The sequence below is a fragment of the Sminthopsis crassicaudata genome, chromosome 3 (assembly GCF_048593235.1).
Source record: "Sminthopsis crassicaudata isolate SCR6 chromosome 3, ASM4859323v1, whole genome shotgun sequence".
Classification (NCBI taxonomy): domain Eukaryota; kingdom Metazoa; phylum Chordata; class Mammalia; order Dasyuromorphia; family Dasyuridae; genus Sminthopsis; species Sminthopsis crassicaudata.
In genome coordinates this window covers 641,850,577-641,922,665 of record NC_133619.1, presented here as the reverse complement: position 1 = coordinate 641,922,665, position 72,089 = coordinate 641,850,577, and the positions used below count along the sequence as shown (strand labels likewise).

The following is a 72,089-nucleotide window of genomic DNA, read 5'->3' as shown; positions in this document are numbered from 1 at the left end:
GCCCATGCTATTTCTGGGGGTTGAGGTCCCTTTAAGATTCCTTTCTGATTCCCAACCTCCCCCCTACCATGGCTGAAGAAGCTAGGATGTTTGATTCACAAATCCTGGTCAAAAAGCACCCTTTTTGAATTCCAATGATATCCGGGCTTTACCAGCCCCCACCAGATGTGAGCTAACTTGGGCTTTCACAGCCCCCCACTATCTGCTCAGGTTTCCCCAACCCCCACAAACAGCTTCTTCCTTATCTAAAAACCCTTTGAATTTTATTCAATGCTAAACCTGGCCACAACCAGCCAGAAGCCTGGGACTCCACCCCCCTTCAAAATTATAAAAAGGGGATCCCTGAAAGTCTACTCATTGTAGGAGCCCCCCCAAACATGGAATCCTTTTAGCCATGTAAGGGTTCCTGTCTGCCCAGTGACCACCTCTGGCCCTGGCATCTTTCTACTTTTACCCTTACTTTCAAACTCCTACAATAAATCTTTTTTATCTATCTAGATTTTCAGGCCTGTAAATTCCTTTACAGGGGACTCTGCACCATCACTAGACTATCCTTGCGCTGAACCAAAAAGAGTTCCCCTTTTCCTAACTCTCATCATCATCGGGGAACCCTGAAAACAGAAACCCTGAAAAATGGAACCCCCAAATTAATCTTAACCTTTTCAGGTCTCTCAGAACCAATCTGGGTTCTCAGCTGCTCTCATAGTGTTTGTCTGAGAAATCTGTATTCCTACCAGGGAATCTGGGACTTTTTTTTTCTTTCCCTGTCTTGCTGTGAACATCCAAGCCACTTTAGGCTTGGGTCCTTGTTAGAGCTCTACCTTGCTCAGGCACAATTCCTTACAAATTGCTGTGATTTGACAAAAGGCTTTCTTTTGTTTCACTCTTTGTCTCTAGAGATATCAGAGAAACTGAAAGAATTTGGAAAACTAAAAGCTTTTACCTGTCCACAATCTAGACACACCTCTGCCTCTTAAAAACCCTTTCTTAGTAGATGCTTGCTTTGAAAAAACCATCCACACAGTTGAAAGTAATAACAAGAAAACCAATAGTAGTTTTATGATTATCCCATCAGATGCTGATTCACCCATTCTTTAGAATGGGTGAGTCACAAGAGCATAACAATAAAGAGCATTTCTTAAAATGATAAGCAGTATCTATTTAAAATGACCAGCAAGCATTATCTGTTGTTGGAATACAAGAGAGGTGTTGGAATCCTTGGGAGCCACCTGAAAGTGGATGCTGGAGATCCAACCCAGAATGCATCTCTTCTTGTGAGAGGATGATACAAGGAGACAAACAGGCAGTTGCTGTTCTCTGACCTCTGTGACTGAGAGAGTAGAAACCTTTCCAATAAGATGAGGGATGAATTAAGGATGCCAATTATGACCATTATTATTCAATATAGTTCTAGAAATGTTCATTGTAAAACTAAGAAAAATATATTAAAGGAATTACTATAGGCAACAAAGAAACAAATCTAATAATACCATTACTATCCTATATATGTATTGTTCCTTTTTGGTTTGGTTTTCTTGGGGTCTCTGGGAGCAGCCTTTTCAGTTCAGTAATCCCTTGAGTATCCAGGGGTGAACGTCGAAATCCTTTATTATCTCCTTCACTTGGGGTTCGGCCAGTTTTCTTAGAGGCCTTCTGAAGTCTTGGTTTCAGTGAAGAAGTGCAGGAGGAAAGCCTGCCAACAAGGTGGTATGAGATGCAATAAATGAATCTAAGTCCAAGGGCTTGTGCTCTACTCTCAAGCCTTTTGTCCACTTGTCTTCTGTGGCTCTGCCCCTGGCTGAATTTATTTGAGCTTATGTGCTCTCTAATCATAGGTCTGAATCTTGTAGAACTATATTAAGTACTAACTTACATGTACTGAACTACCAGTGTCTTCATCAATTCCACTAACATTCTTTGTTTCAAGTTCAGAATTCTGGCCCATAAAAAAGAATTAGAGAACATTATGAAATATGAAATGGACAATTTTCATTTCATTAAATTAAAACGTTTGTGCACAAACAAAGCATATGTAGGCAAAATTAAAAGGGAAGGAGAAAGCTGGGGAAAATTTTGTACAGCCAGGTTTCTGATAAAGGCCTCATTTCTAAAATATGCAGATAATTAGCTCAGATTTATAAGATTACACTTCATTTCCCAATTGATAAGTGGCCATAGGATACCTAATGGACAATTTTCAGATGAAGAAATTAAAGCCATTTTTAGTCATACAGAAATTTGCTCTCAATTGTTATTTATTAGAATGTAAATTAAGACAATTCTAAGATTACATTTCACAACTCTCAGATTGGCTAAAATGACCAGCAAAGTTAATGATAAATGCTGGAGGGGATGTGGGAAAACTAGGATACCACTACATTGTTGATGGAGTTGTAAAATGATCCAACCATCCTGGAGAGTAATTTGAAACTATGGCCAAAGGGCCATAAAAATGTGGGTACTTTTTTGATCCAGCAATGTCTCTACTGGGTCTGTATTCCAATGAGATTACAAATAATGGAAAAGGACCCACATATGAAAAAATATTTGTGGCAAAATGTTTGTGGCAGCCCTCTTTGTAGTGGTCAGAAACTGGAAACTGAGTGGATGCCCATCAATTGGAGAATGGCTGAATGAATTGTGGTATATGAATATTATGGAATATTACTGTTCTGTAAGAAATAACTGACAGGATGATTTTGGCAAGGCCTGGAGAGACTTACATGAAGTGATGCTGAGTGAAATGAACCGGACCAGGAGACCATTATATACTTCAAGAATGATACTTTTTGAGGATGTATTCTGATGCACGTGACCATTTTCAACAACGAGATGAACCAAATCAGTTCCAATAGAGCAGTAATGAATTGAACCTGCTACACCCAGCGAAAGAACTCTGGGAGATGACTTTGGGATGGTTTTACAGCATATATTAATTTGTGCATTGGTATAAAAGGTGAATATCTTATCAGGTCTTATCCCAGATAATTGTATTGCTTGTTTAATGGCCTTTAATAAAATTCTAGCCACAAGCACTGGGTAAAGAGTAAGGCTTTGGTCTGGTTGTGGTGGCAGTTTATCCACTCTATCATGCTGTCTCCTTGATGAAGGACTGCTGTGGGTGCCACTTTTGTAGCAAAAACTGATATTTCCAAGGGTTTTTGAGTGACTCTTTCAACCACATTGGAGAAAGCCAGTTCAACTTCTCTCAAAGCCTGTTGAGCTTCTTTTGTAAGCTGACATGGCGAGTTTAAAGCACTGTTTTAGGGAGCTAACTTGGACTTAACATAGTTGAGCAAAATAACTCCTAATTTTGCTCTCATTTCCTCTTCATTAGTGGAAAGTTCTCCCTTTTTTAAAATTAACGCTTTTTATTTATAAAACATATGTATGGATAATTTTTCTACATTGACCCTTGCAAAATATTTTGTTCCAAATTTTTCCCTCATTCCCTCCACCCCATCCCTTAGCTGGCAGGTAGTCTAATACATATTAAATATGTTAAAATATATTCAATCCAACATATATATACATATTTATACAGTTATCTTGCTGCACAAAAAAAATCAGATCAAGAAGAAAGAAAAAACTGAGAAAGAAAACAAAATGCAAGCAAACAACAGAGAGAATGACAATACTATGTTGTGATCCTCATTGACCTCCTATGACCCAATGACAGCCATGGATGTAGATGGCTCTCTTCATCTCTGAACAAGTTTGAATCATTTCACTGTTGAAGAGATGATTGTATAGTCTTGTTGTTGCCATGTATAATGATCTTGTCGTTCTGCTTATTTCACTCAGTATCAGTTCATGAAGATCTCTCCAAGCCTCTCTGAAATTATCTCGGTGGTCGTTTTTTATAGAACAATAATATTTCATATAGAACAAATGCATTCACATAGCATAATTTATGCAGCCTTACTTCAATTGGTGGGCATCCACTCATTTTCCAGTTTGTTGCCACTACAAAAAGGGCTGCCACAAACATTTTTGCATATGTGGGTCCCTTTCCCTCCTTTGAGATCTCTTTGTAATATAATCCCAATAGTAACACTGCTGGATCAAAGTATAAGCACTGTTTGATAACTTTGTGAGCATAGTTCCAAATTGCTCTCCACAATGGTTGGACCCATTCATAGTTTCACCAATAACATATCAGTGTCCCAGATTTTCCACATACTCTTAAACTTTGGTCATTCTTGTTTCCTGTCATCTTAGTTAATCGGACAGCTGTGTAGTGGTATCTCAGAGTTGTCTTAATTTGCATTTCTCTAATCAATAGAGATTTAGAGCACCTTTTCATATGCCTATAAATAGTTTCGATTTCTTACTCTGAAAATTGTCAGTTTATTTCCTTTGACCATTTATCATTTGGAGAATGGCTTGAACTGTTACAAATTTTAGTCAATTCTCTGCATATTTTACAAATGAGGCCTTTATCAGAACCTTTGAATGTAAAAAATATTTTCCCACTTTATTTCTTCCCTTTTCATCTTGTGTGCATTATTTTTTTTTATACAAAAACTTTTTAACTTAATATTGTGAAGACCAAGTTAGCACCCTGGATACCTTAGAATCAGCCCTAGTCAGGATAAGCAAAAATCCTTGGTCTTTATTCTTGGTATTAAGAGTAGAAGTGAATTGGATTGAAGCAGGATCTCCACAACCTCTCCTCTCTTTTTTTATTGCCCAAGGTGAGTCTGTCTTGTCTTACTCCACCCCTTAATGTTCCCCACAATTCTCTGTATACAACAAAAGATTGAACCAGCACAAAATAGTGGGAAGGGCCATTTTCCAAGCATATGCTAATCCAGTATTGTCCAATTGGCAAGTAGCCTTAAGTGCTTGCTTATCTGGCCTTAGTACATCAACTCAGTTTCAGCCCTTTACATTATATAATCAAAATTATCTATTGTGGGCTCAATAGTGATGTCTAATTTTTCTTTGGTTGCAAATTCATTCCTCCTCCACAGATCTGAGAGGTAAACTATCCTATATTCTTTTAATTTTTTTATAATATCATTCTTTATGTCTAGATTATGAACCCAATTTGACCTTATCTTGGTATTCAGTGTTACATGTGGTTCAATGACTCATTTATGCTATACTAGTTTCCAATTTTACCAGCAGTTTTTGTCAAATAGCGAATTCTTATCTCCAAAGTTGGGGTGATTGGCTTTGTAAAATACTAGATTGGTAGTTCTGTGAACCTAACCTATTCCATTGATCAATTGCTTTTGATGACTTCTGCTTTATAATATAGTTTTAGATCTGGTACATCTAGGCCACCTTCATTTTCTTTTCTTTTCATTAATTCCTTTGAAATTCTTGACCTTTTGTTCTTCCAGATGAATTTTGCTATTATTTTTTCTAGGTCAGTAAAATAGCTTCTTGGGAGTTTTATTATTATAGCACTAAGTAAATAGATTAGTTTAGGTAGTATTATCATCTTTATTATGTTTGTTCGACCTATCCAAGAGAACTTGACATTTTTCTAATTGGTTAGATTTGACTTTATTTGTGTGGAAAGTGTTTTGCAGTTTTATTCATATAGTCCCTGACTTCCTTGGCAGACAGATTCCTAAATATTTTATCCTATTGATAGTTATTTTAAATGGGATTTTTCTATGTATCTGCTGTTGGATTTTGTTAGTGATGTATACAAATGCTAATGATTTATATGGATTTTTTTCTTTATCCTGCAACTTTGCTAAAGTTGTGGATTACTTGTAACACTTTTTAGTTGATTTTCTAGGGTTCTCAAAGTATACCATCATATCACCTGCAAAGAGTGATAATTTCTTTATCTGATTTATTCTCTGATTTCTTTAACCTCTTTTTCTTTTCTTATTGCCAAAGCTAGCATTTCTAATACAATACTAAATAATAATGGTTATAGTGGGAAACCTTGTTTCACCCCTGATCTTATTGAGAATGGTTCTATTTTGTCCCCATTACATATGATGCTTGCTGATGGTTTTAAATAGATGCTACTGAATGTTTTAAGGAAAAGTCCATTTAATCCTAATCTCTAGTGTTTTTAATAGGAATGGGTGTTGGATTTTATCAAATGCTTTTTTCTGCATCTATTGAGATAATTATATGGTGTTTATTAATTTGGCTATTGATATAGCTAATTATGCTAATAGTTTTCCTAATATTGAATCAGACATACATTCCTGGTATAAATTCTACTTGGTTGTGGTGTATTAACCTGAGGATAATGTTCTGTAATCTCTTTGCTAATATTTTATTTAAGATTTTTGCATCAATATTCATTACGGAGATTGGTGTATAATTTTCTTTCTCTGTTTCCATCTTATTTGGTTTAGCTATCAGTACCATGTCTGTGTCATAAAAATGATTTGGTAGGAGTCCTTCATTCTTTATTTTTTTCAAATTATTTTGTATAGTACTGGAGTTAATTATTCTTTATATGTTTGGTAGAATTCACTAGTAAATCCATCTGGCCATGGATTTTTTTTTTTCTTAGGAAGTTCTTTAATATCTTGTTCTATTTTTTTTCTAAATGGGACTGTTCAAGTAATTTATTTCCTTTTCTTAAAATCTGAGCAATTTATATTTTTGTGAGTATTCTTCCATTTCTCTAAGATTATCAGATTTATTGGCATATCCCTTTTCATTTTTGATAATACCAATTTTTCTAATCAAAGGAAGTAGAGGTTATCTATTTTCTTGTTTTTTTTCATAAGACCAATTCTTAGTTTTATTTATTAATTCAACATTTTTCTTTTATTTTATTAATATCTCCTTTTATTTTCATAATTTCAAATTTTGTTTTAAATAGGTTTTTAATTTTAATAAAATGCACTTACTATTTCTGCCTTTCTGCATTTGGTTTTGAGTCTTTATGCTCTAATTCAAAGAGTGATATGAATTTGTCTCAAACCCAAGGAGGTTCCTTGGAAGTGCTTATAAAAGAAATTAAAAGACAAATAAAAGGGGGGGGGAGCCAAGATGGCTGAGAGGATATGTGTCTAACTAAACTCTCCTTTACTCTCAAACTAATTTTGATGAACCTCAGCCTCAGAGTTAGGCTTGACTGTCAAAACCCATGAATATTGGGAGTACAACACTTTAGTAATAGAGGAAAATCTTAAAATTCACCAGAAAAGGTCTATTTTTGCTTGCCGGCAGGGATGCAATGAAGGTAGGGCAGGAGCAGAATCAGGCAAGTAGGTAGTAAGAGCACAGAAAACATCTCATTCTAAGGAAACCAGAGGAAGGGGGTAGGGATGTAGTCTTAACAGGCTGAAAATTTGCTGGGGGGATCTTTTCCACAGTGTAAGCTACTCTCAAGCCAGTAGATTAGTAGAGTATTATAAATACATGGGGTAAAGACTATAACCCTAAAATGCTAGAGTCTCTTTGGACCTGGCTACACCCACCCAGCACTGGGAGGGACTCAGCAAAATCTCAATGCAACCACTGATCCCAGTGCAGATGCTGATCCCAGCACAGTCCTTGCTGTCCCACTGTTGCTTCATTGCTACTTCCTGTTGTCTGTTTAGGAAGCTTGGTGATACCACACTGCCCCAAAAGCAGACTGCAGTTTTCTTGTGTGTGTGTGTGTGTGTGTGTGTGTGTGTGTGTGTGTGTGTGTGTGTTTTGTCAAAATGAGTAAAAAAGCAAAGCATGCTCTGATTATAGATAGCTTGTATAATGAAAGAGAGCAGACTTCAAAACCTGAAGAGACTAAAAACAGATTGTTTCCAGATGAAACCCCAAATAATGAAACAACCTGGTCTCCATCACAGAAGAATGTCATAGAAGAAATTTAAAAAGGCTCTTAAAAGAGAACTAGAAGAAAAATGGGGAAAGGAAAGGCAAGCTTTGTATGAGGGTCTGGATAAGTCATGCTACTCATAAAAAGGTAGAATGGATTAAGAAATCAAGTCCATGAAAAACAGAATTAGTGAATTGGAAAAAAGAAAATAGCTGCTTACAAAATAAAATTGGTGAAATGAAAAAAAATTCCATAAAATAAAACACCTCATTTAAAAATTCAATCGGACAATTACAAAAAGAAACAAAAAAGTAAATGAAGAAAACAATTCATTAAAAATCAGAATTGAACAAATGGAAATGAATGACTTGAGGAGACACCTAGAGTCAATCAAGCAAAACTAACAAAATGAAAAAATGGAAAAAAATGTAAAATACCTACTAGGGAAAACAAAGACCTCAAAAACAGATCTAGGAGAGATAACCTAAGGATTACTGGACTCTCTGAAAATTATGATTAAAAAAATAGCCTAATTACTATTTTCCAGGAAATCATCAAAGAGAACTATCCACATATTATAGAAACAATGTAAAATAGACATTGAAAGAATTCATCAATCACCTACTGAAAGAGATCCCAAAATCAAAACTTCAAGAAATATTATGGCTAAATTCCAGAACTATCAGACCAAGGATAAAGCACTATAAGCAGCCAGAAAGAAACAAACAAAAAAAAACCCAAAAAACAAAAAACAAAAAAAACCTCCTGAATTATTATTCTTTAAATCTTCTTACTGAAATCTCTTTCTTCAAACTTTTATAGCACAAGGTGCTAAATGTTACATGTGGGGGATTAAGGGAACGATTTTGACCAGATTATCTATCACTATGCAATTTTATAATCATTATGCCTTCAATTTATAAGCTAGCAACATAATTCAAAGGAAAACAATCTATAATATCTAGCAGCAATTTGTATATGTTGTAGAATGTCTTTCACTTACACTACTGTCTTCAAAAGAGTGTCAAATAATTTATATTGATACTTCTTTCCACTTATTCTAATAAGTTAACTAATTCCAAGATTCACTGGTTAAATTACTGAAACTCAAGTATGAATAAAATAGAATCATTTCATGAGACTGGGTTTTTTCATCTCTATTCCTTATTTTAATATTATTATATGAATATTATTACGTACCCTCTATACTAATATTGTTTTTGTCAAATAGAAAAATATTTTTCTCCTATTTCAAATTAGAAATAATTCATACAATTATGCAAAATAATGCAAAAATGTTTTCCTCATTGCCCATGTAAATGATATCTAAATTTAGGTGAAAATAAATATACAAATATTTAGATGTAGATAGAGTGTAGTGAGGAAATGTAATAAAGATAGAATGAAGTACAGTCCCCAAGCTAGATCAGTGTGATGTTACTGTTAACAAAGTAAATCACTCTGGCAACTTCAGCAAAGTCAGAGAACTTCAGACAAGGAGGAGACTCTCTTCATTAAAACACACAATACAAAAGGATCTTGGCATTATACATAGCAACAAGAAGACTATAAGATGATCAGTTCTGATGGATGTGGCTCTCTTCAACAATGAGATGATTCAAACCAGTTCCTATTGTTCAGTGATGAAGAAAGCCATCTACACCCAGAGAGAGGCCTGTGGGAACTGAGTGTGGACCACAACATAGCATTTTCATGCTTTCTGTTGATGTTTGCTTGCATTTATTTATTACATATTATATATTTATAAATTATTCTAAGGGATATAGGGATGAAAAATTACAATTATTCAAAACTAAGTGATCTTTAAGCTAACTTAGCTGGATTCTTGGAGTCAACTCAAACTAGGAGGCTATAGATCCAATTATAGAATTAATATGGCATAAAATGTTACATTGTAGAATAAATGCAGTAGAAATAATATTAATTAAAATCTTTTCACAGTAAATATTTATTATAGAAGGCCTGAACTCTGAAACTGTGTACTTAAGACTCAGTATGATTGATGAGATAATAATTCTGTAGCTAAGCACATACTTAGTGTAATACTTAATGTGATGTAATGATGTAATGTTCTACAGCTGGTATATGCTCAATGTGATGTAATGATGTAATCATACTGAAATATTTAAGGGACAACTGGAAATTCTTTCTCAGTTGTAGCTTTTAGGCACAAACACAAGAGAAGATGCCAGATTCCAGACTCCATCTTTGACCAGCTAGCCCAGATATTACAATATATAAATACCTTAACTTTGATTTCTCATAAGAAGTATGTATATTTCTGCGTTACATATACACATATATAAGCATAAATTAAGATCTGCATATCTAGCTAAATAATATAATTTTGTATTTGGAGTCTATATCCTATATCAGGAGTTAGATAGCATCAGTCTTACTTTTCCATGACGTGAAGCTAAAATTATAAAAAATTAAAGGATGAGTCTCAGAGAAATTGAAGATATTAGAGAAGAGTAAAATTAACAATTTTCAGTTTTTCAAAGGTTTTTTTTATTTGAAAAATATTTTTGCAGTGACATGAGAACCAATATTATTATAATTATACAAAGGAGAAAACTGAAACTCAAGTAGGTTTAAGATTTTAAAAAACATTGTGGTGCTTCTAAATAACAGAGCATTCCCAAGCATTCCTCTTTCCAATTTCAGTACTTAATTTTCCATACAATATTTCCAAATGCAGTAACTGCAAACCTTTTCAACTTAAGTCAAGATGAGGAGGAGAAATAAAAAAAAATGTTGTTCATACTACATGAGCACTTGTATGGTCCAATGTGGAGGTGTCAAACACAATACCAGGGGACTGCACTAAAATCCACTACAGGCCTAAATTTGACTTGTACAGGATTAAAATTTAATAAGAAATATATAACAAAATGAGTCAAAATGAAATGTAAATTATGTTTTTTAGTTGTTTCAGTAGCATCTGTCCAGTGGTGAATGCATTTGAGGTTTTTATGGCAACAACAGTGGTTTGATTTCCTTCTTCAGTGGATATAGTGAATTCATTTTTGCCAGGCAATGAAAGGTGTAGTGACTTGCACACAATTAGGAAATGTCTGTGGGTAGATTTGAATTCAGGTCTCCCTGACTCATGTCCCAGTTTTCTATCCACTTGAATTTGGAGAGTTGGAACTCCTCTTTTCTTACCTCGTGGATTTTCTACTTCCACACGTGGGCTTGATTTCCCAACCCCCTACAAGTACTTATAAAACAGTGTTTATGTTTAGAATGGTTTGGAAAATTGCTGTTTTAATCACTAGAATAAATAGTGTGTGATCTTTGACCCAGGAGGAAAAGCAATATCAGATTTATTGATTCACACTCCTGAAGTACAATTCAGCATCAGAAACTAAAACTTTGATTTTAGGCAAAAGAATTCAGGGATATAGCTGAGTGTTTTTTTTTTTTTTTTTCATTAACTGTATGAGTGGCAGGCCACTGAAAAAGTATCAGCTCTTTTAAGAACTTTTAGAGCGAGTGAGAAAGTGCTCAGATAAATATACCCTAAATGTCCATTTTCAGAGTGGACCTTCAAATCATTTACAATCAGGCTGTTAGAGTCTAATATTTGCAAATTGTGATAACTAAAGAGGAAGCTAAAAGCATGGCAGAAGGCTATACAGCTTATCTTTCTTTCACTCTCCTATACTCCCTATAGGACAAAACCCTTATGGTTTGAAATTTAATGTTTTAAGACCAATGGACATTATGGCTTCATTCCAATCTGGAGAAGCAGCTAGACATGTGATCAACCATTTTTCCATTGTAGAAATTTCACATGCATTTAAGACAGTTATGGATTGGCTTACAAATATTTTGCCTTCAGGTGTTTTTGCATTGAATTTGGCTTTGCCCATTCCATTGGCATTTCTTATAATCCTATTAGTAAAGTCATAACTGCACAGACTATATCGCCAAAATCTTCTCTTTTAAACAAGAGAAGGGAATTTTGGGATATACACAAGATGTGGCAATACATGTATGTGATTGCTTGCAATTTTTAAATTTTGATTTTACATTTTTAAACACTTTTGTTTTTACATCTTTAAAGTATTTTGATTTTACATTACTATTTTGATTTTATATTTTTAAGTTATTTTGGTTTTACACTTTTAATCTATTTTGGTTTTACACTTTTAAATTATTTTGGATTTACATTTTTAAATTCTTTGCATTTTACTTTAGCAATGCACTTCGGGCATACACAGAAAGTGCAGCTAAGTGACAGACTGACTAACTTTTGTCTGACTTTTGTTCATCTTTTTGACAACAACTTTGTTTCCACTGTGATATGGAAAGGCCTGGATGGCATTTGGAAAGGCCCAAGATGGGCCCCGGGTACATTCCTTCCTAGGTGCAGATCCAGCAGCAGAGTTCATTCCCACCAGAGACATTTGTAACCTGGGGATCCAAGAGAAGGGCCAGACAACAGCCCAGAGGGACTGGCCAGATGTCAGCAGCCCTTCAGACGCTGATGGCAGCAATGTCCCTCCTGACCGTGCCACCAGAGACATCAGACACAGTTCCAGTGTAGCAGCTGAAATGGACTGTTTTGGGTGATATGCAATATAAAGACTGTAAATGGATGGGCCTGCTTGCTTCTCCTGTAGCTACTTGCCATATGGTGGCCTGGGGAGAGGCTTTGCCCTATGCCTTCTATTGAAGGACTATGCTTTTAAATTAGTGGGTGAAAACCCAACACACCCACCTGCCATTGTTACTGAGACAATGTTACTGGACATGACTTTGCTTATGTGCACCTGTGAAACTAGAATTGCTCTAGGATTGTGAAAAGTGCAATAGAGAATTGTGATAAGCTAGAATTGTTCTAGGATTGTGAAAAGTGCAATAGAGAATTGTGAGACTCTAGAATTGGTCTAGAATTGTGATAAATGTAACTAGAATTGTGACAACCTACCTCACTGATATTTGTTAACTAGAATTGTGATGTTTTACCTTGTTGACTTCCCACCTCAGTGTCGACATCCTACCTCATTGGCATCCAACCTCTTTGGCTTATTATCTCCTTGAGTATGACTTTGATGAATGGGTTGAACACTTGGGCCACTGTTGAGCCTGATTCTCATTGTCATACTTCTGTTTATTGATCTGCTGCTTTGTACCTCCTTGGGCATAACACTGTCATCTCATGGATCAAGTGAACTATAGCTGGTGCTAAAAGTTTAGCTTGATGAGATGTGCGGTTCCCACAAAACAAGAGAAGGGAATTGTAAGGGCCCTTTAAATGGGCGGCACCACAGTGCAACAGGAGATTCCAGTGACCCAGAAGTAATCTCTGTGGATATTAGGACTGCCCTGTAGGTGGGATCTTGGCCACATTGAGATAGCTTCGTAATGGGTGACGACTCTCTCGCTGATTGGCTGTGTGTGACCTTACAAGCCCTTCATAAGCAGTTGCTCTCTTTAACCTGGTGCTCTTTAACCTGGCTCCCTGAGCCAAGCATATGGATAGCCCAGAGAGGTAAGGATTTTGGTAGTGAATACTTGGGTTATTAAACTATAGATTCAAGAGATAATGGCCAGAGACTTTTGAAGGCCTCAGAGGAGGCGAGACAGGTAGAGTTGACACTGCAAAGGTCAGTGGTCAAAGGTACTCTGTTGGGCCTAGGACAGATTAATAATTGTAACTGCCAGGAGTGCATGTTACAAAAAGGAGGTTGAAATCTGGAGATGTAACCTTAAAGATTGATTATATTATTTTGAATCTGTGTCACCAAAGGCACCATACACAATATCTGGACTAGAGTTCTCCATTCTAAAAGAAGAAAGAGTTTGACTACATGACGACAGAGGTTGTTTCTAGGGGTAAATTCTATAATCCTTAAATTCCAGTGACCTTGCCTCTCTCCCATCAACTTCTGAAAGATATTAGTTTACCATAGTATTACAGCACATTTCTTTGAAGGGTGATGATTGAAAAAAAGTGTGGCTTAGGAGAAGGAAGGTGTCCTCTGCCACAGAACATACCAATATTTGAGAACTCGAAAGTCAGAGAAGATCAGTACAAAAGGGCTAATGGCTGGGAAACATGCTGTTAGGAGATTCAGTGTAGGCACAAACCAGGGCTGATGTTTATCCATTTTAAAGAAATAAATTGACAAGCCAGAATTAATAGAATAAAAGAAGACATATGTACTCACAAGGAGGAGGATGGCCTTGGTGGCTCTTTTCTCAGGGAAAGTTTTTGGAAAAACATGAGAACTGTGAATATGTTGGACTTGTTGATGATGTCTGTGCAAGAAAAGAACTAAGTAAGCATTGCCCCAGATCATGAATCCCAGACAAATAACATCAGGGATTGAAAAGACAATTGCAAAAAGGGGAGGATTGAAAGAGGCAGGAATTAAAATTGAGCAATATCCCAGATTCCACATCTTTGTGTTATTATTCATGTACCTTGAATTATGCATACTTCCAAGCAAAATAAAATTTACCACCAGGAAGAAGCCCCAGCAGAAAAAGCAGGCAGGGACAATAGACTTTGAAGCTTTGATTTTGAGTGCTGCACATCTGGAATTACTTGGACTAATGGTGATGACCTGAAAACCACTCAAGAGGCAGGTGATGCTGAGGGAAACACCCCGGCATATATTTTGGAAGCAAATTATAAGTTTACACCCAAGAAGATCTAAGAAATTATTGATTCCAAAGCAGGCAATCAGCTGAGGGATCCCCTTGGAGAGAATCACTTTTAAGTTGGCTAGAGTTAAGTGAGCAAAAATGCACTCTATGGACCTTAGCCTGTGGCCAGTGAGTAAAATTGAGATGTATAGGCTCAGAAGGAAGACATTACCAAGAATCCCAACTCCCGTCTGAATAAGGAAGAAAACACCCAACACCAAGTCACTAAGCATCATTTTCTCCAAGTCTTGAAAACTGTGGTCAGTGCTAACAAATTCTAGGAAAAGATGAAAAATTTGTTAAGTTTATAAAGAGTGTTCTTAAGAGAATGGAGTTCCCTCTAGGGAACTTTGGGATAATCCTAGCATTGATCTGATTTATGATATAACAGAACTTAAAGTACTGAGATTGTTTTGATTGTATCTTCACTTGATAGTAAGGATATGAAAGTTAGCACAATAATAGAAAATCATATAGATATGATACCAGAAATCTATCTTCTAATATGGAGAATTTTTCTTTTGGTGGTAAAAGAATGAATTCACATTTTCATTGCTTTTCATTGCTAGAAGAGTGAATTCACAAGTTCAGTTTCAAAAGGTTAGGTGGGTAGGAATATTTTCACAATGCACTATTAATATATCATGAATAAAAAAGATAAAAATGACAGCTTAAAATGTGGAACTACCATAAAAGGTTCTGGGACCCTAGATAAGACGATTATCTTATCTCATATTTAATTATCATTAAATATACTAATAGTATTACTCTACAAGGTTTATATGAGGATCATATGAAATAATAAGGCAAAAGTTTTGCAGTCTCTAAGACATAATATATTACTCAATTATTACTTATTAATGATTGTTATTTTTATTAATGATAATCTAGTGACAATCTCAGACAAATAATATCTGGGATGTGAGAAACCAAAATTTTATTACATTTATTTTGCAAAAGAGATTGTCAAAGATATTTTAAGCCTCAAGTTGAACATATTTTGTGAATCACAAAAGTTATCCTACCATTTAATGAAACAAAACATCTTTAAAAGAGAATATACTCCTACCTTCCTGCAAAATTTTAATACTTGATCAATTTAATTACATCTCAAAGCAACAAACAAGTCTGCTAATTAAGTATTTTATGTACATTTCTATAAAGTTTGGTATGTCAGTGTATAAGAAAAAAAACAAATATGTAGAATAAAGTAGTTAATAAAGAATTACTTGTTACATGAAAATTATATGTAGGCTATTTCTAAAGTCTTATGGCTGGAAATAAAAAGTTATTCTTGTCTTTAACTAAGGTCTATGAAGGATAAAAGAATATATGAACATTGATGTAAACAAGAATTATAGCAATATGCTCTCAGGAGGGCATAATGCATTAAAAAGTAATAACAAAATTGCAATATAGCAATAAAATAATAGTAATTAATAAGAATAATATGATTACATTTAAACAGTGCCTAACACTTTCCAGTCACTCTGATAATTACTTCATAATTTATATCTCAGACAACACTGAATAACTGGATAGCCTCTTCATATACAACATTCCATTATTATTTTCTATCTAATTTCTTTTAAATTGCTCATTTTCATTCTATTATAGAAGTACCTCTGATTCTCCAAGGCTTTGCAAGTGGAACCAGGCTTCCAGTTGATTTAATCACTCTGACCACTCTTCAGATAGGATCCTAAATCATAGATTTAGAAATGGAAAGGACCTAAGAAGCCATTTATTCAGTCAACCATTCAATAAACATTTTATTCAGCACTTACTATGTGTCAAACAATGTGCCAAAAGCTAGGAATACCAAGAAAGTCAGAAGTTAGTTTTTACTCTGAAGGAGGTCAGGTTTGAAGGGGAAGATGGCATGCAAAGAAGTATAAAGGAAAAAAGCGACATATTAAATAAATTGGAGACAATCAACAAAGGGAAGACACTAGACTGGAGGAGAATCAGAAGAGGCATTAGGTAAATTTCCATCTGATGGTAAGATTTATTGGGAATTTGAAGGAATACAGTGAAGGAAGAAGGCAGAGAAAAGAGCATTAACTTCAGCAATGGGGCATAGATAATAAAAATGTCCATTGTCAGGAGACTGAAAGTCTTCTTTGTAAAATTTAAGGAGGAAAATGTCAGAGAATTACAGAGTACTTGCCTGGCTGTCAGGGGAATGCTTTCATGTGTGAGAAAACTGAAAAGATAGGAAGAGAAGTGAGAAAGACAGGATTTTATATTGATCCCAGAGATGATAGGGAACCACTGGATTCCACTGAGGAGAAGAGAGACTTGATCAGACCTGTGCCTTGAGAATATAATTTTATGGAGTGGAAGATGAACTGGAGAAAATATTTTGCAGAGAAACCAACTAGCACAATATTGTAACAATTAGGTGGTGAAGTCTTGCACCAGGTTGTTGGAAGAATAAAAAGAAAAAGGGGTTGGTCCTTAAGACAGATGTTATAAAAGTAAAATCAATAGGTCTTGATGACCAAATGGATATGGAGAGGCCCGATTCGAGAGTATAAGTAAGAAAGATGAAACCCATTTGGTGAGTTTGGGTGACTAGAAAAAATATTGATATTCTTAAAAATAATTGGGAAAGTTTCAGAGATCAGAGTGTTTTCAGGGAAATACATATTTGTTCAATTTTGGATAGGTTTTAAGATGTCAACAGAAATCCTAAATCAAGCTGTCTAATAAGCTAGTGGAGATATAAGACTAGAAAATAGTTGAGAAGTTAGGACTGATTAAATAATTGTTTGAATGCCTATATATTTTATATTATAGTGATAATATGTACTCTGAATAAGCTGACAAAGTGAAAAATTGTAAAGAAAGAAATGAAGAGAGTACATGTAAGAGACCATGGAAAATCAACATTTAGTAGTCATGGCCTGAATAAAGATTCACTAAATGATATTAAGAAGGAGCAGTCAGGTAAGTAGAAGTATCAAAAGATATTAGATCATTAAAACAAAGAATATCAAGGAGAAGGTCATCCACAATGTCAAAGGCTACAGAGATATTGATAAGGATTATCTTAAAAAGAGAACTACCTCTTGATATGAGTAAAGCAAAAGATAGAAAAGGAAGATAGCTGACTGATTTGAGATGAAGAAGAAAGAAGAAGAAAAAGCTCTTGGGCTATCTCTTTTTCAAATAAAAATGAGGCAAAGTTGTTATTTAAAAGAGGAGAGGAGAGAAGCTATTGGAACAGTGAGGAAACATGACAAGTTTTGGAAGTACTATTGTGGTGAGGAGGTTACTTAGTCAATAAGGGAAGTAGGAAAAGATTGTCTTTCTATAATTAGGATCCAGTTGAATTGACATAAAATAAATGAGGTAGGAACTAAAGCTTAATATTTCCTCATTTGCTTTGGTTTCTTGATTTTATAAGAATGGAAAATGAGTCTGAGAAAATGTCTGAAAAAGTCTTTTCCAAAAACACAGAAAATAAGGAGCAGATTTATTATTTGATAGACATGAAAATTCAAAAAAACTGGAATTAAAAGGTTTAATGAATCTAGATTTTCAGAGAAAATAAACCAAAAAAATAACTCCAAAAGAACCATAAGAATAATCATTTAGTTAACATTTATATACCATTTTCATTATCAAAAAGCAGAGAAAATAGCATTTTATATTTACTGGATTGTTGACAAGGATGCTGGAAAATTAAAAGTAATGTTACCTAATATAGGAGCAAAAAGAAGTATATTTTTTTTAAAAAGAACTACAATGTTAGTCTGTCAAAGGATCTAATTAAACACTGTCAAACATTTAAATTTGAAAATGGATGGAAGACATAAATGGACAAATGATTTCAGAGATCTGCATATATTTTTATAAGTAATTTTCCTCATCAACAACAGTGAAGTACTAGACTTGAATTTTAACATGTTTTTAAAGCAGTGAAAATGGTACAAAAGAAAAAAATGAAAAAAAAGATGGAGAAATCCAATTCTATATAAATGAAATTCTCAGGAAGAAAAATATTTTTGAGGGTGTTGAAAAAAATTGTGAAAAATCAAAAGTGAAGTAGGGGGAATGGACTAATTAACCAATGTAAAACTCTTATTGTTTCTATTCAGTGGTTAAGGAATATGGAGGAAAGGAAGTAATTAATTTGTTCAAAGTCATACAAGTAGAATGATTTAGAGCCTAGAAAACTTTTTCTTTATGAAAAGCTTGGGCCAAGCTACCTATTGAGGCTAAGAAACCTTCTTCAGTCTTAAACCAGTCTCCACATCACTTGAAAGGAGGAAGGAACTGGTTGTAGGAGTGGATTTTGAGTGAATTTTGATGAAAACCTGTGATATGTCCTGGGGTCTGCAAATGTAAGTTTATTGCCTAGAGGTCACAAGATGGGGGAGGCACGATGAATGACCTCAGGGTCAATAATCATCACCTTCTGGGAAATTTTTTTTTAAATATTTTTTTGATTCTTAGTGTCCTATATGAAGGGTTAATAACATGATTTCAGCTATATAGGTATTCAAATCAGACACTTACTGATAATAAATCATAATTTTGTGACTCCCCTATTCAATCGTACAGCCCCATAAGGGGTCATGACCCACAGTTTACAAAGCTACTTCATAGAATATGGAGCCACCTGAAGTTGCTTTATCTTTGGAGAATAATTTTTGTTCCATCGAGGTTGGGAATCAGAAAAATATTTATTCTGCCATCTTGTTTAGATTGCATGGAAATGAAGTGGGGGAGACAATGATTTTCACGCATTAATTTGTACATTTTTCTTCAATATATTCCCCAATTACATGTAAAATAATTTTATCATTTTTTTTAATACTTGCATTCTAAATTCTGTTCTTCCCTCCCTCCCTTCTGTACCCCAATTATTGAAAAGGCAAGCAATTTGTTATAGCTCATATAGGTACAGTAATACAAAATAAATTTTGTAGTTATAGTATGAAAGAAATAGACAAAAAAGCAAGAAAAATAAATAAAAAATTGTACTTTGATCTGCATTGACTCCATCACTGGGTCTGTGGAGGTTATCTTGTATCATTATATTTCTGAGAAGAGATATTGATCATCATAGGACCTTGCTATTATTGCATGTAATGTTCTCCCACTCTCCCCATTTCATTTATTATCAGTTCATGTGAATCTTTCCTGGTTTTCCTGAGAGGATCTTGTTCATCTTATAAAACAACAGTATTCAATCACAATCACATACAACTTATATTGTCATTCCCTAATTAATGGACATTCCCTCAATTTTCAATTCTTTGCCCTAATAAGGAAGAGTTCTTTTAAGGATTATTACATATGCAGCTCCTTTTTTATTTTTTAGTAATCTCTTTATGGTATAGATTACAGGAGTGGTATTTCATGAGCATATCCTTTGTATGTATGTTTTTGGAACCCTTTGAGCATAGTTTCAAATTACTCTACTGAATGGTTGAATTAGAACAAAAATGGAAAATGAAAAATATTGGAGAGAATATGGGAAAAATGAAACAATGCATTGTTGGTGCAGTTGTAAACTGATTTAGTCATATAGAGCAATTTGGAACTATGCCAAAAGGTCATAAACTTTGACCTAAAATTGCTATTTCTGATTCTGTATCCCCAAAATGATAAAAATAAAAAAGGAGAATTATTTATAGCAGCTCTTTTATGGTGACAAAGAATTGGAAATTGAGGGGATACCCATAATTTGGAGAATGGCTGAACAAATTGTAGTATGTGATGAAATGAAAAATAAGATGCTCTGAGAAAAACCTGGAAAAATTTACACAAGCTAATACAAAGTGAAATGTACTATGTACAAAGTAAGAGCAGTACAATAAGATAACCAGTAGTAAATGATCCAAGAATACTCTGATAGACTTATGTTGAAAAATGCTAACCATCCCCATATAAATAATTAATGGTGTCTAAATACAGATTGGATCATACTTTAAAAAAAATTTTTTTGTCCATGTTTTCTTTTATAATATAATTATGAGGGAAATGTATTTTGAATGACTATCCATCTATAATCTATAACAATTTTTGGTCTTGTTATTGAAGCATTGGAAAGGGAAGAAGAGAAAGAATTTGAGACTCAAAATTTTAAAAAGAAATGCTAATTTCTACATATAATTAGGGGAAAATAAATTTAAAATAAAAGTTATAAATCTAGCAAGTGTCTAATGTTGGATATGTACTCAAGTTTTCCTGATTTTAGACACAGGGTTTTATTCACTGTGTCACCTAGCTTTCTAAGTTTACATTAATGATAAAAAATTTGGAAATGTATAAAATGAAAAGTAACCCTTTTACGGCAATTCCATTATTTAATGTATCATTATCAATAAATTTCCATGACAGGAGGAAAGTGCCTATAAAAGTACTAATAAGTAAATGATTCATCATAAAGCAGTCAAAGGAAATGCTGCTTTATGATATTTATTTGTTATTGACAAAGATATTGTTATTGACATTTTGAATATGAAATATGAATATAAAATTATATATATGAAAATATTGAAAGATATTTGTTATTGACAAAGATAAATTAGGTTTGTTTTATAAAGAGCACAAAGTACTTTTCAGAGTTTTAATATTATTCTACTAAAAATTTTATCCAACTAAACATCGTCATACTAATGCTATTTATGGTTGAAAGTGGGAGCAGAATAAAAATAATGAAACTAGGACAGAGAACTGCATTTTGGGGATAAGTAATGATTTTCCTCATCTCACAAGTTTAGAGTACCTATATTTTAGATTTATAATTATCTTCTTTTTAGGAGAAGTGAAAATGACAAAAAAGGAAAATAATGTGAAAAGATGGAGAAAACTGGTTCTATATAAATTACGCCAGGAGGCAAAATGTGTTTAAGGATGTTGTCATTCATTCTCAAAGAGGACCAAAATTGTTAATATATGAAAATGAGGTGGGGAAATGTAACTTATTATTAACCAAAGCAAAATACTCTTATTTGCATCTACTTCTAGATTCTGTGAAGGAAGATTGAAAAAGAAGCCAGATCAAATAGGCTTAGGTAGAATATAAGAGCATGAAAAAGATAAAGGAGTAAAGACTTAAATAAAGAAAATTAAGAGAGAGATGACAAGAAATAGCAAATATAAAGAAATGTTAGTGGAACATGTAAATATTAATCAAAATGATAGATTAAACAAGTAATAGAATATATTAGAAAAAGAGATTATATGCTGAAGCTAGCCTTAAGGAGTGATTATAATGGTTATTGAGTTGATATGGAAGTTGAAGAAAGGGCATTGAGGAGGAAAAAGATATTAAAAGATTATAATTGAATAGAAATATTTTAGCCAGGTTTAGAGCTAATGTGAAATGACACACACAGTTTACAAAAGAAAAAAGATTAAAATCTCAAACAATACTTTTATGGAATGTTGCTATAATTGTGTGATCACCTATACTGAACATTCAATTTATGTCTTTTTACTAGTCAAAAAATTATTCTTACTATTAATATAGGCTCCTATTTCTCCTAATGCTGAAGGTGAAGGGATATAAAAATTCATTCTTCAATCCCAAGTTGTTAAGGATGAAAGACAATGAAATGCTCCTAAAAAATAGAATTATTACTTCACTGGGTGGCAAAGGAGATCAAAGATAGAGTAGGCAATATTTTATTCCATATAGGAAAGTTAGGAAATTTTAAAATAGGTATACATTTATATCTCAAAAAAAAAAAAGATTTGTGATACTTGCTGAGCAAAATGTAGGGAGATGATCTGAAAAAAAATCAGATGCATGTCCTCCATGGAATGATATACCACCATAGAAACATTAAAACTGTGAGGTGAAGGAATGTCATAGAAAAGTTAGAAAAAAATAAAAGGAAGAGTGGTAGTTCAACATATAGTTATTGATAAGCACTTTCCTTCCTTTTGTTCCCAGCTTTTTGTGGAATAATATAATCTTGTTTTAGGGCCACAATTGACACTATGAGGGGAAAATAAGTTATGAAGTTTTGTCATGCATATAGCTTATTTATATATTGTTGTTTTCATGTTTCACATATGTGTGTATGTATATATGTAAATGTGGGTAAGTATAAATATATGTATGTATATGTATTTGTATATATGCATGTGTATATTTATATCTATATGTGCATATGTATTTGCATGTGTATATGTATATACAAGCATATGTCATGTTTTTCTTTCTCTTTTTCTCTCTTTCTCTTCCTGTCTATATAAAGAATAAAGAAAAGAAAGCAATAGAGACCTAAAGGGCGAAAATTCCAGTAAATGAGGGAGAGAATTTACAGAAAAGAAAGAAAGATCTCAAAGGTTCTTCAAAGTAGAAGTATGAAAAAGAGCATAAAAGCAGCTCAGAGACGAGAAAATAACCTTAAAGACATATCCATTGGGGTAGAAAGAGCAAAGGAAGAGAATGAAGGGGGGAAGTCCAGGGGAGAAGGAAAAAAACAAAAAGCTTTGGTCTATCAGGAAAGTGAAACATTGACATAGGATTCTGAAAAAATAAGAACAGAAAATGTAAAAGTAAAAAAAAACAAAACAAAACAAAAACAAAAATAAAAACAAAAACAAAAACAAAAAAACAAAAATGATATCAGCAGAGAAAGGTTTAGAAAAATGCCTTTGATAACATGTGTGGAATTTAAGCAGCTCTCAAGGCAGGGACAACAGTTAAGAGATGTGAAAGCATTATTTATGATAGGGAATAAATCATAGAGTAGGAAAGAAAAGCTCAGTTAATTCAGGGATGCACTAAGATACCAAAAAGTTCCAAGGCTTCTTAAGTCTTTTCATTGTCATTTCCACAGTGACTGAACAATACTTTAACTCTATGTCCTGGAAGAAATTTCCTGCTTCTAAGTTCCTAGATATAAAACTGGAATATAAGAAGAGATATACTCACCTGCTTGTTCTCTGCTTTTAAAATAAAGTGCTGTATCAAACAGAATTTGTGCCTTTGTTCATGTGTGTGTGTCTATGTATGCAAGTGTGATGGAATAGGCAGATTATAAAGACATGGACTGATAGAAGGGCTGGATTGTCTGAGCCCATTTATCGGGCAAATTGTGATTATCATGTCATGGGAAGTACCCATGACAATAGTCTGTCGAGGGAAAAAGGATGTGTCTAATAAAATGAAATTTTGTCCCAGATGAAAATGTCTTTGAGGATTCCTACTGATTGACAAATTTCCATTTGTAATAAATAATTAAAATGGTTAAGTCATGAAGCAAATACAAAAATAAAGAGAAAGTTTCCTGGGTTCCAAGAGACCAGAATTGTAACTATTAAAGAGGTCTTCACAGTCAGAGGAAGGAAAACTAATGCTAATTATAAGTATTTCCATTAGTAACTGGCTAGTCCTGAGGGATCCCAAGCATTGTATCATACTTTTTATCACTCAAATTTCCAGGCTTCCAGTGAAATCTCTAAATATGAATTCCTTGTTAAAGCTAATATTCCTAAATATAGTAGTGGTACCATTTTTTGCTTTAATGTTTTTGGTACAATTCCTAGGGTCTGCTGGCTTCACATCTTCCCCACAATGATCATCAGCAAAAAATAGACTATTGTCAGTAAAGAAAGTTATGTACACCTCAATAAGGGCCACAATTTTTCAATCTCTGATAAAATCCTCAGTAGTTGAAGACATTGCAATTAAGTCAAAAAAACAATGAAATTGGGATACCTTATTTTCATTCTTATCGGTTATGTAATGTGTAACTCATGTGTGTTAAAGTATATGTACATTACATTGACTTATTTTGCCATGACTGTTGTCTGGAGCAACATGAATCAAAATATGACTTGTGAGGGAGCAAAAATGCAAAATCTAAAGTCATCTGTATATAATCACCTGTATATAACCTTCTCTAAGAAGACCTTGCTTCCCTTTGTAAGGAGAAGCAAAGGATTAAGGCTAGATGTTGGCCACTCTACTTTGTTCAATGAGAGAGATTATCGGGTTAGAATTATATTTTCTTCTCCCTGAAAGATTATTAATCTAGAAAGAGCAATTTTAATTTTAAGTGGTTCCACCAGTTACACATCAAGAAAAAATTTAGTATTCATTTTTACAAAATTCTAAGTTCCAAAATTTTCTTGCTCCCCTATTCCCCCTCTTCCAAAGATGGTAGGCATTTTGATATGGTTTATACACTGTTCAATCATGTAAAACATATTTCCATATTAATTACAATTGTGAGAGTAGAAAATGACGAAAAGTTGAAAAATGGAGAAAAAACATATGCTTTGATAGATATTCAGAGTCCATCAGTTCTTTATCTGATTATGAATAGCATGTTCCTTTGTGAGTTCTTTGTTCTTGTCTTGAATAATTTTGCTGCTGAGAAGACCTGAATCAGTTTGAGTTGATTATCACATACTGGTGCTGATGCTGGATACAATGTTTTTCTGTTCATTCATTTCATATGCATCAATTCATACAAGTCTTCCAGCTTTTCTGGAATTGGCCCGTTTGTCAATTTTTTTTGTTCCAAGGATTTCTTTCTTCACTTTTTTGTTTACTTAATATTTTATTTTCCACACCTACATGTAAAATGATTTTTACATTTGTTCTTGAAATTTTGAGTTGCACTTTCTCTCCCTTTTCTCCCACCTTTCCCTCATTGAGAAGGTACATATGAAGTTATGCAAAATCTTTCTCTAAAAGTGATGTTGCAAAAGAAAATATTTATCTTCCCCTTACAAAAATCCTCAAGAGTAATAAAGTAAAAAAAAAAAAAAAGTGCTCCAGTCTGCATTCAGACCCAATCAGTCCTTTCTCTGAGGATGAAGAGCATTTTTCATAAATCCTCCAGGATATATTGGATCATTGTATTACTGAGAACAGCAATTATTCATAGCTGATCCTTCCACAACATTGCTATTTCTTTATACACAGCGCATTCCACTTTGCTTGAGTTTGTGGAGAACTTTCGAGGTTTTTTTGAGAGTATCTTGCTTATTATTCCTTATGGAACAATATTCCATCATAATCACATAATAAAATTTATTCTTCTATTCTACAATAGATGGATATCCTCTCAATTTCCAAAAAAGCTGCTACAAATATTTTTGTACATATAGATCCTTTTTAAAAAATTCATAACCTCTTTTGGGATTCATGCCTAGTAGTAGGATTTTTAGATCCAAGGATATGCATGATTTTATAGCTCTATGGGTATATTTAATATATTTTGTTCATTTATTAAGTGGGAAATGTTTTTTTCAAGAACAAATTTGATTCAGTTCTCTATATATTTGAGAAATAAGGCCTTCATCAGAGAAACTTTCTAGAAAGTTCTTTTCATAATTTCTATTGCTAACTATATTCCTCTCTGCATATTCTATTCTCTCTCTCCTTTCATTCTGTCCCTCCTTATAAACTGTTTTGCTTCTGACCACACCTTCCCACAATGCACCTTCTCTACTGTTATCCCCTCCTTTTTTAATCACCTTCATATGCTAAAACAGATTTCTATACCCATAGTCTATAATCCCCTCTTTGAGTCAATTATGACAAGAGTAAGGTTCTCTCACTCTTTTCTCTCTGTTTTCCTCTCCATTGTAAAAGATTTTTCTTTCCTCATTTATGGCAGATAACTTATGTCATTCCCCCTCTCCCTTTCCCTTTATTCCAGCATGTTCCTTTCTCAGCCCTTAATTTTATTTATTAAATATTATCCCTTCAGATACTCAAACCTACTCCCTGTGTGTGTGTGTGTGTGTGTGTGTGTTTGTGTACACTTCTAACTGCCCTGATGATAAAATAAATTATTGTATCAAAATATTTTTATTGTAGGTTTCAATTAGTCAGATTATTCTTATGTTTTCCCTTCTTGATCAATTCTTCAGATGACTTGTTTATGAGATGTTTCACATTCTTTTCTGTTTCAATTTGTTCTTTTTCTTTTTTTATTATTTCTTAGTTTCATAATTTTTCTGGCTTAATTCTAGTTTTCAGTCATTTTCTTCTTTAAGATTATGGATCTTTTCTCTAGTTAGTTAACTTTCACTTCATAATCATTTTATTTTTTTTCTTGGATTGTTTCATTAAAAAAATCTTCAATTTCTTTTCATTAGATTTTTAAAGTCTTTTTGAGCCTTTCTATGAATTCTTTTGAGGAAGATGATAATTTTTCATGATTCTTTAAGGAAGGAGTGCTTTTTTTTTTTTTTAAACTTCACTATCTTTTGAAGATGAATGTGAGTTTTCTCCATTACCCTAGTAATTTCCTATGGTTAGATTCTTTCTTCTATGCTTGCTATTCAAAAAAAATATTCGTAGCAAGTTGTTAGTGTAATCACTTCTAGTCCTGCTCAATGGATGATGGTGTCCCTGACCTCAGTTTCTTCCTTCTGTTTTTAACTCTGTCCTAGAACCAAAACCAAAAATACCCACTCCCATATCAACCTACTATCTTCATTTACCTCTAACTAGAAATGAATTCTTACTTACTATTGCTAATTTTATTCTTCCCCATTTATTCTATTAATGCTCTCCTTCCACCTATCTGTCATCAAAAAATACTTTGTTACTTACTATTCCCCCTCTCCATTGTGCTCTGTCTGTTATGAACCTTCCCCCTTTCTGTATCCTATTCCCTTCCTACTTTCCTACAAGGTAAAATAGATTTGTATATACACCTTGAGTGTGTATTATATTATTTACTCTTTGGGGATTTTTTTCCCTTGAAGGCTTTGGTTTTAAGATCTTTAACTTTGTTATTCTCTTCTGAATTTGTGTTTTGATCATCCCTGTTACCATATTAAATTTATATGGCCAGAATTGTTTGAACATTTCCCCAGCTTGTTCTTTAAATTTTAACTCTTTGTTCACATAAGCCTCTTTTTTTTGAGTAGTGTGTGCAATGTCCCAAGCTTCAAGTGTGCAGCTGTTTTTAGAGATCTTTCTGGGAAATTGTACATTTTCAGTTTTTCCAAAGTGATATGCTCTAAAAAGAAGTGTATTGACTCTTCTGGTCTACACTCTGGTCTGTGATTGACCACAAGAATTATTTTCTTCTCTGGAAGACTGAGGAGGATCCTTGCTCTACTCTGAGTATAGTTTTAGTGTGTTAGTTCTCTTCCTCATCATGTGATTCTGAGCCAGCACTGAAACCCAAATCTGAGTATGAGCAAAAGACTAGAGTCCTGCCTCAGGGGTAGCAAAGACACCCCTATAATCTTCTCACCAGTTGACTCCCTTACCTTCTGTGGGCTGAGATCTCAGAAGCTGCAGCTGTTGCTGCTGCTGCTGTGATCAATGCTAATTCAGTGTCTTCCAAAATCAAGCTGAAGCTTCTGATTTATTGAAGTTCCCCTCATGTAGTAGTGCTCCAACCTTTCTTGATTATCTTCCAAATATCCTTGATGTCTGTGGTCTGAGTGACCTGGAAAGTGCCCATGCTATTTCTGGGGGTTGAGGTCCCTTTAAGATTCCTTTCTGATTCCCAACCTCCCCCCTACCATGGCTGAAGAAGCTAGGATGTTTGATTCACAAATCCTGGTCAAAAAGCACCCTTTTTGAATTCCAATGATATCCGGGCTTTACCAGCCCCCACCAGATGTGAGCTAACTTGGGCTTTCACAGCCCCCCACTATCTGCTCAAGTTTCCCCAACCCCCACAAACAGCTTCTTCCTTATTTAAAAACCCATTGAATTTTATTCAATGCTAAACCTGGCCACAACCAGCCAGGAGCCTGGGACTCCACCCACCTTCAAAATTATAAAAAGGGGAACCCTGAAAGTCCACTCATTGCAGGAGCCCCCCCAAACATGGAATTCTTCTAGCCATGTAAGGGTTCCTCTCTGCCCAGTGACCACCTCTGGCCCTGGCATCTTTCTACTTTTACCCTTACTTTCAAACTCGTACAATAAATCTTTTTTATCTATCCAGATTTTCAGGCCTGTAAATTCCTTTACAGGGGACTCTGCACCATCACTAGACTATCCTTGCGCTGAACCAAAAAGAGTTCCCCTTTTCCTAACTCTCATCATGTGGTGGCCTACTCAGGGAACCCTGAAAACAGAAACCCTGAAAAATGGAACCCCCAAATTAATCTTAACCTATTCAAGTCTCTCAGAAACAATCTGGGTTCTCAGCTGCTCTCATAGTGTTTGTCTGAGAAATCTGTATTCCTACCAGGGAATCCGGGACTTTTTTTTTTCTTTCCCTGTCTTGCTGTGAACATCCAAGCCACTTTAGGCTTGGGTCCTTGTTAGAGCTCTACCTTGCTCAGGCACAATTCCTTACAAATTGCTGCAATTTGACAAAAGGCTTTCTTTTGTTTCACTCTCTGTCTCTAGAGATATCAGAGAAACTGAAAGAATTTGGAAAACTAAAAGTCCACAATCTAGACACACCTCTGCCTCTTAAAAACCCTTTCTTAGCAGATGCTTGCTTTGAAAAAACCATCAACACAGTTGAAAGTATCAACAAGAAAACCAATAGTAGTTTTATGATTATCCCAACAGATGCTGATTCACCCATTCTTTAGAATGTGTGAGTCACAAGAGCATAACAATAAAGAGCATTTCTTAAAATGATAAGCAGTATCTATTTAAAATGACCAGCAAGCATTATCTGTTGTTGGAATACAAGGGAGGTGTTGGAATACATGGGAGCCACCTGAAAGTGTCTGCTGGAGGTCCAACCCAGAATGCATCTCCTCTTGTTAGAGGATGATACAAGGAGACAAACAGGCAGTTGCTGTTCTCTGACCTCTGTGACTGAGAGACTAGAAACCTTCCCATAAGATGAGGGATGAATTAAGGATGCCAATTATGACCATTATTATTCAATATAGTTCTAGAAATGTTCATTTTAAAACTAAGAAAAATATATTAAAGGAATTACTATAGCCAACAAAGAAACAAATCTAACAATACCATTACTATCCTATATATGTATTGTTCCTTTTTGGTTTGGTTTTCTTGGGGTGTCTGGGAGCAGCCTTTTCAGTTCAGTAATCCCTTGAGTATCCAGGCGTGAACGTCGAAATCCTTTGTTATCTCCTTCACTTGGGGTTCGGCCAGTTCTCTTAGAGCCCTTCTGAAGTCTTGGTTTCAGTGAAGAAGTGCAGGAGGAAAGCCTGCCAACAAGGTGGTATGAGATGCAATAAATGAATCTAAGTCCAAGGGCTTGTGCTCTATTCTCAAGCCTTTTGTCCATTTGTCTTCTCTGGCTGTGCCCCTGGCTGAATTTGTTTGAGCTTATGGGCTCTCTTATCATAGGTCTGAATCTTGTAGAACTATATTAAGTACTAACTTACATGTACTGAACTACCAGTGTCTTCATCAATTCCATTAACATCCTTTGTTTCAAGTTCAGAATTCTGGCCCATAAAAAAGAATTAGAGAACATTATGAAATATGAAATGGACAATTTTCATTTCATCAAATTAAAACGTTTGTGCACAAACAAAGCACATGTAGGCAAAATTAAAAGGGAAGGAGAAAGCTGGGGAAAATTTTGTACAGCCAGATTTTTCTTAGATTGTTGATTAATATCTTGTTCTATTTGTTTTTCTAAATGGGACTATTCAAGTAATTTATTTCCTTTTCTTAAAATCTGGGCAATTTATATTTTTGTGAGTATTCCTCCATTTCTCTAAGATTATCAGATTTATTGGCATATCCCTTTTCATTTTTGATAATACCAATTAGATTTTTTTCTTTCCTTTTTCTAATGAAAGGAAGTAGAGGTTATCTATTTTCTTGTTTTTTTTTTCATAAGACCAATTCTTAGTTTTATTTATTAATTCAACATTTTTTCTTTTCTTTTATTAATCTCTCCTTTTATTTTCATAATTTCACATTTTGTTTTAAGTACGTTTTTAATTTTAATAAAATGCACTTACTATTTCTGCCTTTCTGCATTTGATTTTGAGTTTTTATGCTCTAATTCAAAGAGTGATATGAATTTGTCTCAAACCCAAGGAGGTTCCTTGGAAGTGCTTATAAAAGAAATTAAAAGACAAATAAAAGGGGAGGAGCCAAGATTGCTGAGAGGATATGTGTCTAACTAAACTCTCCTTTACTCTCAAACTAATTTTGATGAACCTCAACCTCAGAGTTAGGCTTGACTGTTAAAACCCATGAATATTGGGAGTACAACACTTTAGTAATAGAGGGTAATCTCAAAATTCACCAGAAAAGGTCTATTTTTGCTTGCAGGCAGGGATGCAATGAAGGAAGGGCAGGAGCAGAATCAGGTACGTAGGTAGTGAGAGCACAGAACTCATTCTAAGTAAACCAGAGGAAGGGGGAGGGGAGATGTGTTCTTAACAGGCTGAAAATTTGCTGGGGGCATCTTTTCTACAGTGTAACCTACTCTCAAGCCAGTAGATTAGTAGAGTATTCTAAATACAGGGGTAAAGACTATAACCCAAAATGCTAGAGTCTCTCTGGACCTGGCTACACCCACCCAGCACTGGGAGGGACTCAGCAAAATCTCAATGCAACCACTGATCCCAGTGCAGATGCTGATCCCAGCACAATCATTGCTGTCCCACTGTTGCTTCATTGCTACTTCCTGTTGTCTGTTTAGGAATCTTGGTAATACCACACTGCCCCAAAAGCAGACTGCAGTTTTCTTGTGTGTGTGTGTGTGTGTGTGTGTGTGTGTGTGTGTGTGTGTGTGTGTATGTGTGTTTTCAAAATGAGTAAAAAAGCAAAGCATGCTCTGATTATAGATAGCTTCTATAATGTAAGAGAGCAGACTTCAAAACCTGAAGAGACTAAAAACAGATTGTTTTCAGATGAAACCCCAAATAGTCAAACAACCTGATCTCCATCACAGAAGACTGTCATAGAAGAAATTTTAAAAGGCTCTTAAAAGAGAACTAGAATAAAAATGAGGAAAGGAAAGGCAAGCTTTGTATGAGGGTCTGGATAAGTCATGCTACTCATTAAAAGATAGAATGGATAAAGAAATCAACTCCATGAAAAACAGAATTAGTGAATTGGAAAAAAGAAAATAGCTGTTTAAAAAATGAAATTGGTGAAATAAAAAAAATTCCATAAAAGAAAACACCTCATTTAAAAACTCAATCGAACAATTACAAAAAGAAATAAAAAAGTAAATGAAGAAAACAATTCATTAAAAATCAGAATTGAACAAATGGAAATGAATGACTTGAGGGGACACCAAGAGTCAATCAAGCAAAACCAACAAAATGAAAAAATGGAAAAAAATGTAAAATACCTACTAGGGAAAACAAAGACATTGAAAACAGATCTAGGAGGGATAATGTAAAGATTACTGGTCTCTCTGAAAATTATGATTAAAAAAAAGCCTAATTACTTTTTTCCAGGAAATCATCAAAGAGAACTATCCACATATTATAGAAACAACGTAAAATAGACATTGAAAGAATTCATCAATCACCTACTGAAAGAGATCCCAAAATCAAAACTTCAAGAAATATTGTGGCTAAATTCCAGAAGTATCAGACCAAGGATAAAGCACTACAAGCAGCCAGAAAAAAACAAACAAAAAAAGCCCAAAAAACAAAAAACAAAAACAAAACAAAAAAACCTCCTGAATTATTATTCTTTAAATCTTCTTACTAAAATCTCTTTCTTCAAACTTTTATAGCACAAGGTGCTAAATGTTATATGTGGGAGATTAAGGGAATGATTTTGTCCAGATTATCTATCACTATGCCCTTTTATAAGCATTATGCCTTCAATTTCTAAGCTAGCAATATAATTCAAAGGACAACAATTTATTATATCTAGCAGCAATTTGTATATGTTGTAGAATGTCTTTCACTTATACTACTGGCTTCAACGGAGTGTCAAATAATTTATATTGATACTTCTTTCCACTTATTCTAATAAGTTAACTAATTCCAAGATTCACTGGTTAAATTACTGAAACTCAAGTGAGAATAAAATAGAATCATTTCATGAGACTGGGTTTTTTCATCTCTATTCCTTATTTTAATATTATTATATCAATATTATTATGTACCCTCTATACTAATATTGTTTTTGTCAAATAGAAAAATATTTTTGTCCTATTTCAAACTAGAAAAAATTCATAGAATTATGTAAAATAATGCAAAAATGTTTTCCTCATTGCCCATGTAAATGATATCTAAATTTAGGTGAAAATAAATATACAAATATTTAGATGTAGATAGAGTGTAGTGAGGAAATATAATAAAGATAGAATGAAGTACAGTCCCCAAGCTAGATCAGTGTGATGTTACTGTTAACAAAGTAAATCACTCTGGCAAGTTCAGCAGAATCAGAGAACCTCAGAGAAGGAGGAGACTCTCTTCATTAAAACACACAATAAAAAAGGATCTTGGCATTATACATAGCAACAAGAAGACTATATGATGATCAGTTCTGATGGATGTGGCTCTCTTCAACAATGAGATGATTCAAACCAGTTCCAATTTTTCAGTGATGAAGAAAGTCATCTACACCCAGAGAGAGGCCTGTGGGAACTAAGTGTGGACCACAACATAGCATTTTCATGCTTTCTGTTGATGTTTGCTTGCATTTATTTATTATATGTTATATATTTATAAATTATTCTAAGGGATATAGTGATGAAAAATTACAGTTATTCAAAACTAAGTGATCTTTAAGCTAACTTAGCTGGATTCTTGGAGTCAACTCAAACCAGGAGGCTACAGATCCAATTATAGAATTAATATGGCATAAAATGTTACATTGTAGAATAAATGCAGTAGAAATAATATTAATTAAAATCTTTTCACAGTAAATATTTATTATAGAAGGCCTGATCTCTGAAACTCTGTACTTAAGACTCAGTATGATTGATGAGATAATAATTCTGTAGCTAAGCACATACTTAGTGTAATACTTAATGTGATGTAATGATGTAATGTTCTACAGCTGGTATAGCTCAATGTGGTGTAATGATGTAATTATACTGAAGTATTTAAGGGACAACTGGAAATTCTCTCTCAGTTGTAGTTTTCAGGCACAAACACAAGAGAAGATGCCAGATTCCAGACTCCATCTTTGACCAGCTAGCCCAGACATTACAATATATAAATACCTTAACTTTGATTTCTCATAAGAAGTATGTATATTTCTGTGTTACATGTACACATATATAAGCATAAATTAAGATCTACATATCTATCTAAATAATATAATTTTGTATTTGGAGTCTATATCCTATATCAGGAGTTAGATAGCATCAGTCTTACTTTTCCATGACGTGAAGCTAAAATTATAATAAATTAAAGCATGAGTCTCTGAGAAATTGAAGATATCAGAGAAGAGTAAAATTAACAACAATTTTCAGTTTTTCAAAGGTTTTTTAATTTGAAATATATTTTTGCAGTGACATGAGAACCAATATTATTATAATTATACAAAGGAGAAAACTGAAACTTAAGTAGGTTCAAGATTTTAAAAAAACATTGTGGTGCTTCTAAATAACAGAGACAGGAGTAGATCTCAAGCATTCCTCTTTCCAATTTCAGTACTTAATTTTCCATACAATATTTCCAAATGCAGTAACTGCAAACCTTTTCAACTTAAGTCAAGATGAGGAGGAGAAATAAAAAAAATATGTTTATTATACTACATGAGCACTTGTATGGTCCAATGTGAAGGTGTCAAACACAATACCAGGGGACTGCACTAAAATCCACTACAGGCCTAAATTTGACTTGTATGGGCTTAAAATTTAATTAGAACTAAATAACAAAATGAGTAAAAATGAAATGTAAATTATGTTTTTTAGTTGTTTCAGTAGCATCTGTCCAGTGGTGAATGCATTTGAGGTTTTTATGGCAAAAAAGTGGTTTGTTTTCCTTCTTCAGTGGATACAGTGAACTCATTTTTGCCAGGCAATGAAAGGTGTAGTGACTTGCACACAATTAGGAAATGTCTGTGTGTAGATTTGAATTCAGGTCTCCCTGACTCATGTCCCAGTGTTCTATCCACTTGAATTTTTAAAACCAGATAATATTACATTTTTTTCAAATTATTCCACTAAGTAATTTCTTTATATTTATTTGTTTATTTTGCAAGGCAATTGGGATTATGTGACTTGCCCAAGGTTACCCATCTAGAAAGTGTTAAGTGTCTGAGCCTGGATTTGAACTTGCATTCTCCTGACCCCAGAGCCAGTGCTCTATACGCCAAATCATTTAATTGCCCTTAACACTAGATTTTAAAACATAGTTATGATGCAAAACTAAGGAACACTAATGTATGGCTCAGTGAATTCTGTTTCTATTTGAGTTTCACATAATTTGTCTAACAGAAGGAAAAGTAGGTTGAAATCTGGAGATGTAAGCTTAAAGATTATGTTATTTTGAATCTGTGTCACCAAAGGCACCATACACAATATCTCCATTCTAAAAGAAGAAAAAGTTTGACTACATGATGACAGAGGTTCTAATGGGTAAATTCTATAGTCCTTAAATTCCAGTGACCTTGCCTCTCTCCCATCAACTTCTGAAAGATATTAGTTTACCATAGTGTTACAACAGGTTTCTTTGAAGGGTAAGGACAGTGTGGCTTAGGAGAAGGAAGGTGTCCTCTGCCACAGAGCATACCAATATTTGAGAACTCGAGAGTCAGAGAAGATCAGTACAAAAGGGCTAATGGCTGGGAAACATACTGTTAGGAGATTCAGTGTAGGCACAAACCAGGGCTGATGTTTATCCATTTTAAAGAAATAAATTGACAAGCCAGAATTAATAGAATAAAAGAAGACATATGTACTCACAAGGAGAAGGATAGCCTTGGTGGCTCTTTTCTCAGGGAAAGTTTTTGGAAAAACATGAGAACTGTGAATATGTTGGACTTGTTGATGATGTCTGTGCAAGAAAAGAACTAAATAAGCGTTGCCCCAGATCATGAATCCCAGACAAATAACATCAGGGATTAAAAAGACAATTGCAAAAAGTGCAGGACTGAAAGAGGTAGGAATTAAAATTGAGCAATATCCCAGATTCCACATCTTTGTGTTATTATTCATGTACCTTGAATTATGCATACTTCCAAGCAAAACAAAATTTACCACCAGGAAGAAGCCCCAGCAGAAAAAGCAGGCAGGGACAATAGACTTTGAAGCTTTGATTTTGAGTGCTGCACATCTGGAATTACTTGGACTAATGGTGATGACCTGAAAACCACTCAAGAGGCAGGTGATGCTGAGGGAAACACCCCGGGATACATTTTGGAAGTAAATTATAAGTTTACACCCAAGAAGATCTAAGAAATTATTGATTCCAAAGCAGGCAATCAGCTGAAGGATCCCCTTGGAGAGAATCACTTTTGAGTTGGCTAAAGTTAAGTGAGCAAAAATGCACTCTATCGACCTTAGCCTGTGGCCAGTGAGTAAAATCGAGATGTATAGGGTCAGAAGGAAGACATTACCAAGAATCCCAACTCCCATCTGAATAAGGAAGAAAACACCCAACACCAAGTCACTAAGCATCATTTTCTCCAAGTCTTGAAAACTGTAGTCACTGCTAACAAATTCTAGGAAAAGATGAAAAATTTGACAAGTTTATAAAGAATGTTCTTAAGAGAACGGAGTTCCCTCTAGGGAACTTTGGGATAATCCTAGCATTGATCTGATTTATGATATAACAGAACTTAAAGTACTGAGATTGTTTTGATTGTATCTTCACTTGATAGTAAGGATATGAAAGTTAGCAAAATAATAGAAAATCATATAGATATGATACCAGAAATCTATCTTCTAATATGGAGAATTTTTCTTTTGGTGCTAAAAGAATGAATTCACATTTTCATTGCTTTTCATTGCTAGAAAAATGAATTCACAAGTTTAGTTTCAAAAGGTTAGGTGGGTAGGAATATTTTCACAATGCACTATTAATATATCATGAATAAAAAAGATAAAAATGACAGCTTAAAATGTGGAACTACCATAAAAGGTTCTGTGACCCTAGATAAGACAATCATCTTATCTCATATTTAATTATCATTAAATATACTAATAGTATTACTCTACAAGGTTTATACAAGGATCACATGAAATAATAACGCAAAAGTCTTGCAGTCTCTAAAACATATAATATATTACTCAATTATTGCTTATTAATGATTGTTATCTTTATTAATTATAATCTAGTGACAAACTCAGACAAATAATATCTGGGATGTGAGAAATCAAAATTTTATTACATTTATTTTGCAAAAGAGATTGTCAAAGATATTTTAAGCCTCAAGTTGAACATGTTTTGTGAATCACAAAAGTTATCCTACCATTTAATGAAATAAAACATCTTTAAAAGAGAAAATACGCCTACCTTTTTGCAAAGTTTTAATAATTGATCAATTTAATTATATCTCAAAGCAACAAACAAGTCTGCTAATTAAGTGTTTTATGTACATTTCTATAAAGTTTGCCATCTCAGTGTAAAAGAAAAAAGACAAATATGTAGAATCAAGTAGTTAATAAAGAATTAATTGTTACATGAAAATTATATGTAGGTTATGTCTAAAGTCTTATGGCTGGAAATAAAAAGTCATTCTTTTCTGTAACTAAGGTCTATAAAGGATAAAAGAATATATGAAAATTGATGTAAACAAGAATTATAGCAGTATGCCCTCAGGAGGGCACAATGCATTAAAAAGTAATAACAAAATTGCAATATAACAATAAAAATAACAGTAATTAATACATCATATGATAACATTTAAGCAGTGCCTAACATTTTCCAATCACTCTGATAATTACTTCATAATTTATATCTCAGACAACAGTGAACAATTAGATAGCCTCTTCATATACAACATTCCATTATTATTTTCTATCTAATTTCTTTTAAATTACTCATTTTCATTCTATTATAGTAGTAACTCTGGTTCTCCAAGGCTTTGCAAGTGGAACCAGGCTTCCAGTTGATTTAATCACTCTGACCACTCTTCAGAGAGGATCCTAAATCACAGATTTAGAAATGGAAAGGACCTAAGAAGCCATTTATTCAGTCAACCATTCAATAAACATTTTATTCAGCACTTACTATGTGTCAAACAATGTGCCAAAAGCCAAGATAGTCAGAAGTTAGTTTTTACTCTGAAGGAGGTCAGGTTTGAAGGGGAAGATGGCATGCAAAGAAGTATAAAGGAAAAAAGCGACATATTAAATAAATTGGAGACAATCAACAAAGGGAAGACACTAGACTGGAGGAGAATCAGAAGAGGCATTAGGTAAATTTCCATCTGATGGTAAGATTTATTGGGAATTTGAAGGAATACAGTGAAGGAAGAAGGCAGAGAAAAGAGCATTAACTTCAGCAATGGGGCATAGATAATAAAAATGTCCATTGTCAGGAGACTGAAAGTCTTCTTTGTAAAATTTAAGGAGGAAAATGTCAGAGAATTACAGAGTACTTGCCTGGGTGTCAGAGGAATGCTTTCATATGTGAGAAAACTGAAAAGATAGGAAGAGAAGTGAGAAAGACAGGATTTTATATTGATCCCAGAGATGATAGGGAAGCACTGGATTCCACTGAGGAGAAGAGAGACTTGATCAGTCCTATGCCTTGAGAAAATAATTTTATGGAGTGGAAGATGAATTGGAGAAAATATTTTGCAGAGAAACCAATTAGCACAATATTGTAACAATTAGGTGGTGAAGTCTTGCACCAGGTTGTTGGAAGAATAAGAAGAAAAAGGGGTTGGTCCTTAAGACAGATGTTATAAAAGTAAAATCAATAGGTCTTGATGACCAAATGGATATGGGGAGAGGCCCGATTAGAGAGTATAAGTCAGAAAGATGAAACCCATTTGGTGAGTTTGGGTGACTAGAAAAAATATTGATATTCTCAAAAATAATTGGGAGAGTTTCAGAGATCAGAGTATTTTGAGGGAAATACATATTTGTTCAATTTTGGATAGGTTTAAGATGTCAACAGAAACCCTAAATCAAGCTGTCTAATAAGCTAGTGTGAGACTAGAAAATAGTTGAGAGGTTAGTGCTGATTAAACAATTTGAATCATCATATATTTTATATTATAGTTATCATATATAATCTGAATAAGCTGACAAAGTGCAAAATTGTAAATAAAGAAATGAAGAGAGTAAATGTTAGAGACAATGGAAAATCAGTGTTTAGCCTGAATAAAGATTCAGCAAACGATATTAAGAAGGAGCAGTCAGGTAGGTAGAAGAAGTATCAAAAGATATTAGATCATTAAAACAAAGAATATCAAGGAGAAGGTCATCCATAATGTCAAAGTCTACAGAGATATCGATAAGGATTATCTTAAAAAGAGAACTACTTCTTGATATGAGTAAAGCAAAAGATAAAAAAGGAAGATATCTGACTGATTTGAGATGAAGAAGAAAGAAGAAGAAAAAGGTCTTGGGTTATCTCTTTTTCAATTAAAAATGAGGCAAAGTTGTTTTTTAAAAGAGGAGTGGAGAGGAGAGGAGCTATTGGAACACTGAGGAAAGATGACAAGTTTTGGAAGTACTATTGTGGTGAGGAGGTTACTTAGTCAATAAGGGAAATAGGAAAAGATTGTCTTTCTATAATTAGGACACAGTTGAATTTACATAAAATAAATGAGGTAGGAACTAAAACTGAATATTTCCTCATTTGCTTTAGCTTCTTAATTGTATAAGAATGGAAAATGAGTCTGAGAAAATGTCTGACAAAGTCTTTTCCAAAAACACAGAAAATAAGGAGCAGATTTATCATTTGATAGACATGAAAATTCAAAGAAAACTGTAATTAAATGGTGAAATGAATCTAGATTTTGAGAGAAAATGAACCAAAAAAAAAAACAATCTCCAGAAGAACCATAAGGATAATGATTTAGGTAACATTGACATACCATTTTCATTATCTAAAAGAAAAGAAAATAGCATTTTATATTTACTCAATTGTTGACAAGGATGCTGGAAAATTAAAAGTAATGTTACCTAATATAGGAGCAAAAAGAAGTATATTTTTTAAAAAAAGAAATACAATATTTGTCTGTCAAAGGATCTAATTAAACATTGTCAAACATTTAAGTCTGAAAATGGATGGAAGACATAGATGAACAAATTATTTCAGAGATCTGTATATACTTTTATAAATAATTTTCCTCATCAACAACAGTGGAGTACACTGTATTCTAGATTTCAATTTTAACATTCAATTTTAACATCAATTTTAAAGCAGTGGAAATGGTACTAAAGAAAAAAAAAACTGAAAAAAGATGAAGAAATCCAATTCTTTATAAATGAAATTCTCAGGAAGAAAAATATTTTTGAGGGTGTTGAAAAAAATGTGAAAAATCAAAAGTGAAATAGGCGGAATGGACTTCTTAACTAATGTAAAACTCTTATTGTTCCTATTCTGTAGTTAAGCAATATGGAGGAAAGGAAGTAATTAATTTGTTCAAAGTCATACAACTAGAATGATTTAGAACCTAGAAAGCTTTTTTCTTTCTGAAAAGCTTGGGCCAAGCTGCCTATTGAGACTAAGAAACCTTCTTCAGTCTGAAACCAGTCTGCACATCACTTGAAAGGAGGAAGGAACTGGTTGTAGGAGTGGATTTTGAGTGAATTTTGATGAAAATCTGTGCTATGTTCTGGGGTCTGCTAGTGTAGGTTTATTGCTGATAGTTAGTGCACAAGATGGGGGAGACATGATGAATGACCTCAGGGTCAATAATCATCAGCTTCTGGGAAATTTTTTTCAATATTCTTTTTGATTCTTAGTGTCCTATATGAAGGCTTCTTAAATTTTTATTTTTTATTTTTTTTGCTATCCCTTTGGCACCCAAGAAATTTTTACATGATTTCAGCTATATAGGTATTCAAATCAAATACTTACTGATAATAAATCATAATTTTGTTACTCCAATATTCAATCATATAGCCCCATATGGGGTCATGACCCACAGTTTAAAAAGCTACTTCATAGAATATGGAGTTGCTTTATCTTTGGAGAATAATTTTTGTTCCAGAGAGGTTGGTAATCAGAAAAATACTTATTCTGCCATCTTGTTTAGATTATATGGAAATTAAGTGGGGGAGACAATGATTTTCAAGCATTTCTTTGTACATTTTTCTTCAATATTTTCCCCAATTACATGTAAAAATAATTTTATCACTTTTTTAATACTTGCATTCTGGAAATGACCAGCAGGAGGAATACAGAGAGGCTTGGAGAGACTTACATCAACTGATGCTGAGTGAAAAGAACAGAACCAGAAGATCGCTGTACACTTCAATGCTGTATGAAGAGGTATTCTGATGGAAGTGGAAATCTTCAACATAAAGAAGATCCAACTCACTTCCAGTTGATCAATGATGGACAGAAATAACTATACCCAGAGAAGGAACACTGGGAAGCGAATGTAAATTGTTAGCACTACTATCTATCTACCCAGGTTACTTATACCTTTGGAAGCTAATAATTAATGTGCAACAAGAAAATGGTATTTACACACATATATTGTATCTAGGTTATATTGTAACACATGTAAAATGTATGGGATTACCTGTCATCGGGGAGAGGGAGTGGAGGGAGGGAGGGGATAATTTGGAAAAATGAATAAAAAATATTAAAAAAAATTAATTTTATTACATTAAAAAATACTTGCATTCTGAATTCTCTTCTTCCCTCCCTCCCTCTGTACCCCAATCATTGAGAAGGCAAGCAATTTGTTATACCTCATAAAATACAAAATAAATTTTGTAGTTATATTATGAAAGAAATAGACAAAAGAGCAAGGGAAATAAAGAAAAATTTGTACTTTGATCTGCATTGACTTCATCACTTTGTCTATGGAAATTGTTTTGTATCATTATATTTCTGAGAAGAAATAAGCCTTTCATAGTTGATCATCATAGGACATTGCTATTATTGCATATAATGTTCTCCCACTCACCCCATTTCATTTTTATCAGTTCATGTGAACCTTCTCTAGTTTTCCTGAGAGGATCCTGTTCATATTATAAAACAACAGTATTCAATCACAATCACATACAACTTACATTGTCATTCCCCAATTAATGGACATTCCCTCAATTTTCAATTCTTTGCCCTAATAAGGAAGAGTTCTTTTAAGGATTATTACATATGCAGCTCCTTTTTTATTTTTTAGTAATCTCTTTATGGTATAGATTACAGGAGTGGTATTTCATGAACATATCCTTTGTATGTATGTATTTGGAACCCTTTGAGCATAGTTCCAAATTGCTCTACAGAATGGTTGAATTAGGACAAAAATGAAAATGAAAAATGGAGAGAATATGGAAAAAATGAAACAATGCATTGTTGGTGGAGTTGTAAATTGATTCAACCATCATATAGAGCAATTTGGAACTATGCACAAAGGGCATAAACTTTGACCTAAAATGCTTTCTTATTCTGTATCCCCAAAATGATAAAAATAAAAAAGGCAAAGTATTTATAGCAGCTCTTTTATAGTGACAAAGAATTGGAAATTGAGGGGATAGCTATAATTTAGAGAATGGCTGAACAAATTGTAGTATGTGATGAAATTAAGAACAAGATGCTCTGAAAAAAAGCTGGAAAAACTTACACAAACTAATACAAAGTGAAATGTATTATGTACAAAGTAAGAGCAGCACAATAAGATAACCAATTGTGAATGATCCAAGATTACTCTGAAAGACTTGTCATGAAAAAGACTAACCATCCCCATATAAATAATTAATGGTGTCTGAATACAGATTGGATCATACTTTAAAAACTTTATTTTTTGTCCATGTTTTCTTTCACAATATAATTATTAGGGAAATGTGTTTTGAATGACTACCCATCTATAATCTATAACAAATTTTTGCCTTGTTATTGAAGCATTGAAAGGGAATAAAAGAGAGAATTTGAAACTCAAAATTTTAAAAACAAATGTTAATTTCTACATATAATTGGGGGAAAATAAATTTGAAATAAAAGTTATAAATCTAGCATGTGTCTAATGTTGGATATGTATTCAGGTTTTCCTGATTTTATTTTATTTTTTATTTTTTTATTAATTTTATAATTATAAAATTTTTTGACAGTATATATGCATGAGTAATTTTTTTATAACATTATCCCTTGTATTCATTTTTCCAAATTTTCCCCTGCCTCCTTCTACTTCCTCCTGTAGATGACAGGCAATCCCATACATTTTACATGTGTTACAGTATAACCTAGATACAACATCTGTGTGTAAATCCAATTTTCTTGTTGCATGTTAAGAATTGAATTCTGAAGGTATAAGTAACCTGGATAGAAAGACAGTAGTGCTAACAGTTTACATTCAAATCCCAGTGTTCCTTCTCTGGATGTAGTTATTTCTGTCCATCATTGATCAACTGGAAGTGAGTTGGATCTTCTTTATGTTGAAGATTTCCACTTCCATCTGAATACATCTTCATACAGTATTGTTGTTGAAGTGTATAGTGATCTTCTGGTTCTGCTCATTTCCCTCAGCATCAGTTCATGTAAGTCTCTCCAATCCTTTCTGTATTCATGCTGCTGGTCATTTCTTATAGAGCAAATAATATTCCATAACCTTCAGATACCATAATTTACCCAACCATTCTCCAATTGATGGACATCCATTCATTTTCCAGTTTCTAGCCACTACGAAAAGGGCTGCCACAAACATTTTGGCACACACAGGACCCTTTGCCCTATTTAGTATTTCTTTGGGATATAAGCCCAGTAGTAGCACTGTTGGATCAAAGGGTATGCCCAGTTTGATAACTTTTTGGGCATAATTCTAGATTGCTCTCCAGAATGGCTGAATTCTTTCACAACTCCACCAACAATGAATTAGTGTCCCAGTTTTCCCACATCCCCTCCAACATTCATTATTAATTTTTCCTATCATCTTAGCCAATCTGACAGATGTGTAGTGGTATATCAGTGTTGTCTTAATTTGCATTTCTCTGATCAGTAGTGATTTGGAACACTCTTTCATATGAGTGGATATACTGTAGTATAGTATAGCACTGAATATCTTTCCAATTATTTAAATCTGATTTTATTTTTATGGCAAGTGTTTTGTAATTTTGCTCATATAATTCCTGACTTTTCTTTGTAGATGGATTCCCAAATATTTGATACTCTCAACAATTGTATTGAATGCAATTCTCTTTGTATCTCTTGCTGTTGCATTTTGTTGGTGATGAATAAAAATGCTGAGGATTTATGTGGATTTATTTTGCATGAAAATGAAGTGGGGGAGACAATGATTTTCAAGCATTTTTTTGTACATTTTTCTTCAATATTTTTCCCAATTACATGTAAAAATAATTTTATCATTTTTTTAATACTTGCATTCTGAATTCTCTTCTTCCCTCCCTCCCTTCTGTACCCCAATCATTGAGAAGGCAAGCAATTTGTTATAGCTCATAAAGGTACAGTCATACTAATAAATTTTATACTTATATTATGAAAGAAATAGACAAAAGAGCAAGGGAAATAAAGAAAAATTTGTACTTTGATCTGCACTGACTCCATCACTGTGTCTATGGAGATTATCTTGTATCATTATATTTCTGAGAAGAGATAAGCCTTTCATAGTTGACCATCATAGGACATTGCTATTATTTCATGTAATGTTCTCCCACTCTCCCCATTTCATTTATTATCAGTTCATGTGAACCTTTCCTGGTTTTCCTGAGAGGATCCTGTTCATCTTATAAAACAACAGTATTCAATCACAATCACATACAACTTATATTGTCATTCCCTAATTAATGGACAGTCCCTCAATTTTCAATTCTTTGCCCTAATAAGGCAGGTTCTTTTTAACAATTATTATACATGCAGCTCCTTTTCCTTTTTTTTTTATTTTTTTTTTTTACTAATCTCTTTATGGTATACACTACAGGAGTGATATTTCATGAACATATATTTGTATGTATGTATTTGATATCCTTTGAGCTAACCATCCCCATATAAATAATTAATGATGTCTGAATACAGATTGAATCATACTTTAAAAAAAGCAAACTTTATTTTTTGTCCATATTTTCTTTTACAATATAATTATTATTGAAATGTGTTTTGAATGACTACCCATCTATAATCTATAATAAATTTTTGTCTTGTTATTTAAACATTGGAAAGGGAAGAAGAGAAAAAATTTGAAACTCAAAATTTTAAAAACAAATGCTAATTTCTACGTATAATTAGGGGAAAATAAATTTTAAATAAAAGTTATAAATCTAGCAAGTGTCTAATATTGGATATGTACTCAGGTTTTCCTGATTTTAGACACAGCATTTTATTCACTGTGTCACCTAGCTTTCTAAGTTTACATTAATGATAAAAAATTTGGAAATGTATAAAATGAAAAGTAACCCTTTTATGGCAAATGCATTATTTAATGTATCATTATCAATAAATTTCCATGACAGGAAGAAAGAGCCTAAAAAAGGTAATAGTAAGTAAATGATTCATCATAAAACAGTCAAAGGAAATGCTGCTTTATGATATTTATTTGTTATTGACAAAGACAATGGAAAATTATAAATGGGTTTGTTTTATAAAGAGTATGAAGTACTTTTAAGAGTTTTAATATTATTCTATTAAAAATTTTACCCAGCTAAACATTGTCATGCAAATGCTATTTAAGATTGAAAGTGGAAGCAAGATAAAAATTATGAAACAAGGGCAGAGAACTGTATTTTAGGGGTAAGTAATGCCTTTCCTCATCCCACAACAGTTTAGTATCTATATTTTGGATTTGTAATTATCTTCTTTTTAGAAGAAGTGAAAATGACAAAAGAGGAAAATAACATGAAAAGATGGAGAAAACTGGTTCTATATAAATTATGTCAGGAGGCAAAGCATGTTTAAGGATGTTGTCATTTATTCTCAAAGAAGACCAAAATTGTGAATATATGAAAATGAGGTGGGGAAATGTAACTTATTATTAACCAAAGAAAAATACTCTTATTTGCATGTACTTCTTGATTCTGTGATAAAACATTGAAAAAGAAGCCAGCCAATTAGGTAGAATATAAAAGGATGAAAAAGATCAAGGAGTAAAGAATTTAAAAAATTAAGAGATAGATGCTAAGAAATAGCAAATTTAAAGAAATGTTAGTGGAACATGTAAATATTAATCAAAATGATAGATTAAACCAATGGTAGAGTATATTAGAAAAAGAGATTATATGCTGAAGCTAGCCTTAAAGAGTGATTATAATAGTTACTGAGTTGATATGGAAGTTGAAGAAAGGTCATTGAGGATGAAAAAGATATTAAAAGATTATAATTGAATAGAAATATTTTAGCCAGATTTAGAGCTAATGTGAAATGATGCACACAGTTTACAAAAGAAAAAAAAGACTGAAAAGTCTCAAACAATGCCATTATGGAATGTTGCTATAATTGTGAGATCAACTATGCTGAACATTCCATTTATTTCTCTTTGCTAGTCAAAAAATTACTCTTACTATTAATATAGGCTCCTATTTCTCCTAATGCCGAAGATGAAGGGATATAAGAATTCATTCTTCAATCCCAAGTTGTTAAGGATGAAATGCTCCTAAAGAAAATAGAATTATTACTTCACTGGGTGGAAAAGGAGATCAAAGATGGAGTAGGGAATATTTTACTCAATATAGAAAGTTAGGGAATTTTAAAGTAGCTATATATATATAGATCTAAAAAAAGATTTGTGATACTTGCTGAGCAAAATGTAGGGAGATGATCTGAAAAAAAAATCAGATCCATGTCCTCTATGGAATGATTTATCACCATAGAAACATTAAAACTATGAGGTGAAGGAAGGGGGGAAGTACAGGGGAGAAAGAAAAAACAACACACTTACTTATGTCAGGAAAGAGAAGCATTGACATAATAGGATTCTGAAAAAATAAGGAGAGAAAATGTAAAAGAAAAAAAAACAGAAAAATGATATCAGCAGAGAGAGGTTTAGAAAAATGCCTTTGATTACGTGTGTTGAATTTAAGCAGCTCTCAAGGCAGGAACAACAATTAAGAGATATGAAAGCATTATTTATGATAGGGAATAAATCATAGAGTAGGAAAGAGAAGCTCAGTTAATTCAAGGATGCACTAAGATACCAAAAGAAGTTCCAAGGCTTCTTAAGTCTTTTCATTGTCATTTCCACAGTGACTGAACAATACTTTAACTCTATGTCCTGGAAGAAATTTCCTGCTTCTAAGTTCCTAGATATAAAACTGGAATATAAGAAGAGATATACTCACCTGCTTGTTCTCTGCTTTTAAAATAAAGTGCCTTTGTTCATGTGTGTGTGTCTATGTATGCAAGTGTGATGGAATAGGCAGATTATAAAGACCTGGACTGATAGAAGGGCTAGATTATCTGAGCCCATTTATCGGGCAAATTGTAATTATCATGTCATGGGAAGTACCCATGACAATAGTCTATCAAGGGAAAAAGGATGTGTCTAATAGAATGAATTTTTGTCCCAGATGAAAATGTCTTTGAGGATTCCTACTGATTGACAAATTTCCATTTGTAATAAATAATTAAAATAGCTAACTCATCAAGCAAATACAAAGCAAAGAGAAAGTTTCCTGGGTTTCAAGAGACCAGAATTATAACTATTAAAGAGGTCTTCACAGTCAGAGGAGGGAAAACTAATGCTAATTATAAGTATTTCCATTAGTAACTGGCTAGTCTTGAGGGATCCCAAGCATTGCATCATAGTTTTTAATCATTCAAATTTCTATGCTTCCAGTGAAATCTCTAAATATGAATTCCTTCTTAAAGCTAATATTCCTAAATATAGTAGTGGTACCATTTTTACTTTAATGCTTTTTCACATCTTCCCCACAATGATCATCAGCAAAAAATTCAGTAAAGACTATTCAGTAAAGAAAGTTATATACACCACAATAAGGGCCACAATTTTTCCATCTCTGATAAAATCCTCAGTAGTTGAAGATATTGCAATTAAGTCAAAAAAGCAATGTAATTGGGATACCTTTGTTTCTTATCTCTTATAAAATGTAGAATTCTTGTGTGTTTAAGTGTATGTACATTACATTGACTTATTTTGCCATGGCTGTTGTCTGGAGCAATATGAATCAAAATATGACTTGCAGGGGAGCAAAAATGCAAAATTTAGAGTTTTTAAGAAAACCTTGCTTCCCTTTGTAAGGTGAACCAAGGGATTAAGTCTAGATGTTGGCCACTCTGCTTTGTTCAATGAGAAAGAATATCGGATTAGAATTATATCTATCTGGGGCAGCTAGGTGGTGCAGTGGATAGAGCACCAGTCTTGAATTCAGGAGGACCCAAGTTCAAATCTGGTCTCAGACACTTAACAGTTCCTAACTTCCTAGCTGTGTGACCCTGGGCAAGTCACTTAACCCCAGCCTCAAAATATATGTATATGTATATATATATACACATATGTATATGTATATATATATATATATATATATATATATATATATATATATCTTCTCCCTAAAAGATAATTAATCTGGAAAGATCAATTTTAATTTTAAGTGGTCCCCCCAGTTACATGTCAAGAAAAATTTTAGTATTCATTTTTATAAAATTCTAAGTTCCAAATTTTTCTTGTTTCCTTCTCCCCCCTCTTCCAAAGATGGTAGTCATTTTGATGTGGTTTATACACTGTTCAATCATGTAAAACATATTTCCATATTAATTACAATTGTGAGAGTAGAAAGTGATGAAAAGTTGAAAAAAACTAACTACAAAGTAGAATAAAGTAAGTGGAAAAACATGTGCTTTGATAGATATTCAGAGTCCATCAGTTCTTTATCTGATTATGAATAGCATGTTCCTTTGTGAGTTCTTTGTTCTTGTCTTGAATAATTTTGCTGCTGAGAAGACCTGAATCAGAGTTGATTATCACATACTGGTGCTGATGCTGGATACAATGTTTTTCTGTTCATTCATTTCATTTGCATCAATTCACATAAGTCTTCCAGGTTTTCTGGAATTGGCCCGTTTATCAACTTTTTTTTTTTTGTTCCAAGGATTTCTTTCTTCACTTTTTTGTTTACTTAATATTTTATTTTCCATACCTATATGTAAAATGATTTTTACATTTGTTCTTGAAATTTTGAGTTGCACTTTCTCTCCCTTTTCTCCCACCTTTCCCTTATCGAGAAGGTATATAAGAAGTTATGCAAAATATTTCTCTAAAAGTGATGTTGCAAAAGAAAATATGTATCTTTACCTCACAAAAATCCTCGAGAATAATAATGAGTAAAAAAAAGTATGCTGCAGTCTGCATTCAGACCCAATCAGTCCTTTCTCTGAGGATGAAGAGCATTTTCCATAAATCCTTCAGGTATATTGGATCATTTGGATCATTTTATTACTGAAAACAGCAATTATTCATAGATGATCCTCCCACAACATTGCTATTACTTTATACACAGTACATTCCACTTTCTTGAGTTTATGGAGAACTTTCGAGGTTTTTCTGAGAGTATCTTGCTCATTATTCCTTATGGAACAATATTCCATCATAATCACATAATAAACTTTGTTCAGCCATTCTGCAATAGATAGATGGATATCCTCTCAATTTCCAAAAGAGCTACTATAAATATTTTTGTACATATAGATCCTTTTTTTAAAATTCATAATCTCTTTTGGGATTCATGCCTAGTAGTAGGATTTTTAGATCAAAGGATATGCATGATTTTTATACCTCTATGCATATATTTCATATATATTGTTCATTTATCAACTGGGAAATGTTTTTTTAAAGAACAAATTTGATTCAGTTCTCTACATATTTGAGAAATAAGGTCTTCATCAGAGAAACTTTCTAGAAGGTTCTTTTCATAATTTCTATTGCTAACTATATTCCTCTCTGCATATTCTATTCTCTCTCCTTTCATCCTGACCCTCCTTACAAACTGTTTTGCTTCTGACTACACCTTCCCACAATGCACCTTCTTTACTATTACCCCCTCCTTCTTTAATCACCTTCATATGCTAAGGCAGATTTCTATACCAATAATCTATTATCCCCTCTTTGAGTCAATTCTGTCAAGAGTAAGGTTCTCTCATTCTTCTCTCCCTGCTTTCCTCTCCATTGTAAAAAAAAATTTCTTGCCTCTTTTATGGCAGACAATTTATGCCATTCCACCTCTCCCTTTCCCTTTATCCCAGCATGTTCCTCTCTCACCCCTTAATTTTATTTATTAAATATTATCCCTTCAGATACTCAAACCTGCTCCGTGTGTGTGCGTGTATATACTTCTAACTGCCCTGATGATAAAAGTAAATTATTGTATCAAAACATTTTTATTGTAGGTTTCAAGTAGTCAGATTATTCTTATGTTTTCCCTTCTTGATCTCTTCTCCAAATGACTTTTTTTCTTATGAGATGTTTCACATTCTTTTCGTTTCAATTTATTCTTTTTCTTTTTCTTTTTTTATTATTTCTTAGTCTCATAATTTTTTCTGTCCCAATTCTAGTTTTCAGTCATTTTTTTCCCCTTAAGATTATGGATCTTTTCTCTAGTTAGTTAACTTTCACTTCATAATCATTTTATTTTTTCTTAGATTGTTTAATTAAAAAAATTTCTTCAATCTTTTTTCATTATATTTTAAAATTCTTTTTGAGCCCTTCTATGAATTCTTTTGGGGAAGATGATAATTTTTTCATGATTCTTTAAGGAAGGAGTGTTTTTTTTAACTTCACTATCCTCCTTTGAAGATGAATGTGAGTTTTCTCTACTACCATAGTAATTTCCTATGTTTAGATTCTTTCTTCTATGCTTGCTCTTTCAAAAAAAAATATAGCAATTTGTTAGTGTAATCACTTCTAGTCCTGGTCAGTAGATGATGGTGTCTCTGATCTCAGGTTCTTCCTTCCGTTTTTAACTCTGGCCTAGAACCAAAACCCAAAATACCCACTTCCATATCAACCTAATATTTTCATCTACCTCTATCTAGAATGAATTCTTACTTATTTTTGCTAATTGTATTCTTCCTTATTTATTCTATTAATGCTACCCTTCTACCCTGTCAGTTGTCAAAAATATTTTGTTACTTATTACTCCCCCCCCATTGTGCTCTGTCTTTTATCACCCTTCCCCTTTCTGTATCCCATTCCCGTCCTACTTTCCTACAAGGATTTCTATATACACATTGAATGAGTATTACATTATTTACTCTTTGAGGATTTTTTACCCTTGGAGGCTTTGGTTGTAAGATCTTTAACATTGTTATCCTCTTCTGAATTTGTGTTTTGATCATCTCTGTTACCATATTAAATTTATATGGCCAGAGTTGTTTGCTCATTTTCCCAGCTTGTTATTTAAATTTTAACTATTTGTTAGAATAAGGCTCTTTTTTTGAGTAGTGTGTGCAATGTCTCAAGCTTCAAGTGTGCAGCTGTTTTTAGAGATCTTTTGGGAAATTGTATATTTTCAGTTCTTTCAAGGTGATATGCTGTAAAAAGAAGTGTATTGACTCTTCTGGTCTACACTCTGGTTTCTGAGTGGGCACAAGAATTCTTTTCTGTCCTGGAACACTGAGGAGAAGGATCCTTGCTCTACTCTGAGTATAAGTTTTAGTGTGTTAGTTCTCTTCCTCATCCTGAGATTCTGAGCCAGCACTGAAACCCAGATCTGAGTATGGGCAAAGCAATAGAGTCCTGCCTCAGAGCTAGCAAAGAGACCCCTGTAATCTTCTCACCCCCTCACTCCCCTTACCTTCTGTGGGCTGAGATTTCAGAAGCTGCAGCTGTTGCTTCTGCTGCTGCTGTCATCAGTGCTAATTGGTGTCTCCCAAAATCAACCTCAAGCTTCTGATTTACTGAAGTTCCCCTCATGTAGTAGTGCTCCAAACCTTTCCTGAGTACCTTCCAAATATCCTTGATGTCTGTGGGCTGAGAGATCTGGAAAGTGCCAATGCTATCACCGAATTAGAGACTAAATGTCTGTTTCTGGTTTGCTGATGCCGTGATTGTGCTGTCATGGCCTATGCCAGGATTTTGAACCAGGCCTACTCTGGTCCAGCAGATTTTCCCTTCTGACCTTCTAATTTGTTTACAGCTAAATAATTATTAAATTCCATATTTGTGAGTTCTGATGATTAAAATTTGTTTAGAATCATTATTTAAAAATATGTAGAAGAACTGGAGGGAGAACTCAGGCAAGTCCCTACCTTCCTCTCTGTCCTTGTGGCTCCATCAGAACATAATCTTTTGGGAAGAGGGGGAGAATTGAGATAAAGTACTTTTAGTCATTTCTGAAGAAAAGAACTGAACTAAATAGAAAATTTGATCTTCAAATAAAAGGCCCAAGAGAAACATGAATACAAATAAGAAAGAAAAAATCATGCAATTTAAAGATTCAACTCTTTACATCCCTACTTGGGAAGATGACACTTGTAATTCTTGAAAACTGTATATTTATTAGGGCAGTAAGAAGGCATATACACAGAGGATTTAGGTACAAGTTGATATTGATGTGATGATTTTTTGTTGTTCTTTTATTGTTTTATTTTTTATTGAAGCTTTTTATTTTCAAAACATATTCAAGGATAAATTTTACGATTGACCCTTGTAAAAATATTGTGTTCCAAATTCCCTCTCATTCCCCCCACTCTCTCCCTTAGATGGCAAGTAATCCAATATATGTTAAGCATGGTAAAAATATATGTAAATGCAATATAGACATACCTAATTGTATAATTATCTTGCTGCATAAGAAAAATCAGATCAAAAAAGAAAAATAAGAAAGAAAATAAAATTCAAGCAAACAACAACAACAACAAAGTGAAAATGCTATTTTGTGATCCACACTCAGTTCCCACTGTCCTCTCTCTGGTTGTAGATGGCTCTTTTCATCATAAGGTCATTGTAACTGGCCTGAATCATCTCACTGTTGAAAAGAGTCATTAAATTGAACAAATTAACACAACAGAAAAGACAAACTGCTACAGAAGAATAAATATAGAAACATTATTGGAATGGATTAACTATACAAAATATGAAACCAACTGTAAGACAGTGTTTTATGCATTCCGAGATCTCAGTTACTTGGTTAAGGACTTGACTTTTAGAAAGAATAAAAAAATTGGAAATCTATCTGGAAAAAATCAGGTAGGTATAGATTAATATCTCAAATAAAATATTAAAATAAATAGCATATATGAAGTTATGCAAAACATTTCCTGAAAACAAAACATAGCTCTTCCCTCCCCTCCCATAAAAAATCTCAGGGAAATTGTTTTTTTAAAAGTATGTTTCAATCTGTATTTAGGCACAAGGTATGAATAGCCTTTTCATTGTAAATCCTTCAGAGCAGTCATGGATCATTTATTGCTGAGAATGGCAGTCATTAACACTTTATCATTGAACAATATTACTATTCCCTAGACCCAGTAAATTTCACTTTGCATAAACTCATAGAAATCTTCTCAGGTTTTTCTGAGAGTGTCCAGCTCATCATTTCTTATAGAACAATAGTATTCCATCATAATATATACCACAATTTATTCAGCCATTCCCTAAATTGATGGGGAGTTACTATAAATAGTTTGTACATATATGTGTTAGGTTCTTACTAAGTGCTAATGAGATAATGAGATATTAGGTTCTTACTAAGTGCTAAGTCAGTACTTAACAATTCTCTAGTTCCCGCCTTAAGGAGAGTTTTACCCCTTTGAACTCCTGGGGAGGAGTTTACATGTTTAAGAGGAGCAAGTCCATTGGTTGAAGTATTTTTTCCCAGAAGCCCCTGAGTTATTCCACACCCATTCTTTGGGAGGATAAAAGAAGCAACATTGAGCAAGGGAGAGAGTCTCTACTCTAGGTCAGAGTCTGGCTGGGAGATTTAGTTGAGAAAGCAGTTCTGTTCCCAGAGAGCAATCGGCAGTCTCTGGAGACAACAGAACATCACAATTTGGCGCCCAACATGGGGCAAGGACTTTTGCTTATCCTGACAAGGACTGATTCTGAGCCCATCAGAGGAGCTAGCCCGGACCTTTGCATTTTGGTGCCCAAACGGGCACAGACAAGATCCTGATTCCAGTGGAAAAGCCTTCGATCTGAATCTCAGTGGAAAAGTCTCTCTCTCCCAGAAGTGTAAAAGGAAACTTTGTTAAACTTTTATTAAACTTTGTTTAACTTACTTAGTTCTAGCCCTTTACATCTCCTGCTTTCTTTTGTTTTAAACCACAGGTGGTCACGCCATCCCCGACTTTTCAGGAGGGGAGATGAAAGCACTAAAAAGGAGATAATCACGCCCTCCCTGACATCTCAGGAAGGGAGATGAAAAGCACCAAAGAGAAGTGGGGATTTGCTAGTGGGTTTCTGGGTTGAAGGGCCTTATTAGAGATAAGTATGCACAAATCCATCAACATGGGAGGTATTACACAAGCACATAGCAATAACACAGAGGCTATTAGTGATGACTCTCCCCACAGTCAGTGCAGATTCGATGTGGTGTAACAAACAGGAATTGTACATGCAAGGAGTGATATAACAAACAATATAAATCAACACGGTTTTGTAAAAGATTTCCAGAAGTCCTAGAAGGAGAGTATGTAAACATCAATCACACATATGCCTTCTTCAGCAACCAAGAGATATTCCAAAACCAATCTGTTGTCCATTGCTTCACATGTTAAGGAATCCAATGATTCCCACAGGTTTTGAAGTCCTTCAACAATCTTATGATGCCTCAGAGAATCCAATGATTCCTGAGGACTTTCAGTCCTACAATAGTCTTATGATGTCTCAGAGAGTCGCCCGGCTAGCTCAATCAGTAGAGCATGGGACTCTTAATCCCAGGGTCATGGGTTTGAGCCCCACGTTGGGCGCCATTTGTAACATGCCCACCTGGCAGTTACAATTACTAGAGTGTCCTAGGCCCAACAGAGCACCTTTGACCACTGACCTTTGCAGTGTGAACTCTACCCGGCTCGCCTCCTCTGAGGCCTTCAAAGGTCTCTGGCCATGATCTCTTGAATGTATAGTTTTATGTAACGATAAAATTCAGGCCTTACTAGACATAGTGCAGGAACAGCTTGACCAAGGACACTTACAACCTTCTGTAAGTCCTTGGAATTCCCCAGTATTTGTTGTAAAAAAGAAATCTGGAAAATGGAGGATGTTGACTGATTTAAGAAAGGTAAATGAACACATGGAAACTATGGGAACACTTCAACCTGGATTTCCATCTCCTACTCAGTTGCTTAGAGAATGGCCTCTGTGGGTTATAGACATTAAGGATTGTTTCTATTCTATCCCTCTAGATAAGGAGGATATGAAAAGATTTGCCTTTTCAGTGCCCAGCGTTAACTTAGCTGAGCCTTATAAAAGATATCAATGGACAGTTTTGCCACAGGGAATGAAAAACAGCCCTACTATATGTCAAATATATGTTGCTGCTGCTCTTACTCCAGTAAGAAAAGCATTTCCAAAAGTAATGTTATTACATTACATGGATGATATATTGGGATGTGCACCTGAGGAACAAATGTTAGAAGCATGTCTACAAAAAACCATAGAAACACTAAGGAATTATAAATTGCACATACTTCAGAAAAGATTCAAAGACATGCTCCTTTTCAATATTTAGGATATGAAGTATATCCTAAGGTGCTCACAGTACAAAAACTCTCCTTAAGAACAGAGAAGCTAAACACCTTAAATGACTTCCAGAAATTGATAGGAGATATCCAATGGATGCATCCCGTGCTAGGCTTGACTACCTGTCAATTGCAACCCTTATATGACATTTTAAGGGGAGACAGTGCTTTAAATTCACTATGCCAGCTTACAAAAGAAGGTCAAGAGGCTTTGAGACAAGTTGAACTGGCTTTATCCAATGTGGTTGAAAGAGTCACTCAAAAATCCTTGGAAATATCAGTTTTTGCTACAAAAGTGGCACCCACAGCAGTCCTTCATCAAGGAGACAGTGTGATAGAGTGGGTGAACCTCCCAGCACAACCAGAACAAAGCCTTATTCCTTACCCAATACTTGTGGCTAGAATTTTATTAAAGGCCACTAAACGAGTAGTACAATTATCTGACAAGATATACACCTTTTATACTAATGCACAAGTTAAAGTGTGCTGTGAAACCATCTCAGAGTAGCAAATTTTATTAACCACAGCTCCAAATTTTACACATGGATCTCCATAAAAGATAACCAAACTGTTACATAATTGGCAATGGATTCTTGAAGAAAAGGTTTCTAAAGTTCCTCTTAAAGGACCAACTATCTTTACAGATGCATCCAAACATAATATTTGTGCTGTATATTCTCGTGACTTAACTATAAAGAGAGTAATCAGAACTCCTTTTCAGTCCACTCAGCAGAATGAATTGTATGCAATCATTCTAGCTCTTGCTTATTATCCGGGAGACATAAATATAATATCTGATTCGGCCTATTCAGTATGTGTAGTACAAAGAATTGCCACAGCCCAAATAAAATTTGTAGCCTCCAATATATATCAGCTCTTTCAGGAACTGATCCATCAGCAGAGGAGTTGATCCCCACCAGAGACATTTGTGAACTGGGGATCCAAGAGAAGGACCAGACAACAGCCCAGAGGGACCAGCCAGATGTCAGCACCTCTCCAGATGCTGATGGCAGCAATGTCCCTCCTGACCATGACACCAGAGACAATAGACACAGTTCCAGTGTAGCAGCTGAAATGGACTGTTTCTGGTGATATGCAATATAAAGACTGTAAATGGAAAATGGGCCTGCTTGCTCCTCCCGTGGCTACTTACCATATGGTGACCTGGGGAGAGGCTTTGCCCTATGCTTTCTATTGAAGGACTATGCTTTTAAATTAGTGGGTGAAAAAGCAACACACCCACCTGCCATTGTTTTTGAGACAATGTTTCTGGACATGACTTTGCTTATGTGCACCTGTGAAACTAGAATTGCTCTAAGATTGTGAAAAGTGCAATAGAGAATTGTGAGAAATTAGAATTAGTCTAGAATTGTGATAAATGTAACCAGAATTGTGGCAATCTACCTCACTGATATTTAATTGTTAACTAGAATTGTGATGATTTACCTTGTTGACTTTCCACCTCAGTGTTGACATCCTACCTCATTGGCATCCAACCTCTTTGGCTTATTATCTCCTTGAGTATGACTTTAATGAATGGGTTGAACACTTGGGCCACTGTTGAGCATAGTTCTCATTGTCATACTTCTGTTTACTGATCTGCTGCTTTGTACCTCCTTGGGCATAACACTCTGTCATCTCATGGATCAAGTGAACTATAGCTGGTGCTAAAAGTTTAGCTTGATGAGATTTGCAGTTCCTGCAAAACAAGAGAAGGGAATTGCAGGGGCCCTTTAAATGGGCGGCGCCACAGTGCAACAGGAGATTGAGTGCCCCAGGAAGTAATCTCGGTGGATATTAGGAATGCCCTGTAGGTGGGATCTTGGCCACATTGAGATAGCTTCATAATGGGTGAGTCTCTTGCTGATTGGCTGTGTGTGTGACCTCACAGGCCCTTTATAAGCCCACTGCAGGCAGCAGTCGCTCTTTTTAACCTGGAGCTCTTTAACCTGGCTCCCTTACCTGGGTGGCCAAGCCAAGATGGATAACTGAAAGAGGTAAGGATTTTGGTAGTGAACATGTGGGTCATCTGACCAGGTGTTCACTCGGGAACCAACAAGTCAGGGCATCAAATCAGAGCATTATGTGAGTAGGTATAATAAAGGGTTTTAAGATTACACGTGGCTGTTCTTGAGTGGGCTACCGGTTATTAAACTATAGATTCAAGAGATGGTGGCCAGAGACCTTTGAAGGCCTCAGAGGAGGCGAGCCAGGTAGAGTTCACACTGCAAAGGTCAGTGGTCAAAGGTGCTCTGTTGGGCTTAGGACAGACTAGTAATTGTAACTGCCAGGTGGGCATGTTACAAGTGTGCAGGTCATATGTACTTGTTTTTCTCCAGATGAGTGGAAATTAGTAGGAGAGCAATTAAGTGAACACTACAATTCCAAACCTAACTCAATATCCAAAGGTACACTTCACACCTACAATTTAATCCAAATGGCTTTAAAAATTGTTATTCTAAAGGAAAAGAAGGAGCAAAATGGGGAGGTGTCAACTAAACTAGGTGAAAAGGATGAATCAGATAACAATAAAGTTAAGTACAATTCTGAGCAACAGGAGCATTTCCCATCTCTTCCCTCAATTAACCCTTCATGGGTGCAGCAAGAAGGAGGAGGGGAAGAGGCAGAAATACAAACAGAATCGCCTGTTAAGCAGCCTATGACAAGATTAGAAAAAAGCATTGATTAAAGCTCAGAGAGAAAGACAGGATATAAGTGATTTTATAAGTGAGTTAGATCTTCTTTATGTTGAAGATATCCACTTCCATCAGAATGCATCTTCATACAGTATTGTTGTTGAGGTGTATAGTGATCTTCTGGTTCTGTTCATTTCACTCAGCATCAGTTCATGCAAGTCTCTCCAAGCCTTTCTGAATTCCTCCTGCTGGTCATTTCTTACAGAGCAATAATATTCCATAGCCTTCATATACTATAATTTACCCAACCATTCTCCAATTGATGGACATCCATTCATTTTCCAGTTTCTAGCCACTATGAAAAGAGCTGTTACAAACATTTTGGCACATACAGGAGGACCCTTTCCCCTCTTTAGTATTTCTTTGGGATATAAGCCTAGTAGTAGCACTGCTGGATCAAAGGGTGTGCCCAGTTTGATAACTTTTTGGACATAGTTCTAGATTGCTCTCCAGAATGGCCAGATTCTTTCACAACTCCACCAACAATGAATTAGTGTCCCAGTTTTCCCACATCCCCTCCAACATTCATTGTTATTTGTTCCTGTCATCTTAGCCAATCTGACAGGTGTGTAGTGGTATCTCAGAGTTGTCTTAATTTTCATTTCTCTGATCAGTAGTGATTTGGAACACTCTTTCATATGAGTGGATATAGTTTCAATTTCATTATCTGAGAATTGTCTGTTCGTATCTTTTGACCATTTATCAATTGGAGAATGGTTTGATTTCTTATAAATTAGGATCAATTCTCTATATATTTTGGAAATGAGACCTTTATCAGAACCTTTAACTGTAAAAATATTTTCCCAATTTGTTATTTCCCTTCTAATCTTGTTTGAATTAGTATTGTTTGTACAGAAACTTTTTAGTTTGATGTATTCAAAATCTTCTATTTTGTGATCAATAATGATCTCTAGTTCTTCTCTAGTCATAAATTCCTTCCTCTTCCACAGGTCTGAGAGATAGACTATCCTCTGTTCCTCTAATCTATTTATGATCTCATTATTTATGCCTAAATCATGGATCCATTTTGATCTTATCTTGGTATATGGTGCTAAGTGTGGATCCATATTTAATTTCTGGCATACTAATTTCCAGTTTTCCCAACAGTTTTTTTCAAATAATGAATTTTTATCCCTAATGTTGGTATCTTTGGGTTTATCAAACACTACATTGCTATATTTGTACCCTTTTTTGTCCCTTGTACCTAATCTGTTCCACTGATCGGCCGGTCTATTTCTTAGCCAATACCAAATGGTTTTGGTGACTGCTGCTATATAATTTAGCTTTAGATCAGGTATACCTAGACCACCTTCATCTGACTTTTTTTCATTAATTCCCTTGACATTCTCGACCTTTTTTTCTTCCATATGAACTTTGTTGTTATTTTTTCTAGGTCACTAAAACAGTTTCTTGGAAGTCTGATTGGTATAGCACTAAATAAATAGATTAGTTTGGGGAGTATTGTCATCTTTATTATATTCGCTCGGCCTATCCATGAGCATTGGATGTCTTTCCAATTATTTAAATCTGACTTTATTTTTGTGGCAAGTGTTTCATAATTTTGCTCATATAATTCCTGACTTTTCTTTGGTAGATGGATTCCCAAATATTTTATACTCTCAATATTTGTTTGGAATGGAATTTCTCTTTGTATCTCTTGCTGTTGCATTTTGTTGGTGATGTATAAAAATGTTGAGGATTTATGTGGATTTATTTTGTATCCAGAAACTTTGCTAAAGTTGTGAATTATTTCTAATAACTTTTTATTAGAATCTCTGGGGTTTTCTAAGTATACCATCATATCATCTGCAAAGAGTAACAGTTTGATTTCCTCATTACCTACTCTTATTCCTTTAATATCTTTCTCGACTCTTATTGCCGAGGCTAACATTTCTAATACAATATTGAATAGTAATGGTGATAGTGGGCAACCTTGTTTCACTCCTGATCTTACTGGGAAAGGTTCCAGTTTATCTCCATTGCATTTTATGCTTACTGAGGGTCCTAAATATATGTTCCTGATTATTCTAAGGAATAGTCCATTTATTCCTATACTCTCAAGCGTTTTTAGTAGGAATGGATGTTGGATTTTATCAAATGCTTTTTCTGGATCTATTGAGATGATCATATGGTTTTTATTAATTTGATTATTAATATGGTCAATTATACTAATAGTTTTTTTAATATTAAACCAGCCCTGCATTCCTGGTATAAATCCTACTTGATCATAGTGTATTATCCTGATGATTTTCTGAAGTCTTTTTGCTAATATCTTATTTAAGATTTTGGTATCAATATTCATTAAGGAAATTGGTCTATAGTTTTCTTTCTCAATTTTTGATCTACCTGTTTTAGGTATCAGTACCATGTCTATGTCATAAAAGGAGTTTGGCAGGACTCCTTCATTCCCTATTTTTTCAAATAGTTTATATAACATTGGGGCTAGTTGTTCTTTAAATGTTTGGTAGAATTCACATGTAAATCCATCTGGTCCTGGGCATTTTTTCTTGGGGAGTTGATTAATAGCTTGTTCTATTTCTTTTTCTGAAATGGGACTATTTAAGCAATTTATCTCCTCCTCTGTTAATCTGGGAATCTATATTTTTGGAGGAAGTCATCCATTTCACCTAAGTTATCAAATTTATTGGCATAAAGTTGGGCAAAGTAACTTCTTATTATTTCTCTAATTTCCTCTTCATTGGTGGAAAGATCCCCTTTTTCATTTGTAAGAGTAACAATTTGATTTTCCTCTTTCCTTTTTCTGATCAGATTTGCCAAAGATTTATCTATTTTATTGGCTTTTTCATAAAACCAACTCTTGGTTTTATTTATTAATTTAATAGTTTTTTTACTTTCAATATTATTGATTTCTCCTTTTAATTTTAGTATTTCAAGTTTGATTTTTGGTTGGGGGTTTTTAATTAGGTCTTTTTCTAGCTTTTTAAGTTGCAGGCCCAATTCATTCATCTTCTCTTTCTCTATTTTGTTCAAATAAGCCTCTAAAGATATAAAATTTCCCCTTATTACTGCTTTAGCTGCATCCTGCAGATTTTGGTATGATGTCTCATTATTATCATTTTCAGGGTGAAATTAATAATTGTTTTTATAATTTGCTCTTTTACCCAGTCATTCTTTCAGATGATATTATTCAGTTTCCAAGAACTTTTTGGTCTATTTATCCCTAACTTCTTACTGAATGTACCTTGTATTGCATTGTGATCTGAGAAGAAGGCATTTATTATTTCTGCCTTCCTGCATTTAATTTTGAGATCTTTATGTCCTAATATATGGTCTATTTTTGTATATGTTCCATGAACTGCTGAGAAAAAAGTATATTCCTTTCTATCACCTTTAAGTTTTCTCCAAAGGTCTATCATACCTAGTTTTTCTAATGTTCTATTTACTTTTAAAATTTCTTTCTTATTTGTTTTGTGGTTTGATTTGTCTAAATCTGAGATTGCAAGGTTGAGATCTCCCACTATTATAGTTTTATTGTCTTTTTATTCTTGCAACTCTCTTAACTTTTCCTTTAGAAAGTTAGATGCTATACCACTTGGTGCATATATGTTTAGTATTGATATGGCTTCATTGTTTAAGCTACCTTTTAGCAGGATATAGTTTTCTTCCTTATCTCTTTTAATTAGATCAATTTCTGCTTTTGCTTGATCTAAGGATGGCTATCCCTGCTTTTTTGGCTTCACCTGAGGCATAATAGAGTCTGCTCCAATCTTTTACCTTTACTCTGTATGTATCTCCCTGCTTTAAGTGTGTTTCCTGTAAACAACATATTGCAGGTTTCTGACTTTTGATCCAGTCTGCAATCCCTCTTTGTTTGATGGGAGAGTTCATCCCATTCACATTTACAGTTAAAATTACTAATTCTGTATTTCCTGCCATCATATTATCCCCAGATTATGTTTTTTCCCTTGACCCCCCTGAACCCCTTTCCCAATATTTAATTTATAGACCCCAGTAGTGATGTGCAGCCCTCCCTTTTTAGTATCCCTCCCCCTCCTTCCAATTCCCTTCCCTTTTCTTGTGCTCTTCCCTTATTCCCCTTTTCCTTTTCCCTTTTCTCCTCCCCCCTTTTAATGAGGTGAGAGAGAATTCTCTGAAAAACAAATATGTCAATTATTTACTCTTTGAGCCTACTCTGATGAGAGTAAGATTCACACAATGTTTCTCTCCCTCTCTAAATTCCCTCAGATGTGGTATATTTTCTATGCCTCTTCCTGGGATGTAGTTTTTATCACTCCTTCCCCTTTTTCTGATACTACCCCCTTCTCTTTACTACTCCCCTTTTTTTTATATCAGTAAAATCAAATTATCCATGCGGACTTTCTACATATCCACAACAGAGATACAGTTCTCAAGAGTTCTTTTTACCTTTTTCTGTTTCTCTTCAGTCTTGTGGATGTAGATCAAATTTTTTGTTTGTCTGTTTTTTTTCATAGAAACAAATGGAATTCCTCTGTTTCATTAAATGACCATCTACTTCCATGGAAGAAAATGCTAAACTTAGCTGGGTATTTTATTCTTGGTTGCAGTCCTTGATCTTTCATCTTTCGGAATATCAGGTTCTAGGCCTTTCGATCTTTTAATGTGGAGGCAGCCAGATCTTGACCCTTATTGTGGCCCCTTGATGTCACAAGCTGTTGTCTCCAGAAGCTGCCGATCACTCTCTGGGGGGAGATCTGTTGAGTCAACTCAAATCTCTCGGACAGATTCTTCTTCCTGTAGAGCCAACTTCCCTTCCTGCAGAGAGCAGCCTCAAGTCTCGTCCAGACAAAACTCTCTCTTTCCTCTAGAGCTGCCTTCTTTTATCCTCCCAGAGAATGGGCATGGGATAATGCAAGGGCTTCTGGGAAAAATTACTTCAACCAATGAACTTGCTCCTCCTAAGCATTCAAGCTCTTCCCCAGGAATTCACAAGTAAAACTCCCAGTAAAGGCCAGAACTAGAGAACTGTCAAGTACCGACTTAGCATTTAGTATCAAATTTTTTTTGGATCATGTTGGGTGTAAACTTATTGTTTGTTTTCAAAATATAGCTCTGAGTGCTTCCCTCAGCATCACCTGCCTCTTGAGTGGTTTTCAGGTCATCACCATCAGTCCCAGTAACTCCAAGTGGGCAGAATTCAAACCCCAAGCTCAAAAGTGTATTATCCACTCCTGCTTTCTCTGTTGGTGCTTCTACCTGCTGATAAATTTAACTTTGCTTGGGACTATGAATAACTCAAGGTACCTGACTAATAATACAAAGATGTGGTATCTGGGATACTGTTCAACTTTAACTCCTTCCTCTTTTAATGCTGAACTTTTTGCAATTGTCTTTTCTATACCTGATATTATGTGTGTGGTATTCATGATCTGGTCCAGTGCCCACTTAGTATTTCTTCTGCACAGGCACCAACAGCAAGTCAAAAATATTCACAATCCTCATCTCTCTCTCAAAGCTTTCCCTGAGAAAAGAGCCACACATACTGTCCTCCTATTAGTGAGCACATATGTCTCATTCTATTCAATTAATTCTATTTTGTCATTTTATTTCTTTCAAAAGGACAAACATCAACCTTGGTCTGTGGCCATTTTAGATCTCTTAGAATCATGGTTCCCAGACATTAGTTCTTTTGTGCTGATCTTCTATGATCACCAAATCTGCAAGTGTTGGTATGCTCTATGGCATGAGATGGTTCCTTCTCTTTTCTATGCTCTCCTCAACCATTGTTTTTCCCAAAATTCTTCCTTAATAATATAAAAAATTAATTTTGTTACATATATTATGTTTGTATACATACATATATATATATCATTACATATAAAATATAACAAAATAATATAACAAAAATAATATAACAAACAAACAGGACAAAAATATTTATCTTTCAGAATTTGGTCGAAGAGAGGCAAGAACACTGAAATATAAAAGTTATAGGGTATACTATTATAAAGGGCCTCTGGAGTCATGTACTCAATTTCCTCTTTCATGACAGTGTTCAGACATTATGTGTCTTGCTGTTTTTGATGCAGATTATAAGTAATATTCTTCTTAAATTCATGTTTTCTGATTTCAAATCTACTTTCATTCCAGTAGACACATGATATCAAATAATAATAATAATAATAATAATAATAGTAATAATAATAATAATAATGATATAAGCCACTGAACCTTATGTGAGGGTCCCTGCAGATTGTATAATGGTGTTGTCTTAAAATATGGTATGATCTGTGACTTAAGGACAGTTTGTTGCTCACTGAATGAAGCACTGGGCCTAGAATTGGGAAGATCTAAGTTCAAATACAACTTCAACCTCTTTCTAGTTATGTAACCCTGGGAAAACCATATATCCTCTGATCTCCTATCGAAATGTAACCACTCCTTCCATTAAAATACAAAATATAAAGATACTCAGTATCTTTGCCACAAAAACATCAAATGGCACCACAAAGGGACAAGGAACACTGAAGTAATTGAAAAGCAACAACGTTATCTGTCTTTTATTGTATTCTTACTAATTTTGTTAAATATTTCCCAGTTATATTTTGTCTTTCAGAAGCTGGTGTGGAATAGATAAAACTGAAAACTAAGGACTGATTCTTCATGTCTCATAGAGTCATTACTTTCCATTTGCCCAATTCTAGTATTTGATATGTGACTTTCTTCAGTTAGCTCTTGTATTTCTTTTTCCATGTGGTTAATTATACTTTTAAAAGTGTTATTTTCTTGAGCAGGTTTTTTTTTTCATTTGACTAATTTATTTTTCAAAGAATTGCCTTCCTTTCCCAAGTTATTGACTCTCTCTTTCATACTTCTCATTTCTTCTCTCAATTTTTTCTTCTATAGCTTTTATTTGTCTTTTAATGTCATTTATGAACACTTCCAAAAAACCTTCTGTTTGAGACAAATTTATATCACTTTTTGTGTTAGGGCATAAAAACTCAAAATCAGATGCAAAAAGGCAGAAATAGTAAATGCATTTTTATTAAAATGAAAAACTTATTAAAAACCAAATTTGAAATTCTGAAAATAAAAAATGGAGATTAATAAAATAAAAGTAAGAAAAATATTGAATTAATAAATAAAACTAAGAATTAGTCTTATTGAAAAACCAAGAAAATAAATAAGCTTCTACTTCATTTGATTAGGAAAAGGAAAGAAAAAAGTCCAATGTTTATTATCAAAAATGAAAAGGGATATGTGAATAAATCTGATAATTTTGGAGAAATGGCAGAATCCTTACAAAAATATAAATTGCCCAGTTTGACAGAAGAGGACATTAATTACTTTAATAATCCCATTTATAAAAAGAAATAGAAAAAGCTATTAATCAACTTCCTAAGAAAAAATCCCCAGGACTAGATGGATGTAATTTCTACCAAACATTTAAAGAACAATTAACTTCAATATTATATAAATTATTTGAAAAAATAAGGAATGAAGGACACAGACATGGTACTGATACCTAAACTAGGTAGGGTGAAAACAGAGAAAGAAAATTATAGACTAATCTTTCTAATTAATATTGAAGCAAAAAATCTTAAATAAAATATTAGCCAAAAGATTACAGAAAATCATCCCCATGATAATACACCATAACTAAGTAGGATTTATACCAGGAATACATGGCTGGTTCTATATTAGGAAAACTTAGCATAATTGACTATATCAATAACCAAATTAACAAAAACTGTATGATCATCTCAATAGATGCAGCAAAAGCATTTAAAAAAATCCAAAACCCATTCCTATTAAAAACACTAGAGTATAGGAATAAATGGACTTTTCCTTAAAACAGTCAGTAGTATCTATTTAAAACCATCAGCAAGCATCATATGTAATGGGGATAAACATGAACCATTCCCAATAAGATTAGGTGTGAAACAAGTTGCTCAATATAACCATTACTATTCAGTATTAGAAATGCTAGCTTTGACAATAAAAAAAGAAAAAGAGATTAAAGGAATTAGAGTTAGTAATGAGGAAACTAAATTATCACTCTTTGTAGGTGATATGATGGTATATTTAGAGAACCCTAGAGAATCAACTGAAAAGACATTACAGGCAGAGCCAACATGGTGGAGAAGGTGCACGTGACTTCCTTAGCTCCTTTCATACCCTTACAACCAATTATTAAATTCAGCCTCAAAAATAGCGCTTGACTCAAAAAATTCATGAAGACTAGAAGTACAATTTACTAGTCTCCAAAACTTAACAGTACCTGGTACCTGGCTAAACCCACCTAAAACTGAAAGTGAATCAGCATAGACCATATCACAGCTGTGCAGCCCCATTCTGCAGTATGGGGCTTTTCCCCGGGGCAATTACAAAGCCACATGATTGGGGGGCACAGCTAGGGGCAGCCTCTAATCTGCACAGTGAGGGTAGTGTGACTGTGCTTCCCTGGGCAGAGACACTTCCATCAGTGAGGGACTATTCGATGGTTAGCTGCTAATACCCACATCCCCATAGGAAGCTTTGGCTTGGAGCAGTGACAATTTCTCTGCTCAGCCTCTAGCCTCAGGGCAGTCACTAATCCACATAGTAGGGTTCTTCACTGGGTACTTCCACAGCTTGGCTCTGCTAATCAAGTCTGAATCACTTCCAGTAATTAGAAAATAATATCAAATATCTACTTGGAAAAATGACAGACCTGGAAAATAGATCCAGGAGAGATAATCTGAGGATTATTGGACTTCCCGAAAATTACGATTGAAAAAGAGTCTAGATACTATATTACAGGAAATCATCAAAGAGAACTGCCCAGATATAATAGAATCAGAAGGTAAAATAGGCATTGAAAGAATTCATCAAACACCTTCTGAAAAAAGACCCTAAAATAAAAACTCCAAGGAATATTGTGGCCAAATTTCAGAACTATCAGACTAAGGAAAAATATTTTTTTTAATGTGAAAATTTCTCATTTTTTAATGAAAAACATACTTAATGCATAATTTACACACAGGCAGGCAGAAATTTCACAAAGCAGTTTGTGGGACAGGAGCTGGGTGAAGAGAGTTTAATACAAATAAACCCTCTTATTAAATAAAAATTGTACTTATATGGCAGACAGTAAGTTCTCCAACTTCCAAATATAATATAAAACTAAGAAAATAGACTCCAACTGGTCTTCAAAGTTGTTTCCTCAGATAAGATCAGCAACATTCATGGGCATTTCATCAATTTGTGTTGAATAGTACTGTTCAATATCTCTGAGAATACGGATATCATCATTCTTGACAAAATTAATTGCAACACCCTTTCGGCCATATCGACCTGATCTCCCAATTCTGTGTATGTATAATTCTCTGTTATTGGGTAAGTCATAGTTAATGATTAGAGAGACTTGAGGAACATCTAATCCTCTAGCCCAGACATCTGTAGAAATGAGTACTCGGCTTGCACCAGATCTAAACTCTTTCATGATAGACTCTCTCTCTTTCTGGGGCATATCTCCATACATCGATGAAACAGTGAAGTTGGCTTCTCTCATCTTTTCAGTCAGCCAGTCTACCTTCCTCTTGGTATTACAAAAGATGACTGCTTGAGTGATGGTCAAGGTATCATAAAGATCACATAAAGTATCAAATTTCCATTCTTCCCTTTCCACTGCCACAAAAAATTGTTTGATTCCTTCAAGAGTCAATTCATCACGTTTTACCAAGATTTGAATTGGATCAGTCATGAATTTGTTAGTCATTTCTAAAATTTCATGAGGCAATGTAGCACTGATTAAAACCACCTGAGTAGCTGGAGGCAGGTATCTGTACACATCATAAATTTGTTCCTTGAACCCTTTATTAAGCATTTCATCAGCTTCATCCAAAACCAACATCTTGATAGCACGGGTTCTTAAACTTTTGCGACGAATCATATCAAATACACGACCTGGTGTACCAGCAACAACATGCTGCCCATAATCCAATTTCCTGATATCTTCACCAACATTTGTCCCCCCAATACAGGCATGACATTGGACATTCATGTAATCACCTAGAGCAAGCAGACCCTTTTGAATTTGGACAGCTAATTCCCTAGTTGGGGCTAATATCAAAGCCTGGGTTTCTCGAACCTGAATATCCAAACATTGGAGAACTGAAATGCTAAATGTTGCTGTTTTGCCTGTACCAGACTGAGACTGTGCAATGACATCTCTTCCTTTAATAATTTGTTTGATAGCACGCTGTTGGATAGCTGATGGTTTCTCAAAACCGTAGGCGTATATGCCACGCAACAGGTCCTCCCGCAAACCCATCGTGTCGAAGGTGGGTGTCACGTCCACCTCTTCGCTGGTCTCGAATTCCACTTTGGTCATGTCTTCCTCCTTCAGCAGCCGCTTTCGTGCAGAACCTGAAGTAGCCATCGTGGCTGTGGCAGCCATACTTCCCGGAGAGGCAAAAAAAGGGTAGGGGGTGGGGCAACGAACTGCTCGAGCGCTTAAGCCGAAACCTCAGAAAAATGTGCACAAAAAGAGCTGAAACTCTGCGCTGTCATTCGCCCATCGCCATAAAATAAGTTAGGATAGGTGGGTGTACGTGCAGGAACGTGCAGACGGTTTGTTGGTCCCCCAAATCACGTCTAAGGAAAAAATATTACAAGTAGCCAGAAAAAAAAAAAAAAAACAATTCAAATACTGAGGTGCCACAATAAGGATCAATCAAGATCTGGCTGCCTCCACATCAAAGGATTAAAGGGACTGGAATCTGATATTCCAAAAGGCAAAAGAACTTGGAATGCAGCCAAGAATAAACTACCCAGCTAACCTGAGCATTTTCTTCCATAGAAGAAGATGGACATTTAATGAAGCAAATGAATTCCAGTTGTTTCTAAGGAAAAAAAAACAGCTCTAAACAAAAAAAAAATTGATCTCCAAAGGTCTCAAGAGAAGCAGAAAAAGGTAAAATGAACTCTTGAGAACTGTATTTCTGTTGTGGATATAAATAAAGACTACATGTATAATTTGATTTTGCTGATAAAACATAAAAAAAGGAAGTAGAAATAGAAGAGGGATAAAAAAAAGGAAAAGGGGGATAAAAAGAGGAAAACTGCATCACATGAAGGTCCAAAGGAAATCTATCACATCTGAGGGAATTTAGAGAGGGGGAAGAACATTGTGAGAATCTTACTCTCATCACAATTGGCTCAGAGAGAAAATAATTGGCATATTTGTTTTACAAAGAATTTTCTCTCACCTCATTGAAAGGGGGAGAGGAAAAGGGAAAAGGAAAAGAGTAATAAGGGAAGGGTACAAGAAAGGTAAAGAGATTCAAAGGGGAGAAGGAGGGATCCTAAAGTGGGTGAGCAGCGTGACACAAGTGGGGCCCATAAGTTTAATACTAAGAAAGAGGGTTGGGGGGCAAGAAAAAGAAAAGCATAATTTGGGAATAATAAGATGGAAGGAAATACAGAATTATTAATTTTAACCATAAATGTGAATGGGATGAACTCTCCCATTAAGTGGAGGCAGATAGCAGACTGAATCAAAAGTCAGAACCCTACAATATGTTGTTTACAGGAAATACATTTAAAGCAGGGAGACATACAGAGTAAAGGTAAAAGGCTGGAGCAGAATCTATTATGCTTCAGGTGAAGACAAAAAAGCAGGGGTAGCCCTCCTTATCTCAGATTAAGCAAAAGCAAATACTGATCTAATTAAAAGAGATAATTAAGGAAACTATATCTTGCTAAAGGGTAGCATAGACAATGAAGCGATATCAATACTATATATATATATATATACACACACACACACACACCACACACATACACCAAGTGGTATAGCATCTAACTTCCTAAAGGAGAAGTTAAGAGAGTTGCAAGAAGAAAAAGACAGCAAAACTATAATAGTGGGAGATCTCAACCTTGCACTCTCAGAATTAGATAAATCAAACTACAAAAACAAATAAAAAAGGAATTAAAGAGGTAAATAGAATATTAGAAAAATTAGGTATGATAGATCTTTAGAGAAAACTGAATAGTGACAGAAAGGAGTATACTTTTTCTCAGAAGTTCATGGAACCTATACAGAAATTGACCATATATTAGGACATAAAGATCTCAAAATTAAATGCATGAAGGCAGAAATAGTAAATGCTTTCTTTTCAGATCATAATGCAACAAAAACTACATTCAAGAAAAAGTTAGGGGTAAATAGACCAAAAAGTTATTGAAAACTGAATAATCTCATCTTAAAGAGTGATTGGGTGAAACAGCTAATTATAGATACAATTAATAATTTCACTCAAGATATACAAAATAAACCCACATAAATCATCAGCATTCTATTGTCACTAACAAAATCCAGCAGTTACAGTTACAAAGAGAAATTCCATTTAAAGTAACTACAGATAGTATAAAATATTTAGGAATCTATTTGCTAAGGGAAAATCAGGAACTATATGAGCAAAACTACAAAACACTTTCCACACAAATTAAGTCTGATCTAACCAATTGGAAAAATATTAAATGCTCTTGAATAGGGTGAGCAAATATAATAAAGATGAGAATACTACCTAAACTAATCTATTTATTTAGAGCTATACCAATTAGATTCCCAAAAAACTATTTTAATGACCTAGAAAAAATAACAACAAAGTTCATATGGAAAAACAAAAGGTCAAGAATTTAAAAATTAAAGGGAATTAATGAAAACAACAACAACAACAACAACAACAACAACAACAACAACAACAAACAAACAAATGAAGGTGGCCTAGTTGTACCAGATCTAAAATTATATTATAAAGCAGTGGTTACCAAAACCATTTGGTATTAGTTAAGAAACAGACTAGTTGATTAGTGGAATAGATTAGGTCCAAAGGACAAAATAATCAATAAGTTTAATAACCTAGTGTTTGACAAACCAAAGGACCCCAGTTTTTGGGATAAGAACTCAATGTTTGACAAAAATTGCTGGGAAAATTGGAAGTTAATATGGCAGAAACTAGTAGGCATTGACTCACATTTAACATCATACACCAAAATCAGGTCAAAATGGGTTCATGAACTAGGCATAAAGAATGAGATTATCAATAAATTAGAGGAATATAGGATAGTTTACCTCTCAGACCTGTGGAAGAGGAATGAATCTATGTCCACAGAAGAACTAGAGATCATTATTGATCACAAAATAGAAAACTTTTATTATATCAAATTGAAAAGTTTTTGTACAAACAAAATTAATGCAGATAAGATTAGAAGGGAAACAATAAAGTGGGAAAACATTTTTACAGTCAAAGATTCCAATAAAGGCCTCATTTCCAAAATATATAGAGAATTAACTCTAATTTATAAGAAATCAAGCCATTCGCCAATTGATAACTGGTCAAAGGATATGATCAGACAATTCTCAGATGAAGAAATTGAAACTATTTCTAGCCATAGGAAAAGATGCTCCTAACCACACTTGTCCAGAACACAATTTTACTCCACTTGAGTGGAGTCTGCACAAAAACACTAGTCCAATCTCACTGTCAGCAATTTCTTTCAAATGAATGAAATTTTAAAAATCAGGACTTAAAAAAATTAGGAAGAGAACTCTGAATATCTCTAAATCATTAGTAATTAATAATCATTTCTCCTGCTGTTTGTTATGCATATCCATTGTGGAAGTGAAATTAATGAGGAGTTCAGTATTGCATAACTAACTTGATATAGTCCTTTTTTTATAAATGGGTAACAATTAAAATAACTCCAATCTTTTGCCATCACTTCTCTGTTTCTTTTGGCTTTTACAGTCTCTAATCCACCTTTTGAAAATTGTCAATGTATATTTTCCTGAATGTAAAATCTTACCTCCCATAGACTAATAAACTTTAAGAGTGAAGATAAATATAACTAGCCCTGTACTACCTCTCTTTGAGTAGAGAAGGGTGCCAACCTCTTGCCTCAGCATCCTGCTCCCTTTCAGGTAAGGAATGAAAATCTTAGAGAAGGATAAAGGAAGGTAACTCTAGAGATATGTGCCCTTGCTTTCTTGCTAGCCACATCTAGACAGAGCCAGATGGACACAGATAACTCTGATCCTATCTCCTTCATTTTCTGATGTTTATGTCAACACACTTTTTTTTCCTGCACTGAAGTTTTTGCTTTTTATTTTTCAAAACATATGTAGGTATAATTCTTCAACATTAACCATTGTAAAACCTTGTGTTCCAATTTTTCTCCTTCCCCAACTCCCTCCCCTAGATAGCAAGTAGTCCAATATACATTAAACATGTAGAAATACATGTTAAATCCAATATATGCATACATATTTATATAATTTTCTTGCTGCACAAGAAATATCAGATCAAAAAGAAAAGAAATTGAGTAAAAAAATAAAATGCAAGCAAACAACAACAAAAGGAGTGAAAATGGTATGTTGTGAATCACAGTCAGTCCCCACAGTCCTCTCTGGGTATAGATGGCTC

At 34.2% G+C, this 72,089-nt stretch overlaps 2 protein-coding genes across 2 annotated transcripts; both read right to left on the bottom strand.

Annotated features, from left to right (window-relative positions):
- Positions 1-13,743: 13,743 nt before the first annotated feature.
- Positions 13,744-51,215, bottom strand: LOC141562607 (vomeronasal type-1 receptor 4-like). Its single transcript, XM_074302612.1, has 4 exons — positions 51,097-51,215; positions 50,573-50,640; positions 35,829-35,933; positions 13,744-14,711 (listed from the first exon to the last, which is right to left on the bottom strand). The coding sequence occupies exons 1-4, from the start codon at positions 51,213-51,215 to the stop codon at positions 13,744-13,746; spliced, it is 1,260 nt and encodes a 419-aa protein (XP_074158713.1).
- A 15,429-nt stretch (positions 51,216-66,644) lies between these two features.
- On the bottom strand, positions 66,645-68,074 carry LOC141564516 (eukaryotic initiation factor 4A-III). Its single transcript, XM_074307070.1, has one exon. The coding sequence runs from the start codon at positions 68,057-68,059 to the stop codon at positions 66,824-66,826; it is 1,236 nt and encodes a 411-aa protein (XP_074163171.1). The 5' UTR covers positions 68,060-68,074; the 3' UTR covers positions 66,645-66,823.
- Positions 68,075-72,089: the final 4,015 nt, after the last annotated feature.

Excerpts from the sequence above, each read along its gene's own strand:
- LOC141564516 (XM_074307070.1), bottom strand. The coding sequence starts at position 68,059 with ATGGCTGCCACAGCCACGATGGCTACTTCAGGTTCTGCACGAAAGCGG.
- LOC141562607 (XM_074302612.1), bottom strand. The coding sequence starts at position 51,215 with ATGAGGGGAACTTCAGTAAATCAGAAGCTTGAGGTTGATTTTGGGAGA. Across the intron at positions 50,641-51,096 it reads GAAATCTCAGCCCACAGAAG|AGATGATCAAAACACAAATT; the intron begins GTAAGGGGAGTG and ends ATATGGTAACAG. Across the intron at positions 14,712-35,828 it reads GATGGGAGTTGGGATTCTTG|AATTTGTTAGCACTGACCAC; the intron begins GTAATGTCTTCC and ends ATCTTTTCCTAG.